The sequence below is a fragment of the Cupressus sempervirens genome, chromosome 8 (assembly GCF_028749045.1).
Source record: "Cupressus sempervirens isolate cs-2001-9-10 chromosome 8, ASM2874904v1, whole genome shotgun sequence".
Lineage (NCBI taxonomy): Eukaryota > Viridiplantae > Streptophyta > Pinopsida > Cupressales > Cupressaceae > Cupressus > Cupressus sempervirens.
Window position 1 is genome coordinate 43,468,969 of NC_143125.1, and position 72,089 is coordinate 43,541,057.

General features: G+C 34.0%; 1 protein-coding gene and 2 pseudogenes across 2 annotated transcripts; 2 read left to right on the top strand and 1 right to left on the bottom strand.

Annotated features, from left to right (window-relative positions):
• The first annotated feature begins 40,964 nt into the window (after positions 1-40,964).
• LOC149541501 (pentatricopeptide repeat-containing protein At5g39350-like) lies at positions 40,965-43,557 on the top strand (annotated as a pseudogene).
• A 3,803-nt stretch (positions 43,558-47,360) lies between these two features.
• On the top strand, positions 47,361-51,076 carry LOC149541502 (pentatricopeptide repeat-containing protein At4g30700 pseudogene; annotated as a pseudogene).
• Positions 51,077-62,480: 11,404 nt separating this feature from the next.
• Positions 62,481-65,922, bottom strand: LOC149541503 (uncharacterized). 2 transcript variants are annotated; one of them, XM_089796743.1, is made up of 3 exons: positions 65,452-65,843; positions 65,302-65,358; positions 62,481-65,206 (listed from the first exon to the last, which is right to left on the bottom strand). In XM_089796743.1, the coding sequence occupies exon 3, from the start codon at positions 65,204-65,206 to the stop codon at positions 62,678-62,680; it is 2,529 nt and encodes an 842-aa protein (XP_089652869.1). In that variant the 5' UTR covers positions 65,302-65,358; positions 65,452-65,843; the 3' UTR covers positions 62,481-62,677. The 2 variants fall into 2 exon arrangements, with proteins under 2 accessions (XP_089652869.1, XP_089652868.1); XM_089796742.1 differs by having other exon boundaries at positions 62,481-65,358; positions 65,452-65,922.
• Positions 65,923-72,089: the final 6,167 nt, after the last annotated feature.

Genomic DNA, 72,089 nt, shown 5'->3' on the forward strand with positions numbered 1-72,089 from the left:
TAGATCTACACAGTAGTAGAAACCTTCACGGAAGATCTAAACTTGTGCTTGCAAGCCCACCAAGAAATCTCTTATTTCCCAAGCCTCGGCTACTAGACCTTCTCAAACTTTTCCCAAAATCCAAGTGTAAACTGCCTCACATTTGGCGCTCTTTCCACACACTTAGAAAAGAATTTCTCTTCAGCCACTAAACACTAAACTTAGGACCCACTCCCCTAAATGAAATGCCTAAGACCTCACAAGACCCCCCTACTTATACCCAACTAAGCCACAAGTCACCCTAGCAATTACAAATTCAAATAAACCCTTACATTAAATATATGCATAAGCCACAAGCCAGCCTAACAATTACAAATTCAAATAAAACCTTACCTTAAATATATGCATAATCCACAAGTCATCTGTAACACTCATTAAATACCTATAACTTGAATTAAATTCCAAAAGGTTGACTCTCAAAAAACTTGAGAAACACAACAACCAAGACATGAACAAGTGTTAGAAACCTCCACTGAGCATGAACAAATCCTCAAGCATAACCAAACCCATTCATCTATTGAGCCACTCGGTCAATACAAAAACTAGACTAGCCAATCTCCCCAGTCTATGTTGAATTCTTCCTTCACAAACTAAGTCCCTTCACTGACTGAACAACTTGGGCAACACTGAAACCAAGCTTGATTGAGCTACCTATGTGTGCTGATTTCCCACAAGCATCATCGAGCACCTTCAATGACTAAGTGCCCCAAGCTATGCCAAGCTCCTTAAAAAAATCAACACCTCCAACATAGCTAAATCCATTCATCCTCTGACTTCTCAACTGAGAACTACAAAGAGATGACTGACTAACCTCTATCGAGCACCTCTTCTTCAATCGAGTACCAGTTCAAGCACCTTCCAAAGAAACTATGGAGCCTCCTCTCATGAACTCCAAAATAGCCACTAGGAAAACCCAAGATACTCTTGCATCATGTTGGGTACCTCTAAAATATTAGATTGTTAGTTTTGTCAACGTTGAGGACATCACCTATTTTAGAGTGGGGGAGGATGTAAGGGGTTGTTGATCCATAGAGGGAGGTTTCACAAGGATTTGTTATCCAGGGTCTGAGATGCAAAGTTATGATCTCAAGTAGTTGATCAAGTGTCACTTGATTTCTAATGTAGAGTGAGCCATAAGCCATAAGCTATTATGGGTGAAAAGGGTATCCCAACCATTAATAAGATGAATATTCTAGAATGATTGATTTTTGTTACAAGGTGAAGTGTCATGGTGGATAATTCTGCACAATTTTTTTTTAATGAGCAAGGTGTTTAGAGTAGTGTAGAGTAGGGTGAAGTGAGAAGTATAGTGATAGATGAAGGTGAAGCAAGAAGTGTGACTTGGAGTCTCCATTCAGGGAGGGGGTATAGGTCTTATTCGTGTAAGCCATCTTGGTTTATAGTGAGCTAGAATTGCATCAAAAATATTCCTATGCCCTTAATATTTGTGTATATAGAATTATGAATAGTCAACTTGTGGCTATCTTAATCCTTAATTAAGTCATGTTATCATTATAATATTATTATTTTGATTGGTAGGTTAGCCTACGTGATATGTAGGTTGTGTACATTCAACATAAGCATAATTAGGTATATATAGGAGGTTATGAGTCTTATTTCAACATCATATTGTGAACTATATTCTCATTGGAGATATTTGGAGGTTGCCCCCTCAAAGTGGCCTATTATTCTCAGTTATTATCAAGTATTTATATAATATTTCATATTATTTCTTCTATTGTGCAGGTTATTTCATTACAAGTGGTATCAGAGCATGATCTTCGCACTATAGAGGCAAGATTTTTTCTCAACATTGGGGTGATTTTGGTGAGAGTGTAACTTTCATATTTTAGTGAAATTTTCAAAGATTTTTAAAGGGTTTTTGAAGACCATACTAAAGAATAAATAGTCCAAAATTTAGAGGAATTGGAGAAAATTTGAGAAAATTATTGTAGAATTACTATTTCTACACAATTTATTGATATCTTCATATCTCTCACATCCAGTCAAATTGGAGTATAACTTGTATTGGGCTTTTGAACACATAATAGAGGAGCCTAAATTTTAAAATCTTGGAGAAATTGAGAAAAAAGCAAGATATTGAAAAATTAGGAAAATTCTCTCTTAAGGCAGAAAATTTGCTATTTTTTGGGGGATTTTTTTCGAGTAAGGGTATCTTGGCCCTAGTAAGTTACAGTAAAAATAAATAAATAAATTAGAGAATTTACATTTCATTTGTGTGATTTATTTCAAAAAATTAGTTTCCATCATGATAGGGCCTTCAACAAGAGGCAAAAAGAATGCTATCACACCGAGGAAATCCTCTGATCAAGATTAGGAAGCAACTGAGGATACCAATCCCAATGAGGAACTTAGTAAGTTCAAAGAAGAGATTAAGAGGGATACGTGTGACCTACAAGGAGACATATCATATATACAAAGCATGTTAAGCACCTATATGAAAAAAAACAAGGAAGGAGCTCTCAAGAAATCAAGGTGAAACCTTCAAGTCGACTAATAATGACACAAATTTTAATAATCCTATAGGATCTAGAAATTTTCTTCCAAAGGTGAATATGCTCAAATTTGATGGAAAGGATCCTCTAACATGATTAAATCAAATGGACATTTTTTTTTGAAGTACATTAAATCCCATCTGGACAAAAGGTCATGATGGATTCCTTATATCTAGAACTATATCAATTCATTTGGTATCATTGGCTTTTTGCTCATAGGAGCAAAAGGGGTCTCACTGTATCATGGTCAATTTTTACAGAAGAACTCCAAACACAATATAGCAATAGTGTGACAGAAAAATTCTCTAGCCAACTTGCTAAGCTTCAACAAACAAGATCAGTTAAAGATTGTATTCAAAAATTCAAAAATCTATCCTTAAGAGTGGATACAATTATAGAGGAGAACTTAAATGATTTATTCTTTGGTGGTCTCAAGGATCACATTCAACATGAGGTACGCATGTTTTATCCCATCTCAGTAAATGAGTCTTTTATATTGGCACGCAGGGTAGAGGAGAATTTCTTGATTTCTAAAAATAAAGGGGCTAATGTGACAAGAGAAAATGATATTCAACACCTTCTCTTCCTCAAACTACTAGGTTGACTCCACAAAAAATTGAGGAAAAAAGAGAAAAAGGGTTGTGTTTTAATTGTGATAACAAATATAGCCAAGGGCATAAATGTGGTAAAAAGAAATTGTTCTATATTGAAGGTCCAAGTGAGGAAGAAGAGGATGAGTCAATATCAGAGGAGGATAGGGAGTTAGGTGAGGAATCACATGATTCTCAACCAATCATTTCCTATTATGCACTTTCAGGTTTCAGTTCACCACAAACTCTCAAGGAAGTGGGCATCTTAAAGAAGAAAAAAGTAACAATGTTGATCAATTTAGATAGTACTCATAATTTCATCAATAAAAAAGTTGGTAACTCTTCTTAATTGTTTTATATATCCAGCCCCAGAGTTTTAGGTTTTGATTGCAAATGGGGACACAATTTGTTATTTAGGGAAGTGTCATAGCATCAAATTACCCATGGGAGATTATCAACTTGATACCACAATGTATGTGATATCCATGGGTGTGACAAATATTGTTTTGGGAGTATAATGGATTACTACATTGGGAACAATTGAGATGAACTTCCAAGAACCATTCATGCGATTTCAATCAAAAGAAAAGGTAGTGGAGCTAAGGGGATTGAAGGAAAAATATCCATAGATGGTAAGCTCTCATCAAATAAAAGAGTTTCTTAAGAAAGGCGTGGATGGATTTGTGGCCCAACTATGTTCATTAGAAATCTCTCAATCTAATGCTCATACTCATCTAGATTTACAAGCAATAATTGATCATCACTTAGTGATTCTTGGATATATGCCTAAAGGACTCCCTCCTAAGAGAGATCATGACCATGCCATACAACTAGTTCCAGGGAGAAAACCACCAAACATTAGGCCTTATAGGTACCCACACATATAAAAAAGTGAGATAGAAAAAAATGTTGAGGAAATGCTAGAGGTAGGAATTATTAGGCATAGCCAAAGTGTTTACTCCTCACCTATTGTGATGGTGCATGATGAAACTTGGCACATTTGTCTAGATTATAGAGTGCTCAACAAGTACACCATTAAAGATAAGTTTCCTATTCTAGTCATCAATGATCTTCTAGATTAATTAAATGTAGCTATGTATTTTACCAAGTTAGATCTTAGATTGGGTTATCACCAAAGTAGATCTTAGATTAGGTTATCACCAAATTTGGATTGAGGAGGAAGATATTTGTAAGATAACATTTTGAACGCATGAGAGTCATTATGAATTTTTTGTGATACCATTCTATCTTACCAATGCACCATCTACATTCCAAAGTTTGATGAATTCCATTTTTAACAAGTTCTTGAGAATGTTTGTGTTAGTTTTTTTTTTATGATATATTAATTTGTAGAAAGGTTTGGGAAGAACACTTGTAGCATGTAGATCAAGCATTACAATTACTCAAAGATCATCAACTTTATGCTAAGCCATCCAAGTGTTCTTTTGGTGATAAGGAGGTGGAGTATTTGCGACACAATTTCACATGAAGGAGTAAAGGTGGACCCTAACAAAATTAAGGCTATCATGGAATGACCTATTCCAAAAACTATTAAGAAGTTGAGGGGTTTCTTGGGAATAATTATGATACTATAGAAGATATGTGAATAATTATGGTCATATAGAAGCACGCCTTACCACTTTATTGAAGAAGGATTCTTTTCATTGGAATAAATCTACTAATGTATCATTTGAGAAATTGAAGAAGCCTATGTGTAAAACTCTAGTGCTTGCCACTCCAGACTTCACCAAGGAATTTATTGTGAAATGCGATGCTTCTGGAAATGGGATAAGAGTAGTTCTCATGTAAGAGGGTTGACCAATTTCTTTTGAGAGTCGTCAATTAAAAGGTAAAAATCAACTCAAAACTATTTACGAGAAGGAAATGCTATCAATCCTTCATGTAGTTAAAAAATGGAGGCCTTATTTAATGGGTTGACACTTCAAGGTTAAGACATATCATGATAGCCTAAAATATTTTTTGGAACAAAGACTATCTTCATAAGAGAAACAAAAATGGGTCACTATGATGTTGGGATGTGACTTTAAAATTGTATACAAGAAAGGGAAGGAAAATATTGTGGCCGATGCACTTCCTAGGAAGGATGAAAAAGATGAACCCTTATTGTGTGCCCTTTAAATATTGCAAGCAAATTGGGTGGTAGAAGCCAAAGCAGAGTGGCAAAATGATGTTGCAAAAAGTAATCTCATCCAGGAATTAAAAAGTGATCCTTGTAGTTCAGATAAGTTTTTGTTTAAAGGGGGATAATCTTTGGTATAAAGAGTGCTTGTATCTTTGCAAGAATTCCACTCTTAAACACAAGATTCTCACATAACTACATGAGTCCCCAGTTGGTGGTTATTCAGGATTTTTGAAGACATACCATCGGGTCAAGGAAGATTTTTTTTGGGAAGGGCTAAAAGATGATGCTCAAAAATTTGTGGTTGAATGTCTGGTTTGTCAAAGAAATAAGGGGGAAACAATTAAGACATCAGGTCTCTTGTAGCCTTTAGCTATTCCTACCTAACATTGGGAAGAGGTATCCATGGACTTCATCATAGAGCTTCTCAAATCTAAAGTTAATAATGTCATCATGGTAGTCATTGATCGCCTCACTAAATATGCACATTTCATTGCATTATCACATCCTTTTACAACCAATATAGTGGAAAAAGTTATCTTGGAGAATATCAAAAAGCTACATGGTACACCAAAGGTTATTGTTAGTGATCATGATCCTATCTTTACTAGTCACTTTTGGAAAGATTTATTCTCATGTTTGGTTACTCAATTGACTCAAGTTCTTCATACCATCATCAATTAGATGGGAAAAGTAAGGTTGTTAATTTTTTTTTGGAAGGATATCTACATTGTTTCACTTCAGAGAAACAATCTCAATGGGTAGATTGGCTACCTCTTGCAGAATGGTGGTTTGATACTGCTTTTCATATCTCATAAAAAATATCTCCATTTTTGGCACTTTATGGATATCATCCTTCTTTCGTCACATCATCATTAAAGGTGTCAACAAGAGTTCAAATAGTAGAGGACCACTTGCTTCATCAACAATAGGTTCTTTCAGGACTCAAGGAGAATTTAACTATGGCACAAAATTGAATGAAGCAACAGACATACCAACATCGTAGTGGGATAAATTTTGAAGTTGGGGATTGGGTCTTCTTGAGATTGCAGCCTTATAAAAAAATCTTAATGAAGCAACAAAAAAAAGAATAATAAGTAGTCTCCGTGATATTATGGATCATACCAAATAATGCAAAATATTGGTAGTGTTTCCTACAAGCTAGAGTTGTCACCGACAATAAAGATACATCTAGTTTTTCATGTTTCTTGTTTGAAGAAGGTAATTGGGAAGAATATTCCTACTCAAAAATTACTACTAGAACTTGATGAAGGAAGAATAATTTTGGAACCAGAGTGCATTCTTCAAACATGCATGGAGAAGTTGAGGAATAGAACCTTGACTCAATATCAAATCCAATAGAAGAACTTACTAGATGAAGAGGCCACATGGGAGGATGAGGATTTCATTCAAAAGAATCCACACTTTGTTGGCATTGAGGATAATGCTTCTTTCAAGAGAGGGGTCATGTTATGCACTTAATATTTGTGTATATAAGGTTATGAATAGTCAACTTGTAGCTATCTTAATCCTTAATTAAGTCATGTTATCATTATTATATCATTATTCAGGTTGGTAGGTCATCCTAGCTATTATGTAGGTTGTGTCTATTCAACCTAAGCATACATAGGTATATATAGGAGTTTGTGATTCTTATTTCAACATCATATTGTGAAGTGTGTTCTCATTGGAGATATTTGGAGGTTTCCCCCTCAAAGTGGCCTATTACTCGCAATTATTATCAAGTATTTATATAATATTTCATATTATTTATTCTATTGTGCAAGTTATTTCATTACAAATATCCAATGACACAAGTAGCTGAGGGTGTGGAGATTATGTACGAAGCTATAACTAGGAAGGTGTGGTGTATTGGGTGCGTGTTGGTGCTCCAAGAGTTGATGCATATATAGGGGTGGGAACTTGTATAGAATACTCAGAGACTAGTCAGGTAGTGATCAACAACATACTTAAAATAGATGCAGACCAGGCCAATGGCCATCAAATTGAGATCAACAAAGCTACCCATTTCCCCCAAAATACCATGTTCAGTATTGTGTTCAATTATGCCATTGTGTAAGAAGATATTGTGATTGTACTAACAAGTGTGTGTGTGCAAGTGTTGAGCTTGGATGTTTGGTGGAAGATGTAGTATGAGATCATCCCATATTGGGGAGATATTTTGTACTATATAGGGTAAAAACCTAGCCCCATAACAACTAGATTCAATCTTCTCAAAGCTAAGTAGTTGCTAATGCTTGATGGTATTTTTATTTTCAAGTTATTTTCAGATAGATCCAAATCCTTAAGATTTTATAGAAGACCAATGGAATTAGGGATACCACCTCCTAATTTTTTTTGAAAGTATGATGAGAACTTCAACATGGGAAATAAAGCCAATATCAACTGAGATGACACTGGTGAATCTATTGTGGGACAAGTCCAGCAATTCCAAATCTGATGTAGGCACAAAAGGAATGAGAAGAGAACCCATCAACATATTATCATGGAAGTTTATCCTCATATAGTGGCTTTTATGAAAGTTGGAGGGAAGTTCACCTTAGAAGTTATTCTTGACATGTAAAGAACTCACAAAGATTGGAAGGTCCCCAAGCCAATCTAGAATGCTTCCATAAAAATTGTTGTTGGAGAGATCCAAAAACCACAAACTCAATTGTGTTGAAAGGAATGCAGGAATAGGACCCCAAATATTACAAGTACCCAATTTTTATCTTTCAAACTACATTGGAGGTATTCATGTGGGCTTAGTATGAACATTTAATTTGTTTTCCGAAAGATGCATCTCAACAAGTCTCTTAGCATTATAAAATAAATGGAAAAAAAAGTGGTCTTGTAAACTGTTGTTAGAGAGAGTGGTTCTAGAAATTTGGCTCATACATCCAAGAGAAGTGTGTATGGTATCATGAAGGTGAATGGTATTGTACAGAGCAAAATCAACAATGAGAAATGGAAGGTTATAAAAAATTATGAGAAATCTTGTGAGAGAAACTATACAATTTAGTGTTAACCCTGATTTTGGAGGCAACTGTAGTGCTTGCCCCTAGTTTACATTTTTAATATCATTGTTGAACTCTTTTAGGCCAATTTCATGTTTGATGATTAGTAGCATTATTTTGAGATTATCAGATATCGTTTCAAATTCAGTTGATATATGATGAGATTACTTGGTACTCTACACTTCATGTATGCATAATGATTATTAAAAAAATTCTAGTTATTGATGATGTTTAGTTAGATGCATTATCATATGTGTTTGCTTATGGATACTTACCCCATATTGCATGTGTATGGTGTGTGTGTGTTTTTTTTCTTTGTGTATGGCATTTTTGATGTGGTTAAGGAAGGGAGTCATAGTCACTTGCTAGTTGGGATCTACATGATGCACCACTTCTTGCCATTGCCTATTTAGCTTAGAATATTATGTTTGTACATGCATGGATTTTATGTAGGTTGTAGGTACCAGGTATCAACTTCCCTAAATTGCCAAGATGAGCATACCATAGTGCATTATCTCAATGGTAAGAGAGGGGAGATAAATTATTAAGTCCAAATCCTAAACTTTTAAGCCATTTGTCCTTGAAAATTAGGACAAGCATCTGATTTTTTTACCTTTTGAATGCGTCAAATAACGTAATTTGTGATTATGACCCCTTAGTTTGATTTCATATGAGTTTTTCTATGATGGGTTTTCGTATTTTACCTTGTGAGTCTTTGGTGATTTTTCTATTAATTAAGTCTAATTAAAAGATTAAATTAATGATTTAATTTAATGAAAAATTATTATGATATTTTAATATTTAATTATATTTAATTAATTAGGAAATTAATTAAATAAAAAGAATTAAATTTGAAGATAAAAGTTATAAGTATAAATTAGGAACATGAATATTTATTTAATTTACTAATAACATATTTAGAGTTTATTTTTTAATAAATGCTAAATAGTATTACTATTTAAGTTAATAAATAGTTATCAAATTTTGAAAATAAATTTAGAAGTGAGAAAAGAAATTAATTTATTAAAAATTTCATGATTACATGATGCGTGCATGAGATAAATTAATCTAAAAAGAAGTCGAGTAAAAATTAAATAAAGTAATTTAATTAATTAATTAATGTGCATGGAAAAGATAAAAAGAAAGACAAATAAAAGTTAATAAAGAGTGAAGGGTTGTGAGCAAAGAGTTCTCTCGGGTGAATGCACAATTAGTGCTCCAATTTAAGGGAGAGAACTCCTTATCACAACTTGGGGGTTCATTTTTGAATGACTGCAAATTTTGGAGAAGGAAAGAATTTTTAGAAAAGAGAAGGTTCTGAGAGGAGGGATTTTTCTCTATAGTTTTCTGAGGCATAGCGAATTAGCATTAGTGTCTAGGTAGACGCTTGTGATTTCACATATTTTAACATGCTCTTTTATTTCCTGTCTCCATCATGTCTGTTGAATATCTTCTAAAGAATTCTTGTGACAAATGTTTTCAGTAATATGCATTCTTGTTATGAATATTAAATATTTTGTTTATTGGAAAATCAAAAGATCTTTATAACCCTCTTCAATAGATTAGAGAAATGAGAAATTTATTGACAAGGGGTTGAATTTAAATGGAGAAATTTTCTTAGAAAAAAATAAAAATAAATTTTGTGTGTATATATATATATATTTGGTGGGTACGTTTCGTTTCTCCATTAGATCAATTTCGAGTTTTAAATAAATAAATAAAAATGCTTAAACTAAATTTTTTTTATTAAATTTTGTTAGTTGCAAAATTATAATAAAATAAATTAATAATTTTTAAAAAAAAAATTTAAAAAGGGAAAATGTATAAACCAAATACATTTATATCAAAAGAGAAATTTAATTTAAAAAAGGAGGGAATTACCTTGTACCCCACTTGTCGCCATCCTACTACAGTACCTGTCGTCGCAAGTACTGCGACATAAGGTACTCTATACCCTATCGTCGCAAGCCCTACAATAGCAGGGTACTGCACATAGGGCGCGACCCTTTTTGTAAGCTGATAGGCTTAAAATATAGTTTAATATATTTTTTTTTAAAGTGTTTAAATTTTATTAAAAATTAATTTAATTAAAATTTTGCTAATATTATTTATTACAATTTATTTTTAAATATTATTTTATTTATTAAAAATTTAAAATTTATAATAATTAATTAATGTCATTTAAAAGATATTAATTTATGTTAAATAATCAAATGCGATATAAATAGATATTAACTTTATTTGATAATGAGGGTTAGTTAAGAAGGTTGGGAATTTATTGAAGCTTGTTGAAGATTTATTTAAATTTCAACTTTAATAAATTACAATTATCTTACAAAAAATTAAGGAGATTTATTTTTAGCAAGTTTAAACAAATACATGATTAACCTTAGAATATTTTAGGTAATTGACTTAAAACATAATGGGGTAATTCTATATTTTGATTGATTAAATGAATGACTTAAATTATAGGGTAAACTGTGAATCTTTTCACTTAAAAACATACACTGAAATGGAAACTAAAACCCCACATTTAACTCAACTATGTGATTTCAACAAACTAAAACATGTACTTGCATCTTGTTTCTTTATACTAGATTGTTGACCAGTTATAGGATGCCTACGAGAGGCTCAGGGGTTTGTGAGTGTGGTATCATGTTGACTTGATGTTGTTTACTTCTACTTAACCATGGTATGTGATGACATGCTCTATGTTGAGTGTGTTTATATTGTTGGTTACTATATTTCAGTGTCTTTATGGGATAGCGAGATTTATGCTATGAGATACCTCACTTAATCATTTTGAGTCATTGATCGATATTATTGGGATACTTTATGGTTGCTTGTTGAGAATTGATGGATATTGTGATTTATCTTTGATGCTTTCTAGTTGCTTGTAGAGAACTGATGTGATTATTATGATTATCTTTATGATGCTTTCCAGTCACTTGTATAAAACTGAGGTGATTTTACTATGATTCTTTGATGTCGAGAAGTGGCTTTCAATGGGGGTCAAGGCCCTAAGTGGTTCCTAGGGTAACCCATTGTAAATTGTTTAATAAGTGAAAACATTACACTAAATGAGAGTAAAATGAACTTAATAAGAGTCTTGTATGTTATCACCCATGCCTTGAGTTCTAGTATAGACTAGGATGGGAGTAGAGAGAATGCTTGATTTCGACCTTGCATCCGTAGTATGCCTTGTCAGTATGAGAGGATACTAGTGGCTGCATAGGGATCACTAGGGACCCGGGGGTCCTAAGAGACTACTAGGGTAACTCCAGTGTGATTTGTGTGATGACACTTGCCCGCTTACATAGTAGATTCCCACGTGTCATTTTTGTCTCTAGGTATAGATGTCGATCTATCTTTGGACCCTTGAGTTAGAATGCTTTCGAGATTTCCTTGACTTAGAGAGTAGTTGTGATATGTGATTTGATATCCTGTTTGAGACTTGAGACTATCTCCTTAGCACAGTGGGAGTGGACCATTTAGATTCCATGTGATTGGGTGGTAGTGCTTTTTACTCTTACCATTGAGATCCATCCATATTCACTGTGGCTAGAGCTTTCTTGTTTGCATTTAATTTCATTCTTTCTATGTATCATTATGATGGATGGTTATGTTTCATGATGGATGTTATATATTTTTTATGATGGATGGATGTACCATGTATAGTGGATGGTCTCATTTATTCTATTGTACTTGTATCATGGATCCGAAGAGGATGATGTATTTCTATTTCTATATATGTATATTATTTAAAGTCTTTCATACCCTATGACATGTACAATGGATTATTGAGCATTCTAAATTTAATTTGCCAAGAGGCATGTGGAACAAATGTATATTATTTAAAGGACATTGGACTTTTCATTATTCTTTTATATGGATGTGGTATTTGATGGACTTAGTTTTAATTTAAATTTAAATGTGATTTAACATCATGGGATCCTTAAGGAATGTAACTGTTATGTATGCTTTAGTTGATTGTATGTTATTGCTTCCACTACTATGTGTTTGATGTGAATGATTTATCTTCCTTGTTTCAAAAAAAATGCTACCAAACTTAGTAAAACTCTAGGTTATTTCTTTTGGATCCCTTGGCAAGGTGTTACATCTCGTATCAGAGCCTGAGTTTCTACATTGGGAGCTCTGGGTACATTAGAATGCCACTAGTGTTAACTAGTTAAACAAGAATGAAAAACTTTAAAGTATTATGTGTATCTCTTTCAAATTGAAGCTTGAAAACTACTTGAACTGAAATAGAACTTAAATTGTTTGTTGTATATTTTTCATACTTCAACACTTAGACTTCAAAATTGAAATTATACTTAAACCTAAATATAGGCAAAACTGAAATTGAAACTTATACTATTTGCAAAATATGTGTCTTTTATATATATGATTTATAGTAGCATGGATTATGGATGTTATAGTATTCTATATCTTGGATATTATTGTAGGATGGTAATTGGGATGAGGTCTTCTGTTAGGGGTCGTGGTAGAGGCCATGGACAAGGCAGAGCTATCAGTGTCCATGAGTCTATCCATGGAGGACCTATTCAGGAAGAGAATAGGGAAGAGCATGTCAGTGAGCATCAGGAAGAGAACAATAGAGAGGATCATGCTGACTTTGAGGAGGTTGATCTAAGGCAAATAATGTGAACCATCATTAACCACCTACCTCCTATTCATGATCAGGATAGAGCACATTGCACAAGACATGAGCATAGACCCAATTCTAAGAGCCCTCAAAAGGGATTGACATAGATCCACTGTATCTACTCAAATGAAGGACCTTTAGAGGTCCAAGATCAAGCCCTTTAATGGGCAGGGTTTAGGATATATATTTGAGCAATGGCTTATTGCCCTTGACTGGATTTTTGCTATGCAAGACTTTGACAGTAATGTCAAAGTGAGGCTTGCTATTACCAACTTAGAGAACTTTGGGGCCACTTGGTGGACAATCGAGGAAAAGAAGCTAGGCATAGACATGAACAATGTCATATGGGAGTTATTCTTGGAGAGCTTCCATGAGTGATTCCTACCAGAGGAATAGAAGTAGCATAGAGTAGATGAGTTCCATAACCTAAGATAGTACATTATGACCATAGTAGAGTATGAGCATAAGTTCTATGAGCTCATGCCCTTTTTAGGATTCAGTGACAACCCAGTACAATTGGCACAACATTTCATCAAAGGCTTGAACAACTATTTAGTTGGGGGTGTTAAGGTATTTGAGCTTAAAACCCTCAAAGATGTAGTACATCAAGTCATCCTTGTAGAGCAGAGTGTCAACCTTGGTCACAAGGGTTTTGTGGGAGTGCCTACAACATCAGGATCTAAGGGAAACCACAACTTGGATGGGAATAGGAAGCCTCCTTTTCCTGAGAGGAATCAGTATCATTATCAACCTCAGCAGTGACATCAATAGAAGGGATCATACCCTCAGGCACAGAGTGGTGGCAGTGGTTCTAACTCCAAGAACAATCGCAATGCTTGGCACAATAAATGAAATCAGCACACTCAACCCACATAGAGTAGCTAGTCTTTTGCTAGTACGGATAGCCATCAATGGTTGAATGCATCACCTATAGGGAGAGGATCTAGTAGAGGTACAAAATGTTATACATGTGGGAAGATTGGACACACTGCAGCTCACTATCCACAATGAGCACCTCAATATTTGGGTCCTAGGCCAACAACATCTAAGCCCACAGTCAGATATACAAGTCGGTCTCATAGGGTATTTGCAGTGGTAGATCACTATCAAGTAGACCATCAGGGGACAATGGTTGAGACTACGAGAGCTATCTGAGGTACACCTCTCTCTATATTGTTTGATTCAAGTGCCATAGATTCTTTTATTTCACCAGCTCTAGTTGCTAAGTGTAAGTTGGAAGTGGTTAAGCAAGACTGTGGTTGGTAAGTGGAACTATCCTCAGGTACTAAGGTTTCAACATATTCTGTAGTTCATAAGTGTGGAATTAGCATAGGAGGGTTTGAGATATCAATTGACCTTTGAGTTATTCCTCTTGACTCCTACGATGTGGTCTTAGGTATGGATTGGCTTGGCTCTCATAGAGATAGTAGAGACTGCAAGAAGAAGACCATTATGTGTCAAGATGACCAAGGGAAGGATGTGGAGATTGTTAGGATATTGAGACCTATATCTCTACGAATGATTTTTGCTATGCAATTGAAGCAAAGCTTTTGTAAGGGATGTCAGGTATTTGTTGTTATGGTAAATGAGATAGATGAAGAAGATCCTATGAGAAAGACTTTAGATCACCCTATTTTATAGGATTATGCAGATGCCTATTTGAGTGAGATTCTAGGCATGCCTCCAAAGAGATATATATATTTCAGCATTGACCTCACTCCAGGAATAGAGCCTATTTCTAAAGCTCCTTATTGTATGACCACTTAAGAATTGAGTGAGTTGCACCTACAACTTAAAGTGAGTTTGCAGGTAACAGAAGATGATACATCACTTACAGACCTCATGGGTATGTACTCCAAAAGTGAAGAATGACTGCAAGGTCAGATCGTGCTCTTGTCTCAACAATTTAGAAGCATAACAGAAAGGGACCCGCCAAGAAATGTTGTTAATCTTTCTGTTATTTTTTTTTTGTCTTTCTTTTGAAAGGACACCTGTCACCTTCTTTAGCCTGAAGCTTGTTGCATCTCACACTATTTAAGTGAGATCCCAAGGCTAAAGAATGGTTCGGATTCTGTTTTTACTAAGTATTGTGCTTAGTCCTGTTTTTGGTCCAAACATTTTGGAAAGCAAGTTTGTAGTATACTTTTCTGTCAAATTTTTTGAGAATACATGAATGTAGAAAGAACTGTGCTTCTTTTATGAAGGTCTTTCTGGGTCTATTGTAAAGGATATACCATTTTCAAAGAAAATGAATACAAATTATGAACTGTCCCCATATCAGTTCTTTCTGAATTCTGTCTCCTTTTAAATACTTAGCTATCTTGATGTTGTGTGAGTAAAAGCTTATGCAATTGATTGCAATCTAGTAGGGTTGTACATCCATTTGTTATTGTTGTTAATTCAATGAATTAAATAAAGGCTCTGATGAATGTGATGAGATTGCTTAGGTATTGAAAAGGATTTTTGAATGATAAATTCTGATAAGAATTGCTGATAAGAATTTGTTGCAAAGCAACAAATTAGATCTAAGAATTTACTATAGACTCTGAACCCCAATGGATTAGGCACTGATCGAAAGTTATTTCAGCCAAAAGAGAAGTATATTATGACTGGTTTTTTCAAAATACATCATAAAATCAAATTTTACTTTTATTTCCTGTAAGATATTCAAAGTTGGCCAGCACTTGCCTGCATGGAATGTTTTAGCCTCATTTAACCATTGCTGTTGAAAACATATGCAGATCTATAGAAGATTTCTTGGCCATATCTGTTCAAGGGATGTGTTTACCAATTTGGTAAGAGTTATGTACATGTTGGAAGATTTAGAAATGAGAATCAAAATGAAACTAAGAATAATTCTCATATAATTGTTCCATTTTTTAACCATCCCCGAGTACACCCGCCCTGGTCTTTACAGAGCCAAAAGAGTAGAAAACCATCTGAGGTTTTGTTGAAGTTGGGTCCTAGTACTTTGCATAGGCATGTGACAATGAGAATTGGCTATTCTTTAGGTTGTGTATGTACTGATATCTAGGTATTAAGCCTTTTGTCGCTTAGTAGTTTTAGCATTGTTTTAACATTTTCAAACACCAACAGAGCGTACCCTATCACATTATCTCAATGGTAAGAGAGGGGAGATAAATTCTTAAGCCCAAATCCTAAAGAAAATTTAGGACAAGTATCTGAGTTGTCTACCTTCTGCATGCATCGAATGACGTAATTCATGATTATAAACCCTTAGTTTGATTTTGTATGAGTTTTTCTATGATGGGTTTGTGTATTTTACCTTGTGAGTCTTTGGCGATTTTTCTATTAATTAAGTCTAATTAAAAGATTAAATTAATGATTTAATTTAAGAAAAATTATTATGATATTTTAATATTTAATTAATTGGAAAATTAATTAAATAGAAAGAATTAAATTTGAAAATAAAAGTTAAAAGTATAAATTAGAAATGTGATAATATTTATTTAATTTAATAATAATATATTTAGAGTTTATATTTAAATAAATGCTAAATAATATTATTATTTAAGTTAATAAATAGTTATCAAATTTAATGTTTGAAAATAAATTTAGAAGTGGGAAAAGAAATTAATTTATTAAAAATTTCATGATTGCATGATGTGTGCATGAGATTAAATTTAATAAATTAATCTAAAAAGAAGTCGAGTAAAAATTAAATAAAGTAATTTAATTAATTAATGAATGTGCATGGAAACGATAAAAAGAAAGAAAAATAATAGTTAATAAAGAGTGAAGGGTTGTGAGAAAAGAGTTCTCTCGGGTGAATGCACAATTAGTGCCCCAATTTAAGGGAGAGAACTCATTATCACCACTTGGGCGTTCATTTTCAAAGGATCGTGAATTTTGGAGAAGGAATGAGTTTTCAGAAAAGAGAAGCTTCTGAGAGGAGGGATTTTTCTCTATAGCTTTTTGAGGCGTAGCGAATTAGCCTCAATGTCTAGGTAGACGCTCGTGATTTTCACATATTTTAATACGCTCTTTTCTTTTCTGTCTTCATCGTGTCTGTTAAATGTTTTCTGAAGAATTCTTGTGACAAATGTTTTCAGTAATATGCATTCCTGTTATGAATATTAAATCTTCTATTTATTGGAAAATCAAAAGATCTATATAACCCTCTTCAATACATTAGAGAAATGAGAATTTTATTGGGAAGGGTTTGAATTTAAATGGAAAAATCTTCTTACAAAATATATATATATATATATATATATATTTGGTGGGTATGTTGTATTTCACCATCAAATCAATTTCAAGTTTTGAATTAAAAAAAATGCTTAAACTAAATTTGTTTTATTAAATTTTTTTAGTTACAAAATTATAATAAAATAAATTATCAATTTTTTTTTAAAAAAAATTAAAAACGAAAACGGATAAACCAAATACATTTATATTAGAAAAGAAATTTAATTAAAAAAAGGAGGGGGAGGGAATTACCCCATACCCCCACCTATCGCCATCTTGCGACAGTACTTGCCGTCACAGGTACTGGGACAACAGGGTACTCTATACCATGTTGCTGCAGGCCCTATGACAACAGGGTATTGCGCACAGGGCGCGACCCTTTTTGTAAACTAGCGGGCTTAAAATGCAGTTTAATATGATTTTAAAAAGAAAGATTTTAAATTTTATTAAAATAATTTAATTAAAGTTTTTTTTAATTATTTATTATAATTTATTTTTAAATATTATTTTATTTATTAAAAGTTTTAAATTTATAATAATTAATTAATGTAATTTAAAAGATATTAATTTATTTAAAATTAATTTATGTTAAATAATTAAATGTAATATAAATAGATATTAAATTTATTTGATAATGAGGGTTAGTTAAGAAGGTTGGGAATTTATTTAAGCTTGTTGAAGATTTATTTAAATTTTGACTTTAGCAAATTACAATTATCTTACCAAAAATTAAGGAGAATTATTTTTAGCAAGTTTAAACAAATTCATGATTATCCTTAGAATATTTTAGGTAATTGACTTAAAATATAATGGGGTAATTCTATATTTTGATTGATTAAATGAATGAGTTAAATTATAGGGTAAACATCGAATCTTTTCACTTAAAAACATACAATGAAATGGAAATTGAAATGCCACATTTAACTCAACTATGTTATTTCAACAAACTAAAACATGTACTTGCATCTTGTTTCTTTATGCTATTTGTGTTTGGGGTTTGGGGTTGATTAGATTGTTGACCAGTTATAGGATGTCTACCAGAGAATCGAGGGTTTTGTGAGTGTGGTATCATGCTGACTCGGTCTTGTTTACTTCTACTTAACCATGGTATGTGATGGTATGCTCTATGTTGAGTGTGTTTATATTGTTGGTTACTATGTTTCAATGTCTTTGTGGGATAGTGAGATTTATGCTATGAGATACCTGACTTAACCATTTTGAGTCATTGATCAATATTATTGGGATGCTTTCTAGTTTCTTGTTGAGAACCGATGGATATTGTGATTTATCTTTGATGCTTTCTAGTTGCTTGCAAAGAACTGATGTAATTATTATGATTATCTTTGTGATGCTTTCCAATCACTTGTATAGGACTGAGGTGATTTTACGATGATTCTTTGATTTGTGATTTCACGAGCTTAGGGTAGGTAATCTATATGTGTTGTTGAGAAGTGGCTTGCAATGGGGGCCGAGGCCCTAAGTGGTTCCCAGGGTGAACCATTTTAAGTTGTTTAATAAGTGAAAACATTACACTAAATGAGAGTAAAATGAACTTAATAAGAGTCTTGTATGTTCTCGCCCATGCCTCGAGTGCTAGTACAAACTAGGATGGGAGTAGAGAGAACGCTTGGTTGCAACCTTGCATCCATAGTATGCCTTGTCAGTATGAGAGGATACTAGTGGCCACATAGGGATCACCAGCATGATTTGTGCGATAACACTTGCCCGTTTACATAGTAGATTCCTATGTGTCTTGTGTGTCTCTGGGTATAGACGTCGATCTGTCTTGGGACCCTTGAGTTAGAATGATTTTAGGATTTCTTGGACTTAGAGAGTACTTGTGACATGTGATTTGATATCTTGTTTGGGACTTGAGACTATCTCCTCAACATAGTGGGAGTGGGCCATTTAGGTTCCACATGATTGGGTGGTAGTGCTTTTTATTCTTACCATTGAGATCCATCTATAGTCACCGTGGTTTGAGCTTTCTTGTCTGCATTTACTTTCATTGTTTCTATGTATCATTATGATGGATGGTTATGTTTCATGATGGATGTTATATCTTTTATGATGGATGGACATACCATGTATGGTGGATGGTTTCATTTATTTTATTGTACTTGTATCATGGATCCGAAGAGGATGATGTATTTCTATTTCTACATATGTATATTCTTTAAAGCCTTTCATACCCTGTGATATGTACAGTGGATGATTGAACATTTCGAATTTAATTTTCCAAGAGACATTCAGAACAAATGTATATTATTTAAAGGACATTGTACTTTTGATTATTCTTTCATATGGATGTGGTATTTGATGGACTTAGTTTTAATTTTAATTTAAATGTGATTCAACATCATGAGATCCTTAAGGAATGTAACCTGTTATGTATGCTTTTAGTTGATTGTATGTTATTCTGCTACTATGTGTTTGATGTGAATGAATTATCTTTCTTGTTTCAAAAAAAAAATGCTATCAAACTTAGTAAAACTCTAGGTTAATTCTTTTGGATCCCTTGGCAGGGCATTACAACAACAAAAACATGGTGAAAACCACATTTTTAGGGTTTGAGATGTAATTGGGAAATAAAATAAACCAGACAAACCACTAATTCAAGGTATGTAATGGAATCAATATATTTTCCCAAAGGTATTTGTAGATTTCTTTATCACCACTAAAGCTCTTGTAGGTGATGCTACTTTTTCTACATTTGCAAAATTATTTGGACCTAGAGAAAGCTTGATGAAAATGGATGAAGATTCTAAGATTTTTTAAACTTTGTAGTTGAATTATATAGAGGTTAGAAAATTTATGTCTCTAATAATAATGAATAAATATGATTTTTCTGCCTACTTTGATCCTTGTTAATCAATAAAAAGACATATAGATAATTTTGTTTAAATCAATTAGATCCCTTAATTACCACTTTTAAAAAGCCTTGGAATAAATGACAACTCACGTACTAATAGCCGATAACACATGTACTAATAGTCGATCACACATGTACTAATAGTTTATCATTTTAAACTTTCTTGGTTGCTAATTGGTCTATTTGTACAAAACATACTATTTTTTTGGGTGAGCAACTAGTGGGGTGTGAACATAACAAGTTTTGGGTGAACATTTCAAAATGACACATTTCAACCACTTCACACTTTATGACTTCTAGAGATAGCTTTGTAAATGTAGACATGCCTAAACCTTAGCTTTAAGTTCTTCAGTCACCTATGGAGGTTCATGAAAAAATTAAAAAGCTTTGACTTATAGATCAAGAATTTTAGGTATGCAAAGTTAGCCTTACAACTACAAAATTTGAAAAAATTCTCAATGTTAATTGGACACCTAAGTAGTGCATAGGTATCCCACCCAAATCTTCTCTCATATCCCACGAATGATGGTGACGCTACCCAATCATATTGTTTGATATGGTTGGATGCCGATGGCCCCATCGGAAACAACCACAACCCATCAATGCCTTGCTCGAGTTATGCTAATGTACCTTTGACATTGATTTTTGCACTCGTGTAATAGTCTGATGTAGATATATACAAGTTTTAATTTTGTTTTAGATATTTTAAATTTTTTATATATATATATATATATATATATATATATATATATATATATATATATATATATATATATATATATATATATATATATAGTAACACATTAAATAGAAGTTATAATTTTTTTATTTAACTAGAATTTTTAAATTAAATTTAAACATTTTTTATTTATTATATTATATAATAATTTTAATATATTAAAAAAACTAACTATATATATATATATATATATATATATATATATATATATATATATATATATATATATATATATATATATATATATTAATCAGCAAACGGTAAATGGCCAAAGCCTAGATTAATTATTATTTGTTAGAATTAATTACTTTCTATGTATCATTATGATGGATGTTATATCTTTTATGATGGATGGACATACCATGTATGGTGGATGGTTTCATTTATTTTATTGTACTTGTATCATGGATCCGAAGAGGATGATGTATTTCTATTTCTACATATGTATATTCTTTAAAGCCTTTCATACCCTGTGATATGTACAGTGGATGATTAAACATTTCGAATTTAATTTGCCAAGAGGCATTCAGAACAAATGTATATTATTTAAAGGACATTGGACTTTTGATTATTCTTTCATATGGATGTGGTATTTGATGGACTTAGTTTTAATTTTAATTTAAATGTGATTCAACATCATGAGATCCTTAAGGAATGTACCCTGTTATGTATGCTTGTAGTTGATTGTATGTTATTGCTTCTGCTACTATGTGTTTGATGTGAATGATTTATCTTTCTTGTTTCAAAAAAAAAAAATGCTATCAAACTTAGTAAAACTCTAGGTTAATTCTTTTGGATCCCTTGGCGGGGTATTACAACAACAAAAACATGGTGAAAACCACATTTTAGGGTTTGAGATGTAATTGAGAAATCAAATAAACCAGACAAACCACTAATTCAAGGTATGTAATGGAATCAATATATTTTCCCAAAGGTATTTGTAGATTTCTTTATCACCTCTAAAGCTCTTGTGGGTGATGCTACTTTTTCTACATTTGCAAAATTATTTGGACCTAGAGAAAGCTTGATGAAAATGGATGAAGATTCTAAGATTTTTAAAACTTTGTAGTCAAATTATATAGAGGTTAGAAAATTTATGTCTCTAATAATAATGAATAAATATGATTTTTTTGCCTACTTTGATCCTTGTTAATCAATAAAAAGACATATAGATAATTTTGTTTAAATCAATTAGATCCCTCAATTACCACTTTTAAAAAGCCTTGGAATAAATGACAACTCACGTACTAATAGCCGATAACACATGTACTAATAGTTGATTACACATGTACTAATAGTTTATCATTTTAAACTTTCTTGGTTGCTAATTGGTCTATTTGTACAAAACATACTATTTTTTTGGGTGAGCAACTATTGGGGTGTGAACAAAACAAGTTTTGGGTGAACATTTCAAAATGACACATTTCATCCACTTCACACTTTATGACTTCTAGAGATAGCTTTGTAAATGTAGACATGCCTAAACCTTAGCTTTAAGTTCTTCAGTCACCTACAGAGGTACAACTACAAAATTTGACAAAAATTCTCAATGTTAATTGGACACCTAAGTGGTGCATAGGTATCCCACCCAAATCTTCTCTCATATCCCATGAATGATGGTGACACTACCCAGCCATATTGTTTGATATGGTTGGATGCCCATGGCCCCATCGAAAACAACCACAACCCATCAATGCCTTGCTCGAGTTATGCTAATGTACCTTTGACATTGATTTTTGCACTCATGTAATAGTCTGATGTAGATATATACGAGTTTTAATTTTGTTTTAGATATTTTAAATTATATATATAGTAACACATTAAATAGAAGTTATAATATTTTTATTTAACTAGAATTTTTAAATTAAATTTAAACATTTTTTATTTATTATATTATATAATAATTTTAATATATTAAAAAAACTAACTATATATATATATTCTAATTATTTTATTTTTTATCGGTAAATAATATTAATTATTATTTGTTAGAATTAATTATTATTATATGTTAAGCGAAGGTAGATTCGAACCCAAGACCTCCCACATGAGAGGCTTGCAAGTTACCGTTGAATTGTAGGCTTTTGCCTTTTTATTATAGATTACTATAATATATGTTGTAGTATTTATATAATCAATTCATATATTAGTTTTATGTAAGATTCCTCATAAAGTAAAATAGAAAAAAAAAAAAAAAAATCATTTAATCCAAGTTATGATATAAGAATTTATATAATTTAACAAATAATATAATTAATAAATATAATTTGTATGAGATATAATTTAAAGATATATATCAAATTTATAACTATAATGTAATATAAATTTTGATAATACATTAAAATTAAATTGAAATAAATAAATATGTCTATTTCACATACACATGCATCTAAAATACATTTAAAACTACTATACTCTAAATTATGAATCATTTGTAATACACTTTTATTTTTTAGGTTTATTATAGGATTTAAAGTTTTCTAATAGTATGTTTTACCAACTTATTTTATTTCTTTTATTATACATAATATGCAGGAGTTGCAAAAATTGTGGAGTATACAATTTAGATTTATTTTTTCTAAATATTTTTTTAATATAATCACAAATAAATTGATGTTAAAAAATAATTAGACGTTTACAAATTTTTAGTTAAAATAAATAAAAATTATGTCAAATACAAATTAGCAAAGCACAACATTAAGAACAATTGAAAAATACATATATTTATTTAATATATTTTTATAATATCATTTAATTATTTAACAAATGAAAATAATAATAATATAATATAATATTTTACAATCATTCTATTTATTTAATTTTTCATTTATTTCTATATAATATTTTTATCATCAAAACATCTAAATAACAAATAAAAATGCATTTTATATATACAATTACTAACACAGTTAATATGTCAATGATGTAATGTATATTTGTACAGATATTAATAAAGGCACGAGGAGCACGAAATGGCTACGTGTAGCTAAAGAATGTCTGAATATTTTGATCTATTAATTTTTTTGAAATTTACAAAACCAGTGAATTTATAATTTTAATTAAATATTAAATAATAAATTAATGTCCAATTTGTCGGCTGAGGAGCATGGAATACAATGGTCGCCATGACATACATCCAACACGTCCATACATTGAGCCATATCGAACGATATGGCTGGGCAGCCGATGCCCAACAAATATCAGTCTCGCATGCTAAATTCGAAGTGGTGGGCACGCCATGGAAGCTTTAATTGTTGTGTTTCCTTAATACATGGAAAACCACTTCTCTTTGTGTTTCCCCAAATTTCAAAATGTTAAGTCAAATAAGCAAATAAACATCCAACTTCAAGAAGGAAGGTTAATGTCTCAACTAAACTTGGTTAAAACTCCAACTAAAAGAGGTTAATGGTTAAGAGTCCTTTTTCAACTCCAACAACATTTACTCTCTGGAGAACCTCTATTGCCCCTCTTTCAACCAGAAAGTTAATTTGAGTTGAAATTTGAACTTTATCCAAAATGTACGCCTAATTCAGCTAACTTTTGAAGCCGAATCCCAACTGTAAACATCTACCATATGAAGTTCATCAAAGACTCATGCAATGCATGAGGATAGGGCAAAACAGCTCGCCTCTAATAAAAAAAAAAGCAGCAAAATCGTGGCACCTTGTAAAATGTTGAAGTGGAGAGTGCTCGCATGGAATAAGACGGTGTGAAATAGGAAATTACTCATGGTGATTCCAATGAGTATAAGCACATGAGAAGTTGGGAAAAGTGCCATGAGGAACTTTATCTAGCAAAATCAAATAAACACGCAAAGATTGTCAAGAATAAGCAAGGTACGTAGATTTATTGACCAAATGCCAATTCACATTCCACAAACTTGCAAGCAACAAACTCAGGGGATCGATAGATCGGATTGATACACACATACGAGATATGAAACCAACTCACAGTCAGTGAAATGTTTGACATAATAATTCTGTCATTTATTTCTTAGTCCCTGCTAATTGAAAGAGTGAAATGTAAAATGTGGAAGTACATGAAATACTCTGACACAGGATATCAAAAGAAACGGTGGTCTTTCAATTTCCTGTGATTCATAGCGGGCTTACTTGTCTGATAGGTGCCATAAGTGAAGGATTTGAGCGGTGCCAGTTGTTTGATACAATGACACAATGGGCTAATTAAGACGCATCTCAAGTTCAGAGCTCTCCAGATACCTTGAAACATGAAGGGCAATATTTATGCAGCAGATGCAGAAGATTGATAGTTGCATGGATACGTTTTCCTTGAGCAAATCATGGGAGTCCAAACAGTTTTAATCTGGTAAATGAATACCTTTGAACCTTGAGGAGTTCTTGGGATTTGTGAAGTTTCAAGAAGATACAATCGACAGTTGGGAGGACAACTAATGACACTCAAGGTCACTGATAATGACGTAAGTAGCTGGTTTTGAGTGAAGTGGACATTATCTTCCACATTATGAAGCTAAGCGTATGCTTGAGAATGGAGGAAGTTCATGAACTGTTTGAGTAAATATCTCAGCTTAATGTCGGTAGATGCAAATTATGGATCAACGACCTCTTTTATCCATATGAACATTCTTATGCGGATATGGAAGGATCATCAGACCCACGTTTGATGAAACATATGGTAAAAGACATGCCTATGGTTGTACAAATACATATACATTAAATGCCTGAAAGCATAGCAAGCAACATGTGAACTGTTCGACAGAATGTCTGCGATGGATCCTGTTTCACTAGATGGAGAAGAATGGTATTGATAAAGCTTTAAAAACCTCAGGTGAATGCAACTAGCGGGTGTAAAGTCCAACCTAACGCGCACAATCTGATAGTTCGTGACAAGTAATATATGTGGAAGTGTATATTGAATACACACAGATGTTTCATCATAAATAACTCGCTTGAAATGTTCGATGGAATACTTCAAAGTGAAAGACCATATCATAATCCTCGACAAAAAGAAGAATACTTTAAAGACATCTTGTCTCATGAATATTATGAAGGTTGACTGTGAGCTATGCCGACATAATCTTCAGTACCTGCATGGCCGAGAGCTTTGGGATAGATTGTGAAGCGTATAGTAAGAAGACCTCTATCAGATATCACCCTTGCCAATGCGTATGTGCATGTCTTAAGGCGCAGGAGGCTTTCAGAGAATGTAGTCCTATACAGACTGCAGTGAAAGTGTTGAGGAAATAGTAGGACGACAAACTCGAGCTCGCTGGTGAGATGCTCAACTGAATACCTCAAGCAATTTGGTGACATAGTTTGACATGATCTCGTATTCATTTTAACTTTAAATAAAATTCAATGTGAATGATCCATTTGATAGAAGCATCACTTCATAGAAGGAATGATTACATCACTTGAAGAGTGTAAATCTGTCAAACAAAGGAAGCGACATAAACAGCAAGAATGAGATCCGATCTGTCACCCTCTCAAGCTCACAATATCTTAGTGTGGGAAGTGTGTGATCTACACATTGAAGGTCCATATAATTTTGTTATTCTTTGATCAATTTTCAAGCAAGACATGGTAAAACCCAAGCTCCCTTCATCTAGTAACGAGCTCATCCGACTAGTCGGTAGAATGCTTTATAGGGAATATGAAATTGCAACACAATAATAAGAAGGTAGAAAGTTGATTCATCAACTTATCTAGCACTCTTAGGACATATAGCTTATTGGATTGGTGCATGGTTGGAAGCACAATTGCAGAGAAATTCATCAAACAAGTTGTCATTTCTTGAAGTCATTACTGTTGATATTGACAAAATGATTTTTCTTGACTAATTGTAAACTTGTGAGGCATTTCTACATAGCCAACATGGATCTATTTGGTTAGCAATGGGTAATTATATTTCAAATGCTCATCATCTTGTAAGAAAGTTTATAAAGTGGACCATAGGGATTCTTATGAGAAGATAAATGAAGGATATGATGATGATGATGATAATGATGCAGCCAACAAGAACCTTCCTAAACGGGTAGGTTGTTGGCAGATTTTTGCCTGTATTGAGAGAAGATGCAATGCATAACTTATCATAAGTAAATTCCTTAATCTTTTGCTCAATCTATGTAGGCTTAATCTTATACATTTTGTAAAAGTGACGTATGTTACTTATTGTAACCAAAGTTAGGATGTTGTACTTTGGCTTCAAGCGATCCATTTTAGGAGCCTAAAATGTTTTGTTAGGTGCCCCTCCGTTTTTTACTAATAAATCCAGAACTATTGCAACATGCATTCCAAGTTTTCAAACTCTAACTTTGTAGGTAGTTACGAAGCCAAAAGGGTAGCTTCTAGGTAGTTATCTTCTAGAGCATATAAATACAAAGCTTAGTCAATGTAATAGGGGTGTGGGGGGTGAGAAATTTTTGGAAAGGACAAACTTTGTAGAATTTTGTGGAGCATTTGAAACTCATATTTTGTACTTTGAAGGGTTTTGAACTTGTATATTTTCAAAAGAATAACCATGAATGCATTTAGTTCATATGTTTTAGGTGTATTTTGTGGTTATTGTTACCGATTTCGTATTTTGAATTGATAATTCCTTTGACTAATTTTAATAGATGTAAAGATGAAGCATGTTCATGCCATGGTATCTTGGTTAGAAAATGTTGAAATGCCTATTTCCTCATATGTGGAAATATGATCTTTTCATTAATTTCACGTATCCATCGTATCTTATACTTGATTTGTTTTGTAAATGGTTATCTTTTGGGAATCTTATATGGTATTCGTAGGTCTACTTTTGAGATTTCTTTCATTAACTTCTTTTAGTCTTTCTTCATTTCCTTTCGTACTTCCAAAAGAAAAGTACACAAAAATCCCAATACCTACATCATATGAGGGAGCTGCCCCTCTCAAACGCAGAGGAAGATTGCAAGTTGATAGTGATCGATTGTAATCTCTCCAACTATTAACAAAATTATCATTATTCAAAGGAGGAATAGGGTTAGTTTCAAAAATAACTCCATAAAATCTGTTGGCAAAAAATTTGTTTACCAACAGTTTGACATTGCTTTTGATAGGCAAATAAATGTTTTAAATATTAGTTTGAAGAACAAAGGTGATTATATGTTTTCACACCTACTTCTACTGCAACAATTATTACTAGCAATTGCACCTTAGGGTGTAATAGGGTACGCTTAAGAGTCTCAAGTAGGATTATAATCGTCGCTAGGTTCATCTCGTAACAATTGAAGACTTGGCACCCAATCTTATACAACTCATCATCAAATCCATTTTCACGTGCATCACCTCCACCACAATATATAATAGGTAACTGTAGGGAGGCGATGCAACTATTTATATGATCTTCTATTAGATGCCAAGCCAACTCCTCACTTTGCAAATCTTCTTTATAGATACAAATTGCTTATAGGTTTTTGACATTGTTCATTTTCCTTAGGATTGCTAAAGCCCTGATATACATGGATTTGCCAAACTTCTTTCCCAAGCTCCTTGAGGCATGTCTCTTTCTACCCTCAGAGTGATGAGCTTTTCCATTGTTCATGATGACACCCTCTTGGTATGATAAGCGAGTCAACAAAGAAACAAAGAACTAAATTGACCAACCTTCCAGAGAGCTATAGGTAACGTGATGAAATAGGGATTAAAATAGGAAAATGGCCTGAAGAATGCTAGAGCTTTAAGTTGACAAAGGAATCTTGCCTATGCTTCATAAATAAGGTATTTAATCCAAGCAATACATCCGCACAATGTGGCAAAACATACTTGAGGATAGGTTATTTATCTACAACCATCCTTTAGTACTCCGTAATGGCCTGGAATGAGTACAATGCTAATTTCAATCTAAAAATAGGAGGGCTCATAGAAGTATGAGTTGAAAACAATCATGGAGAAAGGAGGTGATAAAAATACAACCAATCATTGCATGCCACACTTTATAGTTGTCAATGGATCCTAATGCTATGACATAGTAGATATGCAAATCCAAGGTCACAATACATTGGGAGGGTTGTTAGGTGCCCCATACTCTTTCTATTAATATCCTTCCTTATTATAATAAGAAGCTCTTCAAACACTTACTCGCTAAGATTGTCAATTGATCGTGCCAAATAAATTTGATGTAGGAGCATCCTAGGCTTTCTTGTAATTTTGCATGTTGGAGCCGAGTGCCAGTGGTTTCCAATTTTTCAGTTACTGTAGCTCTAGTGGATGCCAAGTTATTGTAGCTCTTAATGGATGCCGAGTTACTGTAAAAATCTTGTGTTGACCGAGTGTTCCTTCATGTGTTGAGTGAACTTGTTGGTGCTGAGTTTTCTAGTGGATGCCGAGTGTTCCTGTATGTGCCAAGTGCCAATATTGGTTTTGGTTTTGTTCGTGCTGAGTTGTTTGTGAGCCAACATTTGGCATTTAATTTATGTATGGGTATTTAATTTGTGTTGTGGTCAACTTGTGGCTCGACCTATATTTAATCTAAGGGATTTTATTTAGTTTGTAATGAGCTACGTTGACTTGTGGCTTAGTTGGGTATAAGTAAGGGGTTTTGTGGAGTCTTTAGAAGTAGTTATCATTCCAGCTTGGAGAAGGGGATGAAGTGTAGATTCAAATTTTGAAGAGCTAGGGCTGCGGCTTGAGAACCAAAGGATTGCTTGGTGGACCTAAGAGTACAAGTGTGAATTTTCTTGGTGTTCTTATCCAGTTATGGATTTGGACTAACTAGAATAGACTTTGTAAGTGGATCTTGTTGGATCTTGCAAAATTGATTTTTTAATTAATGTTTGTATTTGGCCCTAACCCAGAAGGCCTTATAGCCGGGCATATTGCATGTAATCAGTTATGTCTATGAATAAAGAGTTGTGATTTGGTATCAGACCTTGCATTATTGTTGTGTTTCCATTGTGTGGTTATTTGCTGAGGGTTTGGACATCTCCTTTGGGGATTCTCTTGCCTTGTACTGTGCCAGATGGTATTAGAGCTAGGTTGTTCCTGGGTGTGTTTACAAATCGCCGAAGCTGTGGCATTTTACGCCAGGACTTGCAGAGAAGGTTGATCTTGTGGCTAATTGATCTTCTAGATTGGTGGATCTGTTGCTTAGGGTTCGCTAAATTTTGGAAGATGCCTCCAAGAAGATTGGACCCTAGGGAAATTGTTGATCTTAGTGATGCTGTGGAAGAAAAGATCTTAGAGAAGATAAGAGCAGAATTCAGATCTAAGATTGCATTGATGAAAAGTGACATGATTGTTGAAAGTGTGAGTTTTTTAGGTGGTGTACCTAGGCATGTGGGCACTGAAGGTAGTTATGAGGAAGTTGTTGAAGACTTTGAAGTTGTTGGATCTAGTGGTGAAGAAAGAACTGATCATGTGGAGAGACCTATTGGAACTAGGGCTGGTTAGTGTGCTAGACTTGGATCTTAGTTGAAGTTGAGGCATAAGATGGAGTTTTCTAATTTCTTAGGTACTTTGACTCGTGAAGACCTAATTGACTGGATTGGTGAGTTGGAAGACTACTTTGAGCTTGGGGATATTGAGGATCCACTTAGAGTGAGGCTGACACAAACTAAGCTGAAAGGACATGCTGCTCTTTGGTGGAAGGAATTGCAAAGAGACAGAGAGGAGGAAGGTGAAATGAAGATCTCTAGATGGAGATTGATGGTCACTAAGTTGAAGGCTAAGTTCATTCCTGCCGATTATGAATTTGACTTGTTTAAAAGGTTGTAGAATCTGAAATAGAAAGATGACTGTGAAAGATTATACCAAGGAGTTCTACAAGTTGACTATTTGGTCTGGTCATGGAGAATCGCCAAAGGAAAAGGTAGCTTGATACATTAATGGTTTGAGATTCAATATTCAGGATGAGGTTGGTATGCTGAATATTTCTTCACTTGAGGATGCTCATTAGTATGCCCTAAAGGCAGAGGATAAGTTGAAGAGGAAAGATCGAGAAGCAAGATAGCTTGGCACAAGCTAAACTGAGTGCTGAAAGTGAACCAAAACTTGTTGATTAGAAAAGGAGGACAGGTGGAGGTGGGTTAAGAGGTAATTGTTTCAGATGTGGTAAAGAAGGGCATAAATCTTTTGAATGTCCGATTGGTAGACAACTACTATTGTGAATGAGGTTGTAGTTCAAGATAGTCAACCCGAGCAAGGAGAAAGTTTGTTGGCTCAGTGAGTACTGGTTGATGAGAGGACATTGGATTCTTGTCAAAGGACTAGTTTGTTCAGGACTTGTTGTAAGTCTGATGGTAAAGTCTGCAAAGTGATTGTGGATGGTGGTAGTATGGATAACCTTGTTGCTGAGGAGATGGTTCAGAAGCTTGGTTTGTAGAGAGTGTGACATCCTTATCCTTACAGGATTGGTTGGTTGCAAGGTGAACATGATTTGGAAGTGAGAGAGAAATGCTTTGTTGATTTCCAGATTGGTCAGTATAAGGATCAAGTGTTGTGTGATATTGTAGACATGAATAGTTGTCATGTGTTGCTTGGTAGACCTTGGCAGTATGATTGTAGGGTTGTGCATGATTGTGTCAAGAATGCATTTACTATTGATAAAGGTGGTAGGCAATTTTCCTTGATTCTTTTGCAAAATGAAGAGCTCAGTAGGAGGAACCTGAGTATTGGCAGCTAAGTTGAGTTGGCAGATTATGAGAAGGTTGGAGATCAGTGTGGAAAGCAGACCTGTAGCACATGTAAGATGGATGTGAAGAAGTAGAAGAAGAACAAGAGAAAGAGTGTACAAGTTGAAGATTTGGAGGATATGTATGTGAAGAACTAGTTTGGGATTTATGTATTGAATCCCAGAAGATGTTCTTCCAGTTACTAGAACATCTGAACATCTTTTTGAACTTGGGGTGTCTGATGCAGGAGCATCCTAAGCTTTCTTGCAATCTTGCATGTTGGAGTCGAGTGCCAGTGGTTTCCAATTTTTTTGTTACTATAGCTCTAGTAGATGTCGAGTTATTGTAGATCTAGTGGATGCCGAGTTACTATAGTTCTAGTGGATGCCAAGTTACTATAGCAATCTTGTGTTGACCGAGTGTTCCTTCATGGGCCAAGTGAACCTATTGGTGCCGAGTTTTCTAGCGGATGTTGAGTATTCCTGTATGTGTTGAGTGCCAGTATTGGTTTTGGTTTTGTTCATGCCGAGTTGTCTGTGAGCCAACTTTTGGCATTTAATTTATGTATGGGTATTTAATTTGTGTTGTGACCGACTTGTGGCTCGACATATATTTAATGTAAGGGATTTTATTTAGTTTGTAATGAGTTGGGCCAACTTGTGGTTTAGTTGGGTATAAGTAAGGGGTTTTGTGGAGTCTTTAGGAGTAGTTATCATTTTAGCTTGGAGAAGTGGATGAAGTGTAGATGCAAATTTTGAAGAGCTAAGGTTGCGGCTTGAGAACCAGGGGATTGCTTAGTGGACTTGAGGGTACAAGTGTGGATTTTTTTGGTGTTCTTATCTAGTTGTGGATCTGGACTAGCTAGAATAGAGTTTGTAAGTCTATCTTGTTGGATCTTGCAGAACTGATTTTGTAATTACTATTTGTATTTGGTCCTAACCTAGAAGGCCTTACAGTTGGGCATATTGGATGTAATCAGTTATGTCTATGAATAAAGAGTTATGATTTGGTATCAGACCTTGCATTATTGTTTTTTTTATTGTTGTGTTTCCATTGTGAGGTTATTTGCTTGGGTTTGGACATCTCCTTTGGGGATTCTCCTACCTTGTATTGTGTCAAAATTGGTCTGAAATCTCCAATGTAAGCTTTTTCGCTCTATTTGCTGTATTTTTAGCACTTGAATGCCACGTTTGACTGACTGTGGACAAAACTAGAAACAACTTAGCTTTAAGCTAGTGGGATTAATTTTAAAATCTTTGGCTTTCTATTTTTAATTTCTTAAATTAGTTTCATTGTGATGGCTGTGCTTAAAGTTCAACATACAAGAAGGTCTATTTACTGTAAAGATGGAAAATGGCTAGCAGGTGTATAGAAATGGGATTTAGATTATGTTTTTGTAATTTATGCGGACTTTATCCTCAGTCAGTACAACATTGAGCTCAGGTAACAATAACAATAATAGTGATATGACATGTTTATGATTCATAGCTTTGAAATTGATTAGTCATAGTTTTGATATCTAGTCAAGTGAGGATTTTAGACGGTTTTAGCGCAATATTATTTTAAGTGGCTTTTGTAAAGGAATCATGTTGTTAAGGGCTCTAACAGAGTTGCTTACATGTTATATTCATAATTATTTGACTTAAATATAAAATTGCCTTTGAAAAATTGACAACGCCCACCCTCATTAGACTCTCATTATTTTTTGAGCTTAAGATTACATCCGATTATGTGGGACTACAGGCATGTGAGTCCAATTGCCCAAGTCAGATCCCTGATGCACATTTTACATGCACCTTGTTCCTGTTAACCTCCACAATCTTTGACTGACTAATTGTCATAATATAAGATAGAAGAGATAGGCAATTGGGACGAGGAACTAGATTATTTATTGTAGTAGAACACTATGCAAAGCATTAATCTAGCTTCAAGAACCTAGATGATATTTTTTCAAAACAACCAACAAGGTGAATAGTGTCATGATCATTGTAATGTCAATTTTAGAAATCATGGCATAAAATTAGAGTATTCAACATGGCAAAGATCCATAAGAGTGTTTAGGTGAAAGAAGCATTCTACTGCAAGAGACTCCTAAAGTTATTCAATGCACATCTCTACATTATCTATGGAACCAACAAATTGTACAGAGATGGGTCCACAAGACACATATTTAACATTCACATGAACACAAACGACTCGACACAATTGTTCAAAAGCAAGTACCAACATGGACTCAAACTAATTGTATATTTCATCCAATGCAAGATCTTGTAATAGGCCATTGGGGAGTCTAGTGTAAGACAATTGAACATCTCTACTCGTTCAACATTATTGAATCCACAACTCCTCCAAACAAAACATAATAAATACCCACAACACAGGTTAACTTATAAGAGAGGCGCTGCATAAATCAAACAACATCCATTCTTGTAAGGCCTCAATTGGGCCCTTATTCGCAACACAACTCCACATAAGATCCCCAAATGCATTGACTTTGAGTTCACCATAAACAAACCTATGCCCAACACTAATTCAGCTTAGAAGAAAATTGGAAATCCAGATGTCTATTCTTCAAGCTCTTACCTTGATTTTGATTTTTTCGAATAAGGTAGACATGGATCTGATAATTTTGTATGTCCATTGTTTTTAATTTACTGCAAACCAGTGAACTCTTTGGAAAAATCTGTTTAGACTTTGGTCCCGACTCCCAACCACCATTACAGCTGCATTGAGACCATAAATCCAACAATACCATTACAGTTGTATTGAGAACATAAATCCAATGACTATAGCTCCATTTAGCCACTTGTATTCTTCAAGTGAACTTAAAGGCACAATATCTACCCAAGTATATCATATGGGCCTTAAAAGTTTAGACATATTGATCACCATCAGTTTTAAGGTATGGCGATGGAAATGTTTCCTATGTATTTTTGTTTGCACTTACCAATGGGCGTGCTAGTTTATGAATATGATTATGCATGTAAATACTATGCTTTTCTCAGTGCGAAGTAGTGAAAAGCAAAGTGATTGAACTATTTGGAAGAAACATTTCTGCCTTAAACTTGTAACAAAATTCAAACCCATCAAGTAGATAATGCCTGAAGGTCTCAAGCTTTGTGCCATTTGATACTACATTCTATCATTTATTCTGTAACCGAGAAAAATGGATGGGCTGTTGATCCCAAGCTATAAAAACAACCAATTTTCTCCAACTTTGTATAATCATATTTGTATCCCATCGTTCAAGTGCATTCAAAACTGATATTGGTGCTTGGCCGTCTTTGTGTAAAGCAACCTCAATAGAGAATTATAGGAAAATTTAATAGATGATGAGAGGTTGTAAGGCCCGCTAGCGGAAGTGGTGACCAGCCAATGAACTATCAATGGTGGAGATCTAAGAAAATCAAAGGATTCAGTCATCCGATTCGATAGGGGTTGATATGACTACTCTGCTAAGGGAGACAATGATCACTTTGGCCAAAAGAATATTATTGTACCACAAACCCACCGAGTAGAGGACAGGTCTTCAATAATTTCCATAGAGACACATAGATTTACAACAATGTGCAATAAAGAAAAACCACAACTTAGGATGGAGATAAATTTGGACCAACAACTAACCCAGCTGCGCTTGGCAAAGACACTGTTAAGAGAGTTTGGGTGCCCTGCAATTAGTTCCAAAGCAATTTCTATAAGGGATCAATTTCTAAAGGAATCGATTCCCACTCTTTTTCCTAGTTGTGTGATTGATCTACTATCTTTCTTAGTATATCATATACGTAGAGTTTTTAATCCAACCCCTTCATTTTTGTATAAGTTTCCAAGAAAAAGGAGTCTTCTCTGACAAAAAGAAGGCAACTTAGGAGTATTATTAATGTAAGATAAAAGTGTCATTAACGCTCAAGTATCTTTCTAGTGATACTTTTATTTACCTGGTGAATTCAACTGTAGAGGCCTCATTAATGGTGAACATCTTAAGTACGTGACATAATAATGCATAAAGAAAGTGTGATGTTGCACAATAAGTTGACAAGAAGACACAACAATCTTTATAGTGGACACATTAAATAATTGTCCTAAGTTACCACTTCTATTTTATAGCTAATTTGCATTACTTGGGACAACACATTATCATCACTTTAAAGTTGTATGAAAAGAATTCTATTCATCATCAAAAATGTGATTAAGGAGTTGACTCACTCTTCCTATTCATGTCCTAGGTCTAACCTAGTTCTTTCTTTGTTGTTTTTTCAAACAAGATCCCTTATTGTTTTACTATACATAGCCATATCCTTGATTACTAATAAGAGTGTCTTAACAATGTCACCATAGTTTTCAAAGATGGCCCATTTTAAGACTTATTAAGAAAACTATTAGAATTTATTTAAATAAATTAAAACAATCTGCCATTATCAAGTAATTTCTATCATGGCTCTTAAATAATCATAAATACTGACTTGCATAGCTATTAGTCGTTATTGAGTGTGAAGTCTACGCTGAGCTTCTAGATAAACATTCAATGAAGCTTTTCACATGGAAGTGGTCACATCAAAAAACCCCAGAAATAAATTTTGTTATGCATTGTAAAGCCAAGTGAACATTATCTCAATAGTTCACATAATTGTTTACAAGATCTCCAGAAAGAGAAACCAATTTAGAGATGCATCATTTCTCCATTAATATGGACATCCATGCAAGTAATTGCTACAAACCCAACTCATATACTAAAGGCGGTTTTGAAGATTTTGAGGAATGACATGTTCATGTGTATATTAAGCTTTTCTGAAACTCTTGAACGAAGGAGCAAGTTTTGTAATCTCTAATTTCGTGTGCACATGATATTCTTTACAACAATAAAAATTGAATTGATTCAAAGACCAACACAGATCCAACTGTCATATTACCAGCGGTTATAACATTTCCTTGAATTCCAAGGTCATTAGCCTATCAAACCTTCCTAGAACTTGCAAACAAACGACAATGATTTGAATTTTCCAATTTTAATTGAAAATTGGAAATTGAAAATTGGATATTCATGGGCCCAAATTCATTCATCATTCCCACAACATATAAAAAAATAGAATAGTGACATTTTACAGTGGTTTTCATTCCCGCAGCATACAGCCAATTAAATTTGCTGAAATAGGCAGCGGCATAGGAATAATTGGGTAGTTCAAAAATACGTTTATCTTGCAAAAATAGAGCATATTTGAGGGCGCTAACATGGACTGATATATTTATGATTTATCTCATAACTTCCTATTTATTCACATGTAACAAGAAATATGCTACGAGGGTTTTTCAAATCTCAGAAGACACTAACAGATGCTAAATTTCAATGCTAACCCCAATCATGAAGATTAATGTTGCTGTTCGGTAAAACTGAAATAAGCATGCAACTTCAGCATTGATTGACTCCACTTCAAACTCCAGCTCCACCGCTTCATCTCCACCGTTTCACAATTGATTTCTAGTTTACTTTAGTTCAAGAGTAGTGTTTAAGCAAGATGCATGCTTTCCATATGGCATGCATTAGATTATAGTTTTTTGATGGATAAGTTTACTTTCCTGGGATAATAGTGTTCAGCAGTTTGAACTATAGTAGTTTATTATTTTGTAATAAATCATGCTATCCTTGCATATGTTATGCTGTGCATGAGTTAGTTTGGTTTGGTTTTGTTTCAGTTTTCTTAGGAATTACAGCTGAAGTCTACTGTGATTGTAGACTATTAAATAAGCTTCCATTTTGTAAGTTTTTTTTTTAGCAGTGAATAAAATCTATTTTGTCTCTCCTGAAAACAGAGCACCCCTGTTTTTGAGTATTATTTTTTTTTGTATTGCTGCTGTTCTTAAATCCTACATTTGGTATCAGAGCTGAAGGTGTTTGGAAGACAGCAACATGGCAAACAATTTGCAAATCCCAGAGTTTGATGGAGTTGATTACCAATATTGGTCAATCAAGATGAAGACTTTTTTGATTGGAAAAGATTTTTGGGAGATCGTTGAATCCGGATATGAAGAGCCTGTAGATTGGAATACTCTCCAACCTAATGATAGGAGATTGAAGAAAGAAGCTGAAAAGAAGAATGCAATGGCATTGTTTCACATTCAGATGGCTCTTGATAAGAGCTTGTTTCCTCGAATTGTTGATGCACAGACAGCAAAAGAGGCCTGGAAGACTCTAAAAGATGCTTACCATGGCAATGATCAGATCAAGGTTGTGAAGCTACAAACCTTGAAAAGAGAATATGAGAACTTGAAGATGAAGGAGACAGAGAGTGTGGGAGATTTCTGTGTGAGAGTGAAAGATGTGACTCATAAAATGGCCACTTTGGGTGAATCTATTGCTCAGGAGAAAATAATACAAAAGGTATTGAGATCTCTAACCCCAAGATGGAATATTGTAGTAATTTCCATAGAAGAAAGCAAAAATTTAGCTACCATGGAGTATGATGAATTGGTTGGATCTCTTATATCACATGAGGATAGAATAAGGGACACATCTATCAGTGTTAATGAGAAGGCTTTTGCTTCCCAATTGCAAATTTCAAAGAACGATGGTGCTAGCAGCAGTAGTAACAACAACAAAGGCTCGGGAAGGGGCCAAAATCAGAATTTTTCAAGAGGATCTAGAGGAAGAGGAGGTGCTCAAGGAGGAAGAGGTAGAGGCAGATTTGATAAAAGGAACATCCAATGCTATCATTGCAATAAGGATGGACATTTTGAGAGAGAGTGTAGACTGAAATCAGGTAACAATAGTGCAAATTATGCCCAACAAGATGAGGATCCTTCCTTGGGTAATTTATTTTTGTGTTATGGGAAAGGTGAAAGTAATGTGAATGATGTTTGGTATTTGGATTCTGGATGCTCTAACCATATGTCTGGTAACAGAGAAATATTTTCAAAGCTTGATGATAGTTATAGATCCAATATTACCCTTGGTAATAACAATACTGTGGATGTTGCGGCCAAAGGAGCCATGGATGTTCAGACAAAAGAAGGTATGAAAAGTGTTCAAGATATTTATTATACTCCCAAGTTAAAGCATAATTTATTGAGTGTTGGGCAGCTATGTGAGAAGAATTATAGAGTGGTATTTGAGAACATGCACTGTACTATCTATGATAAGAATCAAAAAAATAAAGTGATTACAGTTGTTCCTATGACAAAGAATAGGATGTTTCCTTTGAAGTTTGGTCAAAATGATAATCAGCTTGTCAATATGGCTTATGAGGATAAAAGTTGGTTGTGGCATCTTAGGTATGGCCATTTGAATTTCAATAGTTTGAAGAATCTAACATCAAATGCATTAGTTATTGGATTGCCTAAGGTTGAAGAGCATAAATAGATCTGTGAAGGGTGTACAAAAGGGAAACATTCAAGGGAATCATTTCCAAAAGGCAATGCATGGCGGGCCCAATACCCACTTCAACTTATTCATTCAGATATTTGTGGTCCAATGCAAACACAAAGTTTGGGTAAGTCGTCATATTTCATTACTTTTATTGATGATTACTCACGCATGTGTTGGGTATATTTTTTGAAGACTAAAGATGAAGCCTTTGATACATTCAAGAAGTTTAAAGCTCATGTAGAGAACGAGAAAGAGAACACAATAAGATGTTTGAGAACAGATCGAGGAGGAGAATTTTGCTCAAACAATTTTCAGAATTTTTGTGAGATGAATGGCATCAAAAGACAACTCACAACTGCATACACACCCCAACAGAATGGAGTGGCTGAAAGGAAGAGTCGTAGTGTGGTAGAAATGGCAAGGAGCATGTTACAAACCAAGGGTTTGAACAATTCTTATTGGGCTGATTCAGTTGCTACAGCCGTATATATTCTCAAGAGGAGTCCTACAAGTGCCCTACACAAGATGACTCCATATGAAGCATGGTATGAGAAAAAGCCTAATGTAAATCATTTTAAAGTTTTTGGTTGTTTGGCTTATGTTCACATCCCTGATCAGAATAGGCAAAAGCTAGATGCTAAAAGTGAATCATGTATTTTTGTGGGCTATAGTGAGGAAAGCAAAGCTTATAGATTATTCAATCCTATTACTAATAAGATTGTTGTTTCAAGAGATGTGATTTTTGATTAAGGGGGAGTTTATGGTCATCAAAAACAACATGTTGGAAAGCCAAAATCAGTTTTCGATGATGATGATATTGCTGATAATGATAATGAGCAGCCAGCTAATGGTTCTATTTCAAGATCACCAAGCCCACTAAGAAACCCCTCACCAATCCCAAGAGCAAGTCCATCTTCAAGTCCTCCAAGGAAGGTAAGAAGATTGAGTGATATTCATGAGAGGTGTCAAAATCAAGCACATGAAGAAGATCCAATAGGTGAGACAGTAAATTTTGCATTACTTGCTAAAGCTGATTTTGAGCCATCATGTTTTGAAGATGCATGTGCTAATGAGGTTTGGATGCAAGCAATGAATGAAGAGATGGATTCCATTGATAGGAATGAAACATGGGAGCTTGTAGATCTTCCACATAAGAAGAAGAAGATTGGCACAAAATGGGTCTATAAGACCAAGTATAATAGTGATGAGAGTGTTGAAAGACACAAGGCAAGATTGGTTGCTAAAGGTTTCACTCAAAGGTATGGCATTGATTATGAAGAAACTTTTGCACCAGTAGCAAGACAAGAAACTATTAGGATGCTAATCTCTCTTGCAGCTCAAAAGAAATGGAGTATTCATCACATGGATGTGAAAAGTGTCTTCTTGAATGGGTACTTAGAAGAAGAGGTATATGTGGGACAGCCACAAGGTTTTGAGATTCAAGGCAAAGAAGATTATGTCTACAAGTTGAAGAAGGCTTTGTATGGCCTCAAGCAAGCACCACATGCATGGTATGCAAGAATTGATGGATATTTCCAACAGAATGGCTTTCAAAGAAGTAAGAGTGAACCTACCCTTTACTACAAACAAGAAGGTAATGATATTCTCATTGTGAGTTTGTATGTTGATGATTTGTTATATATGGGTAGTAGTTCAAAGATGAAAGATGAATTTAAAGTTGCTATGATGAATGAGTTTGAGATGAAAGATTTAGGTCTCATGAAGTACTTTCTTGGCATGGAGGTTTATCAAGGTAAAGATGAAATTTTTATTTGTCAAGAAAAGTATGCAAAAGATATGTTGAAAAATTTGATATGGTTGATTGTAAACCTCTTTTCACTCCAATTGCTCATGGAGTTACATTATGTAGAGATGATGGTGCTAAAGTTGTTGATGAGACATTATACAAGAGCATTGTGGGGAGTTTGATGTTTTTAACTCACACAAGGCCTGATATTGCTTATTCAGTTTCATTGGTTTCAAGGTATATGACAAATCCATCAGAGGAACATATGAAGGTAGCCAAGAGAATTTTGAGGTATGTGAAAAGCACGGTAGATTTTGGCATTCACTATTCTTCTAATAAGTTTAAGCTTGTTGGCTTCAGTGATTCAGATTGGGGAGGTAGCTTGGATGACCGAAAATCTACATCTGGTAATTGTTTTTCTTTGGGTTCTGGTTTAATTACATGGAGTTCAAAGAAGCAAAGTATGGTTGCTCTTTCATCTACAGAAGCGGAGTATGTTGCCATTACTTCAGCTGGTACACAGGCTTTATGGCTTAGAAAGCTTCTTGAAGAAATTGGAGAGATACAAGTTCAGCCTACTGTGATATTTTGTGACAACATAAGTGCCATTAAATTGGCCAAGAATCCGGTTCATCACAGCAGGACCAAACACTTTGATCTGAAACAACATTTCATCAGAGATTTGGTACAAAATAAAGCGGTTGAGTTGAAGTACATCAGCACAAAGGAGCAAATCGTAGACATCTTCACAAAGGCAGTTGCAAAAGATCAATTTTTGGTACTCAGAGATCGAATTGTTAGTCCTCTCAGCATCAAGGGGGAGTATGAAGATTAATGTTGCTGTTCGGTAAAACTAAAATAAGCATGCAACTTCAGCACTGATTGACTCCACTTCAAACTCCAGCTCCACCGCTTCATCTCCACCGTTTCACAATTGATTTCTAGTTTACTTTAGTTCAAGAGTAGTGTTTAAGCAAGATGCATGCTTTCCATATGGCATGCATTAGATTATAGTTTTTTGATGGATAAGTTTACTTTCCTGGGATAATAGTGTTCAGTAGTTTGAACTACAGTAGTTTATTATTTTGTAATAAATCATGCTATCCTTGCATATGTTATGCTGTGCATGAGTTAGTTTGGTTTGGTTTTGTTTCAGTTTTCTTAGGAATTACAGCTGAAGTCTACTGTGATTGTAGACTATTAAATAAGCTTCCATTTTGTAAGTTTTTTTTTAGCAGTGAATAAAATCTATTTTGTCTCTCCTGAAAACAGAGCACCCCTGTTTTTGAGTATTATTTTTTTTTGTATTGCTACTATTCTTAAATCCTACAAATCAAATATGCAGAGTGTGTCGAAAATAATTAAGCTAAAGAAAGTGCATGACGTGACAGATTTACATCAAGAAATAATAGTGGAACAAGAGAAATAAAAATTTAAGAAACCAAATTTACTATGTAAGACCACAAATCAGATTTGGTGAATATTTCATAGCAGGGAACCGCAAAGTAACGCAAAAACACACTCCTTAGTCAACGAAAATCGACACCTCCAACAAAGAGCTTGCTAAGCATGTACTAATCAGAATTACCAAGTTGGAGGAAAATAAGTTGACATTCCAAATATAAAACATGGCCTAGAAAGAAGCACCTAAACAAATCTGTAGATTTAATTTCTACATAAGTGAAAGCTGAAAGCCAGTGAAAATGTTCCAAGGAAATTCAATGGTCAACCTAGAGGTATTCACAGCCAAAGTGGAGAATGAGTGGAATATTGTTGGGAAACCACAAAGAAAATTCATCAGAGAATGGGTGGGAGATTGTTCAGCAAGCACAAGAACCGCCTTTTATATGGCATGTTGAGTCGACCATCATCAGCTGCAACCAGAATGGCGCGTCAAGGCTAAAACCTCTCATCTCATTGCAAACAGATAAATTCTAAACCCCTCTGTGGCCCAGCATGCAGCCCGTTACCTGGCGTAACACTGTGAAAACCCTTCTTCTGATCCCAGCCTAAGAAACTCCTTCGTGCCCTAGTGAGCAGCTCGGTGGTGTTTGTACCTGTGGTACGTGGGGGGCCTAGAGAGTGTGCCAGATAGCTATTCTCCTGCATAGCAGGTGGGCAAGGAGCTAGCAAGGAGTGGACGACCACAATGTTGGCCATCATGGTGCATGCCTACGAAGTAACCCAGGTCATCGATGCAGAAAATGAGTCGGGATTGTTGAGAAAAGGTACACCTTCAGTGTAATTATGCATTAGCGATGCCGTCCATGATCGATCTCAATTTCAGCATCACAGAGTTATGTAGGAAGGGAAACTTGAAGGTGGCACTTCACATTCTACTCACTGATTACCATTCAAGCACTAGAATCTAATACATACCTTCAAATGTTGCAAACTTCATTTCCAAAACCCTTTCGAAGGGTAAGAAATCCACTCCCACATTACTGAGGAACACTATTAACTGGCCACAAATAAATTTTTACAAAATACCCTAATACGCATGTATGATTGGTACAAAAGTTTAGTTGATAGGCGCAATGCGTTTGACCAAATTTCTGAGTGAGATGTCCTGTCGTGGAACTTGACCATTTTAGCTCACAGAAGGCATGGATATCCTTGGAAATCATTGAGATGATTTGACAAAATGGAAGCAATAGATGTTCAGTCTGATCAGTTCTCAATTTCCAGTACACTCCAAGCTTGTGCCAAAATAAGAGCTCTGGAAACCGGTATGAACATCCATCAGAGTATTATGGAGAGGGGATTTTTGTCAATGTTGAAGTTGCGAGTGTACTGGTAGACATGCAAAAATGTGGAAGCATACAAATTGCATGTGAGCTTTTTGACAAAATACTCCAAAGAAATACAATCTCATGGAATGCAATGATAGCAGCATATACACCAGATGGTGATCTTGATGAGGCTTTAAAGTTTTTCAAGGAAATGCCTGAATTGATGTGGTCTCATGGAGTGCAATTGTTACAGGATATGCACAAAGTGGGCTTGCTTAGAGAGCCTTGGAAACTCGCTGTCATGTTCCCTTTTCAAATAATTAAAAATAATAATTTTTGCTAAGGCAGGCAGGCCCAAAAAGGTGAAGTTTCAGAAAAAGCGGCTAATCTTTGGAAACCAATGGACTAATAAATGAAAATTATTATTAAAATATGTTTTATTAACCCCTCTTGGACATGCGTTAGGGTTATGCCCTCTTTTAAGGGATTTGGAGGCATTTTGGGCTCATTCCAGAACTTGATTTTTGCTCATTGCTTTGTTGTTCTTCAGAGGCTACCAAACTTGTGGAGAAGGAGACCCAAGAATGGGAGTTTGCAAGTTTTTAGGAAGGCTAAGGATGGGAGTTTAAATTCATTCCATGTACAAGCTCATGTAGAGTTTGCCCTTGTGGTGAACAGTGCAAATTTGTGAATTTTCGGGTGTGTTTTTTGTAAGAGTTTAATGTTTCCGGTTGAGTATTTCATATCAGTTTGAGTTGCTGTTGTATATCAAATTTTTATATGTTAAAATAGAGCTGAATATATGTATTGGGTTGTGATTATACTTCTGTGATAGATTATTAGTATTTTTGTGATGTTTCCGAGCCATTTGGTGTTATTTTCGGGAGCCCGATGAGCATTGTTTTAGTCCTCCATTTGGGAGCTATTGTGTAAAATATTTATAGATATGAAAATGTCATTTTGTAGGCTATTATGCTGGTGAAATTTTTGTAAAAATGTCCACTTTCAAATTTATTAATAATATGTGAAGCTGTGAAGTTTTTGGCACTATTTCAAGCATACCCGATTTGGGTTTATTTGAAAAATTGGTGGATCTTTGAAATATTGGTTGTTTGATTTTAAAAATATGATTAGAAGCTTGAAATATCACATAAAATTAGAGAAAGAGACATTTTAGTGGTATCAGAGTTATGATCTTGCTAGCTTGAGGGTTGGTAGAAGTTTGCATGCAACTAAGTGAAAGAGAAAAGAGATATTTGTAGCGAGAAAAGAATAAAGAAATTTTGATCAAACCTCCAGTTGAAAGTAAAAGTACAAAATCCAAGAAAGGAAAAAGTATGGCTGATCCGGATGAGATGGCAAAGAAATTCTTCCAAGACATCCAAAATACTCAGAAGCAAACAGTGGATAGTTTGGCAGAAACTAGAGAGGCTTTGCGAATATTGACAAAAAAATTGCATGGAGTTGCATCTATTAATGAGAAAGGGAGCACTTCAGAGGAGCCAAGAAATCTAAAACCCACACCCTCTAAATCAACAAAAACTATTTTTTTGCCTATAGATGAGCCACTAGTGCCAAATCCAGCCCTTAATCCCGTGGAAGAGGTTACAAGTAACTTGATTGCATTAAGAGCTACTTACAATGGCTTAGATGATGACTTTTGGAGTTCGATTCCTTTTAAAGAATATGTGGATATGATGAACACTTTGATGCCCAAGAAAGAGTACAGGAGGGAGCATGACATAAGTGGAAGAGAGCTCAAAAATAAAATAAGCAAGGTTACAGCACTTACTTTTGATGGAACAAATAAAATTTCAGCTAGAGCATGGCTACAAAAATTACAGACCTTCTTCACACTTAACCCCATGAAAGAGAGTGATGTTGTTTAATTTGTAAGTCTACACTTGGACGATGCAGCCTATGATTGGTGGTATCATGGAACGACTACTCAAGGTCATGATTAGGTAACTACATTTGATGATTTCAGTCAAAGAGTGATAGATAGATTTGACCTCAAGGATGATGAAGAGTATTTTAAAGAATTGTCAAAGTTGAAGCAAACCAAATTAGTTAATGAGTATATAGAAGAGTTTCAAAAAGTGGTTGTTATGGTACCTGATATGAGTGAACAGAGGATTGTTTATCTTTTTTTTTGATGGTTTGTAAGATTCTGTTAAGGGTTTGGCTAAGGCTTTCTCACCCTCAACCTTACAGGAAGCTATCAAAAGAAGCTTGCAACTTGAAACTTGTGTGCCTATGAGACCAATCACTAATAAAAAACCTCCAAATCTTTGGCAACATAAGGAGAATTTTTAGAAAAAGACTTTTTCAACACTACCACCAAAAGATGTGATAAATGTCGCAAAAAAGAAGGTAGATGAAGAGACTAGGAGTGAATTACGAAGGAAAAAGTTTTGTTTCACTTGTAGAGAACCATGGGTTCCAGAACACAGATGTTTGGGGAAAGGTCAAGTGCACTATATTGAAGTTGCTTCAGAATTTGATTCAGATGAGCATGAGGAATTTCATGACACTAAGGAGGAAGAAGAAGAGAAAGAAAAAGAAATCAGCAAGGATGGCACTTTAGCAGCATTATCAGGAGTCCCAAGATACCATCCCTTTTAAATTCGAGGGGTACTAGTAGGGAAAAGGTTGACAGTTCTTCTTGATAGTGGGGCAACTCATAATTTTATTGATGAGGAATTTGTCATGAAAAGAGGGCTTAAAGCATAAGATTTTGAGGGATTCAATGTTACTGTAGTTGATGGATTCACTATGCCTTGCACACAGGTGGTGAAACAACTCAAGATGACCTTAGGAGATTATGAGTTATGTGATGACTTCTATGTTGTTGGCATTAGGGAGATAGATCTTGTATTGGGTGTTCAATGGTTGAACTCTATTGGAGGCTATTACATGAACCATCAAACTATGGAGTTTAAATTTCATTCCAATGGGAAAGAAGTCTTATTGAGAGGCTTATCAAATGGAGCACCTAAGGTGGTCTCTGTAAAGAGGATGGAGAGGAATTTTCGAAAAGGACAAGTAGCATGGGCAGCAGGAGTCATAATCCATCCAACAAGCTCTCCAAAGAATCAAGGTAATTTCCATTTTGAAATTCAAAATATTCTTGATAAGCATAGTATAGTTTTCAATGACTTGCCTCCAGGATTACCACCATATAGAGGTTTTGAGCACGTTATAGAGTTAGAACAGGGTGCCAAACCAGTTATAACAACCCCATGCCACCATCCAAGAGGTTATAAAGAAGAAATTGAGAAAACTATTAAGGAACTTATGGACATGGGATTCATAAGGCCTAGCTCTAGTCCATTTGCATCATTTGTGGTACTTGTCAAGAAAAAGGATGGTACAATGAGAATGTGTATAGACTACAGGGATTTAAACAAGAAGACCATAAAAAATATGTATCCCATACCACGCATAGATGAACTCATTAATGAGTTACATGGTGTTGTATACTTCTCAAAAATTGACTTAAGATCAAGGTACCATCAAATCCGAATGAGGAGTGAAGATGTGGAAAAGACTGCTTTCAGATGTCACTATGGGCACTTTGAATTTCTTGTTATGCCATTTGGCCTCACTAATGCACCTGCAACATTCCAATCTTGTATGAATAAGGTATTCAGCCAGCATCTTCAAAAATTTGTTTTCGTATTTTTTGATGATATCTTGATTTACAGCAAAACATAGGAAGAGCATCTAAAGCACAAATACACTGTTTTGGGAATCTTGGAGCAGTAGTCCTTCTATGCTAAGCTATTTAAATGTGAGTTTGGTTTGACAGAGATCCTATCTTTGGGACATATTATAAGTTCTAAAGGAGTACATGTTGATCAACAAAAAAAGCCACACAATTTTTAATTGGCCTCCACCCACTAATCTTACATAGTTGAGAGGGTTCTTTGGGTTGTGTAGCTACTATAGGAGATTTGCCAAGGGATTTTCTTAGCTTGTTGTCCCCTTGACTGATTTGACAAAGAAAGGAGCTTTTGTTTGGATAGAAGAGGCACAAAAAACATTTGATAAGCTTAAGGAGGTAATGAGTTCAAGCCTTGTGCTTGCAATTCCAGATTTCTCTTTACTTTTTGTTGTTGAATGTGATGCTTCTGGAGAAGGTATAGGGGTTGTTCTAACTCAAAAGGGACATCCAATAGCATTTGAGAGTAGAAAACTAAATCAATCAGAGAAATGTTACTCCATCTATGATAAAGAAATGTTGGCAATCATGCATGCACTTCATAAGTTTAGACAATATTTGGTATGTTGGAGATTCATTGTAAAGACAGACCATAATAGCCTCAGGTTCTTCTTGAACCAAAAGGATTTGAATGATTGTTAACAAAAATGGGTAAGCAAATTGCAAGCTTATGATTTGCAAATTGAATACATGAAAGGAAAGAATAATGTGGTTGCTGATGCTCTCTCAAGAAAGCCCACTCTGTGTTCCTTAACATCTATCTCTGTTGATTGGAAAGTCTCCATAATTTTAGAGTATGCTAAAGATTCCTTTGCCACCAAGATTTTGGATAAGTTAGTGGATGATAATAGGTACAAGGTTGTTGATGAATTGATTTATTACAAGAATAGGGTCTTCTTACTGCCAGGATCAAAAACTAAGGAGAGGATATTGAGGGCCTTTCATGACACACCTTTGGCTGGTCATCAGGAATACTTCAAGACATACAGAAAAATTCGAGAGTGATTTTCATGGAAGGGTATGAAGGAGGATGTCCTTAAACACATTAAGGAATGTATGGTATGCCAACAAAGTAAGAGCGAGCAAAATTTTCTTGCAAAGTTGTTGCAGCCACTTCCTATTCCTAAACAAAAATGGGAAAGTATTTCCATGGACTTCATCACTGGGTTGCCCAAGGTTCAAGGTAAGGATTGCATATATGTGGTGGTAGATAGACTAACTAAGTATGCACATTTCTTTCCTATCACATCTGATTTCAAGGCATCACAAGTGGCCGAATTGTTCTTCAAAGAAATTTTTAGATTACATGGCTTGCCTAGAAACATTGTCAGTGACCGGGACAATAGATTCCTCAGCTCTTTTTGGAAGGAGCTCTTTCATTTGGCAGGAATTGAACTCACTCCTAGTACTAGCTATCACCCTCAAATAGATGGACAAATAGAGATAGTTAATAAATGGATAGAGAGATATTTGAGGAACTATGTTTCAAATCAACAACATGCTTGGGTGAAATGGTTGTACTTAGAGGAGTATTGTTATAATACATCTCATCACATGTCTATTGGTATGCCTCATTTTCATGCTCTTTATGGTTATGATGCCCTTTCCTTTGTTGATCTAGTACTTTCAGATAGCAAAGTACATGCAGCAAGTGATTTCATCAAGCAAAGCCAAGACATAATAAGGTCCCTCAAGGATAATCTACAACATGCACAAAACCAAGAGAAGTTGTATGCTGATAGGAAAAGGACTGAAAGATCTTTTGAGGTGGGAGATTTGGTATTTTTCAGGTTGCAGCCATATAAGCAAAGCACCTTGAAGAGGAGTGGGGCAGAGAAACTCAAGCCAAGGTTCTATGGGCCTTATAAGATCACCAAGAAGGTAGGAGAGGTAGCTTATGAATTGGAGCTCCCACCAAATAGAAAAATACATAATATTTTCCATGTATCTTTCCTAAGGAAAATCTACAGAATTACCACCTCTTGATGATGAAGAGAAATTAGTTTTGATACCAGAAGAGATTTTGGATACAAGAGAGAAAAGATTGAGAAATAGGAGCATCATAGAGCATTTGGTCAAATGGAAAGGATTACCAGTGGAGGATGCAACTTGGGAAGGAACACATATTTTTGAGCATTCCAACCTTCATTGCTTGAGGACAAGCAATATTTGGGAGGGGAGGACTTGTCATGTCCCCTTTTCAAATAATTAAAAACAATAATTTTTGCTAAGGCAGGAAGGCCCAAAAAGGGGCTAATCTTTGGAAACCAATGGACTAATAAATGAAAATTATTATTAAAATATGTTTTATTAATCCCTCTTGGATGTGAGTTAGGGTTATGCCCTCTTTTAAGGGATTTGGAGGCATTTTGGGCTCATTCCAGAACTTGATTTTTGCTCATTACTTTTTTGTTCTTTAGAGGCTACCAAACCTATGGAGAAGGAGACCCAAGAATAGGAGTTTGTAGGTTTTCAAGTAGGCTAAGGATAGGAGTTTAAATCCATTCCACGTGCAAGCTCGTGCAGAGTTTGCCCTTGTGCTGAACAGTGCAGATTTGTAAGTTTTCGGGTGTGTTTTTGTAAGAGTTTAGTGTTTCCGGTTGAGTATTTCATATCAATTTGGGTTGTTGCTATATATCAGATTTTTATATGTTAAAATAGAGCTGAATATATGTATTGGGTCATGATTATACTTCTGTGATAGATTATTAGTTTTTTTGTGGTGTTTCCGGGCCATTTGGTGTTATTTTCGGGAGCCCGATGAGCATTGTTTTGGTCCTCCATGTGGGAGTTGTTGTGTAAAATCTTTACATATCTAAAAATGTCATTTTGTAGGCTGTTATGCTGGTGAAATTTTTGTAAAAAAATTCACTTTCAGATTTATTAATAATATGTGAAGCTGTGAAGTTTTTGGCACTATTTTGGGCATACCCGATTTGGGTTTATTTGAGAAATTGGTGGATCTTTGAAATATTGGTTGTTTGATTTTAAAAATCTGATTAGAGGATTGAAATATCACATAAAATCAAAGAAAGGGACATTTCACCCGCAACCTTTGCCAACATTCTCCTAGCCTGTGAGAAACTTGGAGAAATAAAATAGGGTACGAACATCCACCAAAGTATAATAAAAAATCAGTTTTTGTCAGATGTTGTAGTTGTAACTGCCCTGGTAAAGATGTATTTAAAATGTGGAAGCATACACATGGCATGTCAACTGTTTGACAAAATGTCTCGGAGAAATGTGTTAGCATGGAATGCCATGATTGCAGGTCATGCACTAAAGGGATATTGCAAGGATGCTCTAAAACTCTTTGAACTAATGAAGCTATCTGGAACACACCCTAACCATGTACGCATCACCTATGTTTTGTTAGCATGCAGTCAAGTAGGTTTAGTGAGCGAGGCCTGTAAATACTTAAATAGTTTACTAACTCTTATTGCATTGCTCCTCCAATTGATCATTATGTATGCCTTGTCGACCTTCTTGGACGGTCTATCTATCTTGAGGAAACCCTAAACTTCATCATCAAAATGGCTATTAAACCTATGACTGTTGTTTGGACTTGTTTTCTTGCGGCCTATAGAGTGCATAAGACTGTTGGGTTAGAGTATTTACAACAACTCTTTATTTGGAAGTAGATTCTAAAAATGTTGTAACTTATGTTCTTTTCTCAAACATGCAGAAGTGGACACATGGGATGAAGTTCAAAAGTTAAGGATCTCCATGAAAGATGGATGAATTAAAAAGATACCTGGGCGAATACCATCAAAAGGTACAGGTATTTTATATTGGAGATAGATCACACCCACAGACATAGGAGATCTATGCAAAGTTGAATAATTTGTCTTTGAAGATGAAGGTAGCAAGGTATTTACCACATTAGAAGGATGCTTTGAATGGTGTGGAGGAGGAGGAGGAAAATATTTTTCTATGTCAGCATTTGGTTTGTTGAACACTCCCACTGAAACAAATATTAGAGTTGTCAGAGTATGTATTGACTGCCACTTTGCAACCAAGTATATCTCCAAGATTGTTGGAAGATAAATATTTGTGAGAGATGTGAACCGTCTCCATCATTTCAAACAAGGACAATGCACTTGGAAAGAATATTGGTGATGCCAAGTGAAACAACATAAAGGCATGTGATTGCATAATAACAAGGTGCACTATTTCAGTAGGCAAGGTTAAGAGACCATGCTTTATTTCCAAAATTTGAGAAGCGTGCAGATCTAGACCATGCTGTTGACTTCATAAAATCAGGTGTATGGTATGTAATACTCTTTTTTTCAAAGCTCTAGTATATGATGACATAGAGATGTCTTGATGTTGAATTGATGGAATTATTTTCTACAGACCATGAAATAGAATGCATTTTCTTTTTGGGATTGGATTTTGTATGGTTATTTGTTCGATGTTTTGAATCACATTCTGTGATTGTCATCAGAAAGAATAATATGAGAAAATTGATTATAGATTAAGCCTTATAAAGGAGAGAGAATAAGAAAGTCTCCAAGAAACCTACTAATGTCTTGAAGAAAAACTGGAGGTGGAGAATAAGAAAAATGCAAAAGAAAGATGAATGCTCAAAGAAAAAGAGCTGATGAGTAGCCCAATGATTGGAGATTTTGATATCATCTCTTGATAGTTTTCTACACCTATCATGTTTATGGTCCTTTGGAGGATCAATTCTAACCAACCATAGTTATCAGAAATGAGAAATGAGAAATGCAACTACAACGACAACATGACGTGTATATATATATATATATATATATATATATATATAATTTTAGCTAACTTATTTCCAACATAAATTTATAAGATTCAAATTTAATATCTATAAAATTTATATTTAACTAATTGTTAAACTACTCTTTTAACTTCATAATAAAAAATTATCACTATTAATTATTAACTTTTAAACTAATTGTCAACTCAACCTTTAAAGAGGAATATCTGAAATATCTATAACATATAATAATAAAACTTCAGTGTAACTAAAACTGATCCTGTCATATTTTGAAAAAACATAAAAAAATCATAATAATAAACTTCAGTCTACTAAACTGAAACTATGATATTTTGAATTAAAAAAATTGTATGAAGATCATTTTTTAGTTTTTTTAAAACATTGACAACAAGCTGGTTTCGTGATAGGAAACTCGTTACGTCCGTTGAAATGCGAAACAGGGCCTCCCTATCACGTTTCTAGCAACTATGATTCTAACATCTTGTGCCCAAATCAACTCTTTCATTTGGGACCAATGGATTCAAAATTATTAAGTCAATTTACATTTTCTCATTTATTGTTAGTAAAAATGTTTGTGAACATTCAAATAAAATAATAATAATATTTGATTTTTTATTTAATTTATTTAAAAATAAATAAAATAAATCATCATATTTATGCTGAGAGGCATTCTATACAATCACAACACAAATACCCAGCATATGAATATGCCAAAATAGATTCTCCATCAATAAAAAAGAAATGGGAGCAGTTACACACTAATTTAATCAAAAATGATTTTATAAATGCATTTTATTTTTCCATGGCCATGTGGTACCTTATAAAATAATAAAGAAAAAATTTATTCCCGAAATAATAGCTGGCTGAAATAATAGAAAGCCAAATGGAGGCCGAAATAATAGGCCCAAAAAAATAGGGCCAAAAAAGTAGGAGCCGAAAAAATAGGGCCCAAAAACTATGCCCCTAAAAAATAGGGCCCAAAAAAATAGGGGCAAAACAATTTCAATATGATTCTTTTTTTGTTAAATATAATTTTGCATGTAGATTCATGCTTATTTTTTGTGGGGAGTGGGGGAATTTGAAATAAATTCATGGAATGTGAAGAGATTTCTATTGGGGGAGATAAGGAGTCTCTCACAAGCTATAAAACAAAGGCTCCTCATTTCATTTTCATTTTATGTTTTTGCAGGAAGGAAGAGGTGGAGATTACTGGAGGATTAGATTGGAGTTTTTGAACATGAGTAGATTGAAGTTTTGGAGTAATTTTTTTCCTTGTGAGATTTCTATTTTTTATTTAGATTTAGATGTAGATGTAGATTCAGATTCAAAATTAGTTATAATATTCTACTTTGATTTAGAATTATATTAGAAATTGTTTACGCTTGCATTTAATAGTTTAGTCTTGCATGTTTGATTTAGATTTAGATTTGTATTCAAAATCTTTTGAGTTATATATTTTATAATACTTTTAGATTAGTTTTAGATTTGCATGTTTCATATTAGTTTTAGATTTGCATATTTCAAAATAGTTTTAGTTTGCATGTTTTAGATTTGAATGTTTCATAATAGTTTTGCATTTGCATGTTTCAAAATATTTATATTTTCATGTTTCAAAGTCTGATTTTATCATTTATGTGGATGACAATGTCACCATATCATTTAGTTTTAGAAATTGTTTACGCTTGCATTTAATAGTTTAGTCTTGCATGTTTGATTTAGATTTAGATTTGCATTCAAAATCTTTTGAGTTATATATTTTATAATACTTTCAAATTAGTTTTAGATTTGCATGTTTCATATTAGTTTTAGATTTGCATATTTCAAAATAGTTTTAGTTTGCATGTTTTAGATTTGAATGTTTCATAATAGTTTTGCATTTGCATGTTTCAAAATATTTATATTTTCATGTTTCAAAGTCTGATTTTATCATTTATGTGGATGACAATGTCACCATATCAATACAATTTATATTTTATTAAAGTTAATGATTTATTTAAAGTACATGAATCATATATTTAGCATATATTTTATCATTATTAGATTATTAAAAAAATCTCAAAATAATAGCTAGCCAAAATAATATGAAGCCAAATGGATGCTGAAATAATAAGGTTTGAAAAAAGGGGCCAAAAATAGGACACAAAAAATAGGGCCAAAAAATAGGACCCAACAAAATAATGCTGAAAAAATAGAACGCAAAAAAAATAGGGCTGAAATAATTTCATTAAATTTTTAAATATAAAATATTTTCTTTTTGTTAAATTTATTTTTCCATGCACATTCATGCTTTTTTTTTGTGGGGAGTGGGGGAATTTGAAACAAATTCGTGGAATGTCAAAAAATATATATTGGGTGATATGAGGAGTCTCTCATAGGTTATAAAACAAATGTTCCACATTTCATTTTTATTTTGTGTTTTTAGGAGGAAGAGGTGGAGATTATTGGAGTGTATTAGAGTTTTTGAAGAAGAGTAGATTAAAGTTTTGGAGTAATTTTTTGCATGTGAGATTTCTATTTTTAATTTAGTTTTGCATTTAGATTTAGATTTAGTTATGTATTTAGATTTAAATGTAGATTTAATTTCAAAATTAGTTATAATATTTTCCTTTGATTTAGATTTTAATTTCAATAAGTTTCATATAGTTTAACCTTGCATGTTTGATTTAGATCTAGAATTCAAATTGAATCAAAATCTATTTAATTTAGATATTTGATAATACATTTCATTTGCACATTTTTAATGTGCATGTTTCAATTTATAATAATATTTGCATGTTTCATATTAGTTTTAGATTTTTATTTAATTAGATTAATTATGTTTTTTATTTAAATATTTTTCATAGTATATATAATTTTTTAAAAATATTTATGTTTGCAATGTTGGAAAAGTGGAAGACAATGCCACCATATCTCAAGCATTACAATCTAACTATTTCATTTGAAATAATTTTGATTTTTTTTAATGTTATTTTAAAAATTATTTATTTGAAAGAATTTGTGTTAATTATGATACTTTTTTATTTTGATAATTTCTATATGTTGATGTTTGTTTATAAGTTTGCAGGTTACTATTTGAGTTATGGATGCCTCAAATAGAGAATCAAACATTATTTGATCTACTAGCATGGCTACTTCAATGACCTCAAATGATTTCTTTGAGAGCAAGTTTGAAAAATGCCTACAAATAATTAAAGAGATGTGTACACCTATAATTAAAGTTGTGGAGAACGTGATATTTCCAATTGACTATGTTGAGGAAATGGAAGTAATGCATATGAAAGATGCATAAAAAATTATGTTTGACACATCTACAAAAGTGGATGGGTTTCCCTCAATGATGAAAGAAGTCTTTCATGATCATTGTTCAAACAAAGGTCACAAAATAATCCTAATCATTGAAGAATGTGACATGTATTTACACCATTACAAAGATTTTTTTTTTTGTATATGGTTCATTCTTGTCTCCAGTTTCAAAATTTTACTTCTAATTAGTTGTATGGGCAATTTTGTTTCCCCATTGTTCTATGTCATTTTCATGAAGAAGAGAACAAGAAAAAATAAATTTATTATTGTAAAAAATATTTCTTTAATGGATGTGGCTACTAAATATGTAAATTAAGAAAGAAAATCATAAGTCTAAATAGATATCCTTAATGATAAGTATATTTATCGGTTACAATTCTTAATTATTGCAATAAAAAATGCATTAGCATTATTAAAAATTCAACAATATATAACGTTGTCACATTATCATGGAGAAATAATTTCCATAAAATTGATTCTTATATATTCTTTCACACTTTTTACATCATCTAAATAGTTGTGTTGGGACTTATAATTTCTCTTTCATGAATTAAAATGTTTCCACTATTTGAGTCATTTGTATAACATATATCCCAAATTTGACCATAGTTGTACTCCAAATACTCCAACACTACACCTAAATCTCATGCTTCCCTTAACCATGTCCCTTATTTTAGCACTTATTAACTCTAACCATAACATCGAGTCTCATATAAATGAAATTGTAAACCTTGGATCCTAACTCTAACTCTTACTCTATATATGATTGCACTAAGCATTTAGTAAATTATATACCTTAACCTAACCTTATATGTACTAGAAACTAGAAATAATATTATATTTTAGAAATTATATTATTTATATATATATATATATATATATATATATATATATATATAGAGAGAGAGAGAGAGAGAGAGAGAGAGAGAGAGAGAGAGATTAGGGGGTTTACCTAGAGAGAGATAGATTAGAGGGTGTATCGAGAGAGAGAGAGAGAGAGAGAGAGAGAGAGAGAGAGAGAGAGAGAGAGATTAGGGGGTGTATCTAGAGAGCAGGGAGGGAGAGAGAGGGAGGGAGAGGGAGAGAGATTAGGGGTGTATCTAGAGAGCATAGAGGGGGAGAGAGATTAGGAGGTGTATCTAGAGAACAAGATGAGAGAGATAAGGGGGTGTATCTAGAGATTAGAGAGAGGGATTAGGGGGCATATCTAGAGACTAGAGATAGAGAGAGATTAGAGGGTGTATTTAGATAGGGGGAGATATTGCTAGGTGTAGTTAGAGTGTAGGGAGAGAGTGAGAGAGGGAGGGAGAGAGGGAGAGATTACATTATTAAAAAGGTTAATAACTTGTATTACAATAGCAATAATCATGGGCACTATAATAGAACTAACCCACATAAAAATTTAACTTGACAATTACCCTAACACTAAGGTAAACTGTAATAATAGCACTAACATTAGCTATAATATGATTAATAACCTAGAAATAACCTTAATCACAATAATAAAAAAAATCCTAACTCTAACTCTAATTCTAACTCTATCCTTAACTTTGACTCTAACCCTAACCCTAACCCTAACCCTAACCCTGACTCTAACTCTAACTCTAATTCTACCCATAACCCTAACTCTATAACTAATTCTAACCTTAACCCTAAGCCTTACTATAACCCTAATCCTAACTATTATTCTAACTCTAATGCTAATTCTAACCCTAAACCTAACCCTAATTTTAACCCATATTCTAACTCTAACCCTAACTCTAACTCCAACTCTATCTCTGACCCTAACCCTATCCCTAATTCTAACCCTAACACTAACTCTAACTCTAACACTAACTATAACTCTAACTCTAACTCTAATTGTAACCCTAACACTAACACTAACCCTAAACCCAAACCTAACCCTAACCCTAACCCTACCCCTCATCCTAAGCCTAACACTATATATAACGCTAATCCTAACCCTAACACTATATGTAACTTTAACTCTAACCCTAACACTAATTCTAATCCTAACCCCAACCCTAATTCTAACCCTAAATCTAACCCTAACTCCAACTCTATCTCCAACTTTAATTGTAACTCTAACGTGATCCCTAACTCTAACTCTAATTCTAACCCTAACCCTAGCCTCAATTCTAGCCCTAATTCCAACACTAACACTAACCCTAACAGTAACACTAATTATAACCCTAACCGTAATGCCAACCCTAACTCTAACTGTAACCCTTGTGCTAACCCTAACCTTAATTTTGACCCTAACTCTATCTCAGAACCCTTCTTCTAACTCTAATTCTAACTCTAACTCTAACTCTAGCTCAAACCCTAACTCTAAATCTAACCCCAACCCTAACCCTAATTCTAACCTTAACTTTATTTGTAACTTTAATTCTACCCCTAACACTAATTCTTACCCTTACCCTAACCCTAACTCTAACTCAATCTCTAACCCTAATTATATTTGTAACCCTAATTCTAACCCTAACCCTAATCCTAACTCTAACTCTAATTGTAGCTCTAATTCTACCTCTAACCCTAACCTATATATCCCTAACCCTAATCCCAATTCTAGCCCTAACCCTAACCTAATTTTAACCCTAACTATAACTCTAATCCTAACTCTAACCTTAACAATAACTCTAATTCTCACCCTAACCCTAACCCTAACCCTAACACTAATTCTAACCCTAACCCTAACTCTAACTCTAATGCTAATTCTAATCCTAACCCTAATTCTAACCCTAAATCTATCTCTATCTCTTACCTAACTCTTACTCTAACGTTATCTCTAATTCTAACCCTATCCCTAATTCTAACCCTAACTATACGTCTAACTCTAACTCTAATTGTACCCCTAACCCTAACATTAACCCTAACCCTAACTCTAACTCTAAACCTACCCCTAATCCTAACCTTAACACTATATAACTCTAACTCTAACCCTTACCCCAACTCTATCTCTAACTTTATCTCTAACTTGAACCCTAACTCTAACTCTAATTCTAACCCTAACCCTAACCCTAATCATGTCCCCAATTCTAACCCTAACTCTAACTCTAACTATAACTCTTATACTAACACTAACACTATCACTACCTCTAATTTTAACTCTAACTCTAATTGTAACCCTAACCCTAATGCTAACCATAACCTTGACAGTAACCCTAACCTTAACTCTAACCCTAAATATAACCCTAACCCTAACTCTAACTCTAACTCTAACTCTAAGTGTTTTTCTAACAATAACCCTAATCCTAACTTTATTTGTAACCCTAATTCTAACCCTTGCCTTAATTCTTACCCTTACCCTAACCCTAACTCTAACTCTAATCTTAACTATATTTGTAACCCTAATTCTAACCCTAAGCCTAATCCTAACTCTAAATCTAATTCTAAACCTAACCCTAACTCTAACCATAACCCTCAGTCTAGCCCTCACCCTGACTCTAGCTCTAATTGTAACCTTAACCCTAATAATAACCCTAAATCTTATCCTAACTCTAATCCAAACCCTATCCCTCACCCTAATTTTAATCCTAACTCTAACTCTAACCCTAACCCTAACCTTTACACTATCCCTAACCTTAATTCTAACCTTAACCCTGACCTTAACTCTAACTCTAACTCTAACCCTAACCCTAACACTAACCTTAACCATAAACATAACTCTACCCCTATCTCTAACCCTAAATCTAACTCTACCATAATTGGACTCTAACCATAACCCTAACCCTAACTTTAATCCTATCTCAAACCTTAACCCTAACCGTAACTCTAGCCTTAACCCTGACTCAAACAATAACCCTAACCCTAACCATAACCATAACCATATGGATAACAATAACCCTAACTTTAACCATGAGCGTTACTCTAACCGTAACCTTGACCATAAACATAACTCTAAACCTAACTCTAACCCTAATTCTAACTCTACCATAATTGGACTCTAACCCTGACCCTAACCTTAATTTTAATCCTAACTCAAACCCTAACCCTAACTCTAACCTTTACCTTGAACCAAACCCTAACCCTAACCCTAGCCTTACTATAACCCTAACCCTAACCCTAATCATAACCATAACCATAACTCTAACCCTAACCTTAACCATGACCATAACTCTAACCCTAACCTTGACCTTAATTTTAATCCTGACTCAAACCCTAACCCTCAAACCCTAACCCTAACCCTAACCCTAGCCTTACTATAACCTTAACCCTAACCCTAACCATAACCATAACCATAACCATAACCATAACCATAACCATAACTCTAACTCTAACCATAACTATGACCATAATTGTAACCCTAACCTTAACCATAAACATAACTCTAATTCAAACCTTAACCATAACTCTAACAATAACCATAACCATAACTCTATCCCTAACCTTAACCATAGCTCAAACCCTAACCCTAACCCTGTTGCTAACCCTAACCCTAATTCTATCCCTAAGATTAACATTAACTGTAATGGTAACTTTGTCCCTAACCATATATCTACGTATGACTATAACATTTTACATTACAATATACCAAAAAAAAAAAAAATTTTTTTAATCTAAATTAAACTCCTTGTATTAAATTTTAAAAAATGTTTGACTCAAACCCTAACCCTAACCCTAACCCTATCCCCACTATAACCCTAACCATAACCATAACAACAACTCTATCCCTAACCTTAATCATGAGCATTACTCTAACCCTAACATTAACCATAAACATAACTCTACTCCTAACTCCAACCCTAATTCTAACTCCACCATAATTGGACTCTAACCCTAATCCTAACCCTAACCCTAACTATAAGCATAACCCTAACCTTAACCATGAACATAACTCTAACCCTAGATTTGACTCTACCATAATTGGACTCTAACCCTAACCCTAACTTTAATTTTAATCCTAGCTCAAAGCCTAACCCTAATTCTAACCTTAACCTTGACTCAAACCTTAACCCTAACCCTAACCCTAGCCTTACTATAACCCTAACCCTAACCCTAATCATAACCATAATCATAACTCTAACCCTAACCTTAACCATGACCATAACTCTAACCCTAACCTTAACCATAAACATAACTCTAATCCGAACCTTAACCATAACTCTAAAATAACCATAACCATAACTCTATCCCTAACCTTAACTATAGCTCCAACCCTAACCCTAACTCCAACACTAACCCTAATGCTAAACCTAACCCTAATTGTATCCCTAAGGTTAACATTAACTGTAATGGTAACTTTGTTTCTAACCATATATCTACGTATGACTATAACATTTTACATTACAATATTCCAAAAATAAAATATATTTTTTTATCTAAATTAAACTCCTTATATTAAATTTTAAAAAATATTTTGAAGCATAGTTTTATAGTAACTTCATACAACTCTAGTTAAAAATTAATTAACAATTTTATAGTAGCCTTATCAAAATAAAAAATAAAAAATAAATATTTTTCCTATTGCGCCACAACTGCTACTAGCTTATATATACCTCTATATATATTACGTCAGAGTAATCGTTCTCAAGGCGCCTATTTTTATTTAATCCCAAAGTTATTTTAATCAAAGTTGGGATTTATGAAAATAAAAATAGGCGCCTCGAGAACAATTACTCTCAGCGTAATATATATAGAGGTATATATAAGCTAATTATATATGCAGAAATGAAATTACTACTTTTATTGTACTATGATTAGTGCACATATGCATGGTTCTTATGAAGTTCACAGATTGATGTTAATAATTATGTACGGTCTTAAACATTTAGCATAATGAACAGGGTTAGCGTCCATATTAAGAAAACTAAATTGGCTACGTCCATCCTTGGGAACCCAGCGAGGTTATGATTAGCAAAGGAAAGGAAATGATTTGCAGTTCTATTGTCAATTGAATTTTGAAAGGAAAGTGCTTGTGGTTACAGTAGGTGAAACATGAGGAATTCAGAATGAGAACAATATATTCAGAGAAATAACATGGGGTATGATGGATTTTGAAACAATTTAAATTTAGAATTTGTCTTTTGTAAGAAGAAAAATATATCATAGCGACTTAGACATGAATGTTATGAGATCTAACATCTTAAGATACTTGAAATACCATAATCACAAAGATAGATATTTTTTATTGGAGAACAAACTAAAATCATCGAGAGATAACAGTAACACAATGTTTTAAGTGTTAAAAAACTTAGTAGAGGATATAATACTAGTCTCGAAGAGAAATGTCCTCTCTAAATTTTTTCGCCACTTAATACTTACTTTCACTACAGAACCATTCTTTTCGAAGCTTTTTACAAAGAAATCATTTTCCACTTAAAATTTGGTTTATCTTTCTATACGCGTTAATTCTGTCCTATTAAATTGAGTAGTTGATCTATTAGTGACCCTTCTTAGTCATTTGAGATTTTTATGACAGTTTGTTACTTTTAAAGCAAATAGAATAACAAGTTAAGTGGGACTACAATTATGACATTCTTATAGGACAAAATATCTTTTTCTTTATTGGTTTAAGGTCAAAATTTATGGATGGGAGAGAAAAGATATTAGTGGTAAAAAATTGTTTAGTAATAATGTGAACAATCATCGATGAGACATTTTGTTGGTAGCTGATCTCATTGTGGGCATTAGTGTCGCCCTAGCTCATACATGTATCTAATATATGAACTATTGTTCGTTGGGCCAGGTCATGGGAATACCTCATGTATACAAAAAAGTGAACAATCATCAATTGTATCACATGAATACTACAATATATACTAATGGATTAAGGGTCCCCTATTTATACTCGCTCTAAATTGACTATGACATGTGGGTCAATCCAATTTTTCTCTATGTTTGTTACTTTTTTTTTTTAGAACTCTTGAAGTTATATTTTGATCTTTCTTAGAGAAATTTATTTAAAAGGCGGTCATAGAATTCTAATAGAAATCATATTTGAAAAGTGTGAATTTATACATAATCTTTCTTATTTAATATATCATATTTTCAATAATATAATATAAAATATTTAACTTGTAATTAGTTTGGAAACTAATGGTAATTAGAAGTCTATAAATTATATCTACATGCAAGTAACATGTCAGACAATGAGAAATGTTATCATATATTAATATTAAATTGATTAATTTTGTTTTGTTGGAGGTTAAGAATTTCTTTGGTTAAGAGACAATGACTGATTTTGCCAAAATCTGTTTAGGACACAATTCCGGTCTTATCCCTTATGGTGTCGGAGCCTTCACACTCAGTAATACTTGGTCCCAAGTAGACTCATTTAAAACTAATCAACTTCACTAATAAATCAAAGATCCATTAACATTAAATTAATTATTCACTGGAAAAAATCGATGAAATGAAGAAAATAGAATAATACAGAAAAAATCAACGAATTTCACAGATCATACATAGAATGCAAATTTCACAATCCATAGAATAGAACTTCGCAAACAATTCCCAAACAGTGGATCATTGAATCAGATTGTGAATGTATTAAAAAAATCTAGGAAATAGAAGAAATACAATACAATATCATTTGGTTCCTGATAATCCATATCTCACAATACACACTACAAGAAATGCTTCTCTACGCTACGTTATTATTTACAGAGACTATCCAGCATAAGGAAATGCATATCTCAAGTAACGCCTTTCACAATACAATATTATTTTCTTGGCGACAATCTGTCTACTATACCCATGACATATCCATCTATGGCTTGAATATATGCTTTTCGCCATTCCTTTTTCAGGACAAGAACTCCAAACAGTCCCCAAAATCCAACAGCGCAGCTTGCCATCCAACTCACATACCAATACCATGGAATTTTTTCTTCCTCTTCCTCCTCTTCATCCGAGAAAACTGGTATCATACTTGCAGATGAGTTGTGGTCACAACTACATGATCTGTTGTCAACTGGAAATCCACAGAGACCCGGGTTCCCTGAAAAGTAAGTGGAATTGAATGTGGAGAACTGACGCCCTGTTGGAATTCTTCCACAAAGCATGTTGTTTGACACAATGAAGAAACTCAAAAAGGAAAGCTGTACCATCTGATTTGGGATTCTTCCATATAATTTATTATCTGAGATATCCAACGACTCTAATTGCTCTATCAAGACAAAACTCACTGGAATCTCACCTGTAAGACTATTACCTGACAAGTTCAGGACATGTAAATTTTTCAGGTTGCCAATCTCTGAAGGAATATCACCTGAAAGTTGATTTGAAGAAATATCGATGGCAGTTATGAGTAAGAGAACAGAATCCGTGTAGAGCAGGTTTAATGCTTTGTTGACCAGCTTGATCTCTTCCTTATAGTAATAAGAACGACCATTATAGGAGTGACCATGTAAGACTCCTGATCCTCCCGCTTCTCCATTTATCATAGCTGTCAGCTTCCCCAACTCTGGTGGGATGGAACCAGTCAAATTATTTTTGGAGATATCTAAAACATGGAGACTTGAAAGATTACCTAATGCATGTGGAATCCATCCATGAAATTTGTTTGACCTTATAACGAGTATCATCAACTCGGAAAGCTGTCCTAACCAAAGAGACATGGTCCCGGACAAGAAATTCCTTGCCACATCCAAAATCTGCAACTTCCGACAGTTTCGAACACCAGATGGCAAGTTTCCCTCAAGCATGTTATCACTGAGATGAAGCTTTTCAAGTTGGCTTAGACTTCCTATCTGTGATGGAATCTCTCCATTCAAATTATTGTTTGCCAGATTCAATCTTGTCAAAGCTGAGCAGTTGGTAATGCTTGATGGTATTTTGCCTTTTAAGTTATTTTCTGATAGATCCAAATCCTTAAGATTTTGCAGAAGACCAAAGGAATTAGGGATACCACCTCCTAAATCGTTTTGAGAGTATGACAAGAACTCCAGCATGGGAAGAAGCGAGCCAATCTCAGCTGGGATGACACCGGTGAATCTATTCTGGGACAGGTCCAATAGTTCCAAATCTGATGCAGGCACAGAAGGAATGGGAAGAGAACCCATCAACATATTATTATGCAAGTCTATCCCCATATAGTAGCTTTTATGAAAGCTGGAGGGAAGTTCACCTTGCAAGTTATTGTCTGACATGTAAAGAACTCGCAAAGATGGAAGGTCCCCAAGCCAATCTGGAATGTTTCCATAAAGACTATTGTTGGAGAGATCCAAAAACCACAAACTCAATTGTGTTGAAAGGAATGCAGGAATGAGACCCCCAATATTACAAGAACCCAATTTCAATCTCTCAAACTGCATTGGAGGTATCCATGTGGGCTCAGCATGAACAGTCAATTTGTTGTCCGAAAGACGCAGCTCAACAAGCCTCTTAGCATTATCAAATAAATGGAGAAAAAAGTGGCCTTCTAAACTGTTGTTAGAGAGATTGATTCTAGAAATCCGACTCAGATGTCCAAGAGAAGTGGGTATGGTACCGTTAAGCTGATTATTATCTAGATAGAGCTCTTCCAAAGAGGAAATCATTCCTAACTCAGAAGGCACATTGCCTGTCAGCAGATTATCGGAGAGCCTAAGATAAATCAAGGATGAAAGCAGACCAATGGAAGCTGGAATTTGTCCATTCAATGAGTTGGCATTAAGATCAAGGTATTGAAGAGCAGAAAGATTCCCAATGCAAGGCGGCAAGCTTCCACTGGAAAACCACAGAGAGAATCTAGCAAGGTTGGCCCAAGCATCACATAACAAAATTTGACTTATATTTCCAGTTATTTTGTTGTCAGCCAACATAAGCTCTTTCAGATGAGGCAAACTGGAAAGACTTTGAGGGAATGGACCTGTTAGCTTGCACTTATCAAACTGAATGGAGACTAAAGCAGTCATATTTCCCAACCATGTGGGCAACCTGGAAGTAAAATAGTTCCAACCAAGTTGGAGATTGGAGATGGAGGTGAGGTTCTGTAAAGCATTGGGGATGCGACCGGACAGTCTACAACGTTTGAGGTTGAGCTGGTGGAGATTATAAAGCCGAGAAAGTGGAGCTTCTAATTGCTCCCCCGTCATATTCAGTTCGACCCCTTGAAGTGATAGATGCCTCAACCCCCGCAGATTCTCTGTCCACTGCAGTCTCGAACTGTACATAGGTCCGCAGTAATAAAAAAAATACCCATGCTCTTCGTAATCTGTTATAACCAACCTTGACAGATCTACAACTTGAAGGTGGGAAAGATTTCCCATCTGCCATGGAATTCTACCCTCCAGATCACTACCAGCACAGGACAAATTGAGGTAAATCAAATTGTGTAAGGAGGCAATTCCTTCGAGAATCTTACCTTGGAAATAATTGAAGCTCAGATCCAGATGCTTCAGTCGTTGGAGGTCAAAAAGATCTGAATATCAAACACAAGGAAAACTTTGCATTACAATGAGCTAAAGAGCTTAAATTTGAAAACAAAAGGTGCCACATTGTTTAAGTATCTTACCAGTGGGTATAACGCCGCTCAAGTAATTGGAACTCAAATCCAAATGCTCCAGATGCTTTAATTTAAACAAAGCTGGAGAAAGCCTACCACTTGTCTGGTAATTTACATAGTTGTCTACTGATAGATGAGAATAGTTGGAAAGGTGGAGTTTGATGACGTGGGATGTCTCTCTGCTGCATTCCACACCATGCCACTCGCAACAATTTTGCCCTTTCCACGAACTAAGTTCAAGTGCAGGGAACAGCTCATCCTTAAAAGCCAAAAGGGCATCTCTTTCCTCCCTTAAGCACACAACGTTGCCACAAACCATTATCAAACACCATGTCAGGATACTAGTGAAAAATATCACCCTCCGGTATCTTTCCATCTTAAAAATCTAGTGGTTTCACCTGCAACCACACGAATTCAGAATAACACATTGAAATTTATAAATAATAAAAAGATGTTAGCTTTTTGCAGTTCATCATGATTAACTTGTTATATTTCTGGATTAAATTGTCTATAATTTATGATTGCATTCTATAATGATATCTAGGATGAGAGAATATCATAGAATGTATCCAAACTCTCATCCTGATTGTGGATCACATGATGAGACAACATTGCAGAATGTGATTCAAACTCTCATCTTGATGATAGATCATAGAATGTATACAGAAATATTGATGCAAATAAAATATGTACAATTTAATAAAAAAAAACAACAAATTAATACTGAAAAAGATGGTAAAACTGAATATAAAGATTAATACCATAACTAACAGGAAGTTTTATTCAACTTTTACAATAAATTATTGTATTAAAATTAAAATAATAAATCTAATGTGAAACATTTGTAAAATAGTTGTTTCTATTAAAAAAATATAAGATATACATAATATGAAAAAAATAACAATTTAACACCTAAAATAAACCTGAAAGTGCATTCAAGGTCTGATTGAAAAAACAACAATTTAATAGCTAAAGTAGACCTGAAAGTGCATTCAAGATCTGAGCCACAGTGGGTAATAGAACAAGAAATGCCTAATCAGATTATATAGCATCATGGATATCCTCCACAAACATTGAAAACGTTAACATTATCAAATGTTTTGATAATTTTGTGGAGGATAATTTTACACAATTGATAAAGAGTATCATTTGATGAATGGTCTTCATTTTCAATAAATAATTGATAAAGATAGACATTTTAACTTTTTTCTTAAATTTCTTTATAATTGACAAAGATATCATTTTATATTTATTTCTTCACGACTCAGTCATGATGTGACATGCCAACCACCACAGTTTGACTGATCAGAAAGGCCTCGGATAGCAAAAGGAAAGAACCTCTTTCGGACTGCCATTAACAAAGATGGTCAAGTGCAGGAATGAGGGTGGGTGCGAACCGAAGGAAAAAAGACTGCCGTGTTTGTCATACCATCATAAATGTGTTTGGGCCATGTTTAGGCAAAGTCCCTATTTTTGCTCATAAATGTGTTTTGGCCATGTCTTTTTCATAATGTAGATCTATGGGCATGGGTTTATATTGGGAATGGGAACAATGCATAACTCGAGTTATATATTTTTATTTCTTAAAAAAAAAAAACAGTCAATAATGGAGAACTCTTAATATAAAAAATTAGTAATTTGAGTTATTTAATTTGGTTTGTTTTGAACTTATTTTGAACTTTGCAATGATAAATGTGCAAAAATGAAATGAATCACAAAGATGTGATACATGAAAAATTCGTTTACAAAAGTTAATATTGACAACAAGAAATAAATGATAGTGGTAAACAAATTCAAGATTTATTGAAATGAGAGGGTGAATGAGATTCAAAGAAAAAGACTTGGACATGTTTGTTAGATCATCATAAAAGAGTTATGGTAATGCTTTAAAAATTCATCTATCAAAGTCAATTGCAACTACAACTTATAAATGTCAATGGCAAGAAAATTTAAGATTTAAAGAAATGGAAGGGGGACTAGAACATGAAGAAAAAGATAAATGAGTTTTGGCAACACTCAGGCAAAGTTGAGGAGGTAGGAACGTGTCCAATTATTATTTTTCAATGGAGACCAGTGACTTTATATTTGTAATGGAGAAAAATGCATGACTTTAGCTATTCCCTTTTGTTTTAGGTTTATTTTCATTAGTTTATTCATTAGGTTTAATAGTGGAGATGGGTGGGTTTTATTTATAATATAAATAGTTGGTAAATTGAGTTATTTAATTTGGTTTGTTTTGGACTTATTTTGAACTTCGTAATGAGAAATGTGAAAAAATGAAATGAATTACAAAGGAGTGATACATGAAAACTCATTTACAAAAGTCAATATTAACTACTAGTAATAAATGATAGTGGTAAGCGAATTCAAGATTTATTAAAATGGAAGGGTAAATGGGACCTAGAGAAAAACACTTGTACATGTTTGTCAAACCATCATAAATGAGTTATGTTTGTCAAACCATCATAAATGAGTTTTGGTGATAGAAATTTGACAAAGTAGGAAAATGAAGTTGTTTGTTTAATAATGGAGACTTATGGGTTTATATTTTTAATGGGAGAATTGTGTGACTTGGGTTTATATTTTTAATGGGAGAATTCTTTAACTTTAGCTACTTATTTTGGTTTGTTTGGAACTTATTTTGAACATTATAATGGGAAAAAGTGTGCATCTAAAAAAATATCTTACTCTAATGCACAAGAATGAAATGAATTACAAAGAGTGATCCTTTCAAAATCTCATCCATCAAAGTCAACAATAACTACAACTTATAAATGTCAATGGCAAGCAAAATCAAGATTTAAAGAAATGGGAGGGTGACTAGACCATGAAGAAAAATATCGGGGCTAGTTTGTTAGACCACCACAAATGAGTTTTGGTGACACTAGGGCAAAGCCAAGGAAGTAGGAATATGTCCAATTATTTGTTTAATGAACCAATGAATTTATTTGTGTGATGGAGAAAAATGCATAACTTGAGCTATTCCCTTTTGTTTTAGGTTTATTTACGTTAGTTTATTTATGTATAATGCATTTTCTAAATAATTTTTAATATAATGCATCTTTTAAATAATTGATATTTTATTTAGAATATAGTTTGGGTTCAATACACAGTTGTGTAAATGACCTAGGTTCAATGGTCAATTATATCTAGTAAGTACCAAAAGTCAAAATTTTATTTTATTTTAAAAGACAATTGTACCCTTTCCTATTTGACCATTGTGTATTCACAAGACTTGTAAAACATTTTGTTCATGACTCTTGGGGTTGTATTGAATGGGGTAACCTTGGTTCATTTTAGAGTTCTAGAGCTAAGTACCCTTAATGGAATTTGAAAAGAGCCCATTCATACTCAAAAGGCTAGAATCATGGGGACCTCTCTAGATGAAGGTAGTATCAAACCTACTACGTAGGATTTTCCTCATGTTCTAGATGTCATCAACAAGCAATGAAATTGAAAAATTATTATCTGACATTTTCCCCAAGAGACCCTAAAGTTATGAAATGTCCCTTTAGAATTAAAAGAGAGATACAACTAAAAGATATTAATAACCTAAGATTAAAAGAGGGACTAATACATAAAAGGTATATGAATCCTTTAAAAGGGAGAGGAATATCATTTATAAAATGATATTAATGGAAACTCTTATGAAAGGGTGTAATGGTTTGGAAATCACAACTTAAAATATTAAATAATGTGAAACTTGGGAAATGTATAAAGATCAATCATGGAAGGAGAAGAAGATGAAGGTGGCATAGTGGGCTATGAGCCTACTTAGAGAAGGGGAAAACAATGTACATGCCTGACTTAAGGTACATGTTTTAATTAAACTTGGCTTTGTACAAAAGTTTTAAAAATGTATTTATTAATCTATATTAGGTGCTACATTTTTAGTTCTAGAAAATGGAAAACTAGTTCCAACTTCTTCAATTCTTCAAAAGGAGTTCGGTAAGGGACCTCCTCTAACCAATCTTGTTCACCATTTTAACAAAATATTTAATCAAGTCTATTAAATTCGACCATGATCAAGAAAAATGGATAGGAATCACCACCCCAAGCTCAAACTTTTATAGAACTCACCCCTTATTCACAAATGATACAATCCTTTTTGGGAAAACCTCTATAGCTAAGGCCAAATAGACTAAAAAAAATTAGAGAAGTACACTTTAGCCATTGGACAAAACAACAATGCAAACAAATCCAATTTATATTTACTTAATGAAAACAACTTTTTGAAAGGAATTTTTTTTAAAACTTTGAGATTCCAAGCTACGAAATTTCTGTCAATACTTGGGTAAGTACACAAAGATGGGGGACCAAAAAGGGGGATTAAGATGTCATTTATTTTTCAAATCAACAATTTCTGTACTTCGACAAGAAATTGAAGATAGTTAGTCTTAAAATTTCAAGATATGATAAAAACAAAGGTTGTAGTCCTCTGAATCTAGTTTCTAAACTACCATTTTTTTTGTTAAATTTTGGAGTTTAAGGCCCTCAAAAGGAGGGGGGGGGGGGGGACACAAAGTGGGACTATTTTTTGAGTAAATACATAACATAGTTTCAAGTGTGCTCCTAAAATATTATTTTTTTGGAAATTATTTAATCGCTCTAGTCAAAAGTGTAATGTTCCCACTATTGGGGATAGTTTGTGTTGAGTAAAACTTGCAAAATAATTGTTAGAATCATAATAATAACAAATCTAACTATAATATTCTACCCTTTACCCTAACTCCAACATTTAAAGACATCCATAGATTGGGTTTTCTAACACTTAGCTGCTCCATCATCTTCCTTGGGTCCACCCTTTAAGATTATTCTTGGATGGACATCCTTTATTTAAGGCTAATCACATTTGCATATGTTGACTTCATCAGAATATTCTGGCTATTCTCTAATTCTCATCTATCCATTCATGCAAGGTTGTAATAGTATCTCACACTAGCATGAAATCCATTTATACGAGGATCTAACCTCCTACACTAGCCCTATGAGATTACATTTATTGCCCATCTAGCCATTCATAGGGGGTTGTACTAATCTCTTGAAATGGCATGATATCCATTCATACAAGGATTGCACAAACCTAGCTCTTGCACTAGAACTACGAGATTCCATCTATTACTCACTAGCCATTCATACGGGGTTTTACTAATCTCTCACACTAGCATAATAGCCATTCATACAAGGATTGCCTAGCCTCTCACACTACCAGTATGAGATTTCATTTGGGCTATCTTAGCAATCCATATAGAGATGCCTCCAGACCCTACATTGGTAGGTAGCCATTCATATAGAGATGAGTGCAGTCCCTACACTGGCAGTACTGTAGGAATTAGATAATTTATTCTCCCATAAGGAAGTGTATGAAAATATTATAATATCTGATGATGTAACCCTCAACTCTTCAAAGAATAAATCAAAAAATGATAAAACATAGAAGTTTTTAGAATGCCATAATCCTTCATTAAAATTTTGCAACTCTACTCTACCTTGACAAAAAAACACCTACTTATTACAATTCTGAAAATTACCATATGTGGCAACTTTTCGGGCAATTTTTTTTTCCCATTTTTGGTAATTTTTAAAACCCATCCTACGAATCCCATTTTTCCCAAGAAAATCCCCCAACTAAGGCAAGATGAATTGCCAACTAATTGACAAAATAAAAAAATTAATTTTGGATTTATTATAAAAAAGACTTTCTAAAAAAATTGAAAAAAATACGAAAAGCCAATTTCAAAGGTCAAGACAATATTTCAAGCTCCCAAGAAAATGTCAAAATGGCCACTTATCAAGTCAAGATCCATCATCAATCCAAATAACTCCTCCTCACACAACTGCCTATAAAATTTCAGCCAAAACCCACATCTGAGTCAAAAGTTAGGACCCTTGGAAGTAAATTTTGACCAAAACCCACATCTGAGTTGACATCTTTGACCCTCATATGCCACTACATCATTATCCCCTACTTGAAGAGAACAAAGCTCCTGCAAGTTCCAGTCCTTAAACTACTTCCATTTAGGCTCATCTAGCTTTTGCAAATCCCATTTAGTTATCCAAGTGCTATCTATCAGTGCCAACCCTTCCCACTGCACGAGATATCTATTGTAGTCACCTTGGCAAGTCTAAATAGTCTTCTTGTCTAGAATCTAGGCAACCTTTCCCCTTTTCTTGATGGGGATGGTGTGTGTCTAGTCTACCTCATCCACCTTTTCAACAGAGGCATCATCTCCATGGAAAATATATAAATTAGAAATATTAAACACTATAGATATATCAAGACCACTGGGGAGCTCTACCTCATAAGAATTATCATTAATCTTCTTTAGAATCTTGTAGGGACCAATCTTCTTATATTTCAATTTATGATAAGTCCCAGTAGGAATCCTCTCCTTTTTGAGATAAACCATCACTAGATCACCTGCACTAAAAACTTGATACCTTTGAGTAGCATATGTCGAAGCTTTGTACTACTCATTGCTATCCTACAACCTCTGTCTCACATCTTCCTACAATTGGTAGAGCTTCTCTACAAAGGCTTCTCCATCATCACTTACTGTGTCACCCAAGGGAAGTTGCACCAAATCTAGAATAGTTTGAGGATTATGACCATAAACAACCTAAAATGGTGACTTGCTAGTTGACCT

Coding starts and splice junctions, on each gene's coding strand:
- LOC149541503 (XM_089796742.1), bottom strand. CDS start 65,818: ATGGAAAGATACCGGAGGGTGATATTTTTCACTAGTATCCTGACATGG. Junction 65,359..65,451: donor GAGCGGCGTTATACCCACTG/GTAAGATACTTA, acceptor TTTGATATTCAG/ATCTTTTTGACCTCCAACGA.